This window comes from Amblyomma mixtum, unplaced genomic scaffold (genome assembly GCF_055824585.1).
Source record: "Amblyomma mixtum isolate Tamu unplaced genomic scaffold, ASM5582458v1 scaffold_11, whole genome shotgun sequence".
In the NCBI taxonomy this organism is placed as follows: domain Eukaryota; kingdom Metazoa; phylum Arthropoda; class Arachnida; order Ixodida; family Ixodidae; genus Amblyomma; species Amblyomma mixtum.
The window spans coordinates 86,262-158,350 of record NW_028317640.1 but is presented as its reverse complement, the minus strand read 5'-3'; the positions used below and the strand labels follow the sequence as shown (position 1 = coordinate 158,350).

Sequence of the window (72,089 nt, the reverse complement as noted above, 5' to 3'; positions counted from 1 at the left end):
AGTAGCTCTTTTGGATTACTTCTTTCATCATTCAGAACACGAGTTCCTGATTCATCCGAATCCTGGTTGAAAGCTTTTCTTTCGCTCCGCCTTGCAGATTTTGACTGCATCGTCTAAACATGTGCTGTATCCTCAGATTAAGCCTGAAAAAGTTGTCTTAAACATAAGCCTTCATATTGCCAGATATGTAAAAGTTTCTTCATCGCTCCTAATCAGGCAGTCAATCAATCACTAATTCAAATCTCTAATCTATCATCCACTCAGTTTACATCAGGCTCCCAATAACTGGGCCCTCTTTTTTGTTGCGAAAGCAACACTACACTAGTCGCCGAGCCATTTCGAGGAGCCGAGGAAAGCCCAAACTGCGCATGCGCTAGGAGCAGTGACGTCACACGCCGCACAGCTGGTGAGCCGCCGCCCTCGCTGCGCGGGTGACTCAGAGATGCCGACGCCGCGCTCGCCACTTGCGCATGTGCCGTAGCGGCGCATAGCTAGAGTGCCGGCGCCACCGCCGCGCGCTCTCCATCGACTCTTTCTCTCTTCTCTCCTATGCGCAGTAGCGGCGCACACCTAGCGTGCCGGGGCCGCCGCCATTCCAGCTGTGCGTAGTTACGTCACTCGCTCCTCGCGCATGCGCAGTATGGTCGTGCAAGAGCACGCGAAACGACGGCACTGTGGGCGAAGTGGCCCACGCGACACTATATGGCTACGCTCAGATGTTGTTTTCGCAATCCTTTAGTAGTTTTAACCAGAGAAAAATCACAGCCCACTTTTTTGTTACGATCTACCATTCCATGCATGTTTATTGATACGCCCATATTCTGATGAGCTTGCCGTTTATCCTACTGTAGCTTGTACAATTTCATACACAGTATTGTGCCGGGATATGCACAATATTACGGACATCAGTGGTTGATGACTCCAAATCTTAACAAATCCTGACTCACGCGCTAGAGCCAGTATTAAGCTACTCAAACACAACTGAAAATGTTCATGCGGAATCGGTTCACCTATTTATAAAGCAGAGCACCACTTTGTGAGATGAGTTTTTAATGGGCTAACATATCATCATCATCATCAGCCTGACTACGCCCACTCCAGGACAAAGGCCTCTCTCATGTCTCTCCAATTAAACCTGTCTTTCGCCAGCAGCGGCCACCATATTCCCGCAAATTTCGTAATCTCATCCACCCACCTAATTTTCTTCCGCCCCCTGCTACGCTTGCCTTCTCTTGGAATCCACTCCGTTACCCTTAAGGACCAGCGGTCATCTTGCCTTCGCATTACATGCCCTGCCCTAGCCCACTTCTTCGTCTTGATTTCAGCTAGGATATCATTAACGAGCGTTTGTTCTCTCACCCACTCCGCCCGCTTCTGATCTCTTAACGTTACACCTATCATTTTTCTTTCCATATCTCGCTGTGTTGTCCTTAACTCAAGCCGAAACCGCTTTGTTAGCCTCAACGTTTCCGCCCCATAGGTGAGTACCGGTAAGATACACCTGTTGTTTAATTTTCTTTTCAGGGATATTGGTAAACTGCCATTAATGATCTGAGATAACCTGCCATATGCAGTCCACCCCATTCTTATTCTTCAAGGTATTTCCCTCTCATTATCTGGATCAGCTGTCACTACCTCCCCTAAATAGACATATTCTCTTACTACTTCCAGCACGTGGCTACCAATTGCGAACTGCAGTTCCTTTGCTAGGCTGTTGAACATTACTTTGGTTTTCTGCATGGTAATTTTAGCCCCACCGTTCTGCTCTGCCTGTCTAATTCATTGATCATGCTTTGCAGTTCATTTCCTGAGTGACTTAGCAAGGTAATGTCATCAGCGAATCGCAAATTACTTAGGTGTTCTCCATTAACTCTTATCCCCAACTGTTCCCATTTCAGGCTTCGAAATATCTCCTGTAAACAGGCAGTGAATCGCACAGGCGAGATCGTGTCTCCCTGCCTGACACCTTTTCTTATTGGAATTTTATTACTGACTTTATGGAGCAGTATGGTAGTTGTGCAATCGTTATAAATATGTTCCAATATTTTCACATCGCACTCTTCTACACCCTGATTCCGCAATGCCTGCATGACTTCTGAGGTTACTACTGAGTCGAATGCTTTCTCGGAATCAATGAACGCTATTACAGGGGCTGGTTATATTCTGCGCATTTCTCTGTCACCTGACTGGTTGCGGAAATATGGTCCAATGTCGAGTATCCTTTACGAAAGCGTTCCTGGTCCCACACTCACTAACACATACTAACATATCACTAACTTTTTTCCCTTCGTTAAAAAACTGCCAGGTTTTCTAAAACACCACTTATGTAATTCTTCGTATCATGTGAAGCTACTTGTTGCAAAATTTTTTACAAGTTGAAACTATGCTTAGATGCTTTATCTGTGAAACTCTTGAGGATTTGATCAATAATAACTGCTATTGCTCAATGTCATGCAACTAAGTGCATTTAATCTTTATACTCATTTAACGTAGCTGAGTTCCCTTAAAGAAGAAAGTAACTCGTAAGTTCTTGCTTCTCGTCCCAGTAGTTGTACCCTCTATCGGCTTCACAGGTTTACATATTGGTCGCTATACACGGATTCTTTTATTTAAGGCTACACACGCACACATATACACTTTATTATTTGGCTTCAAATTTTCTTTACAAACTCCCAGAACGCACAAGCTTCTCAACCCCCTTTATTTTTTCTAGCAGCATCTTACTGTAACGGCCTTCCTCTTCAACCGGCACCTATCATCAGCTTATAGAGCCCGGCGACGCTATAAAGCGCCGGCGCTAAGATCGGCGTTACAGCGCGCGCTAGAATGAGAATAAAGATGGACCGCGCGTGCTCGGGGCGCACGCCCGGCACGGGCAGTCCGGAACTAGAAGCCTGCCACGCTGGTCGTCTCTCTCTGGTGCTCCGCTGCGCTGCTCGGGGCGAACGCCCGGCACGGGCAGTCCGGAACTAGAAGCCTGCCACGCTGGTCGTCTCTGTCTGGTGCTCCGCTGCGACCCCGCTAAATCCTCAACAGTGGTGACTCCGGCCTAAGACATGACCGACCCCAGCAACCTACCGCCCTCAGGCGGCCTTCCGCCTGACGCAACCTTGCGCCCACGGGACGTCGCAGATCTCCAGCTCCGCCTCCCAACATTCTGGCCCAAGTGTCCGCAGACCTGGTTCGCCCAAGTGGAAGCCGTCTTCCATCTGCACCACGTCACCTCGGAGGCAGCTCGGTTTCGTCATTTGCTTTCCAACCTGCCTTCGGAGGTGGCTCAAGAGGTAGCGGACATCATCGCTGCACCCTTGGGCGATACCCCGTACCAGCGACTAAAGCAGGGCATCCTGGACCGCACCACGGCGTCAGAGAGTGCGCGCCTCCAGCAGCTGCTCACCTACGAAGAGCTTGGAGACCGCCGCCCCTCCCAGTTACTCAATAGTATGCGGCAGCTCCTGGGCGAAACCAATGCAGACCCGAATGGCTCACTGTTGCGGCAGCTCTTCCTACAACGCTTGCCGCAGTCGACCCGCATCGTCTTGGCTGCTGCGGGCGACTTGACCCTTGACCGCCTCGCCCAGCTCGCTGATCGAGTCCACGACGCGACTTCTCCTTCCGTCGCCGCCCTCTCTTCTCCACCGGAGACCGCCGTCATTTCACGGTTAGAGGCCCGGATCGATCAGCTGGTCGCTTCTATCGATGCCCTTCGGACGTCCTCTCATGCCCGGCACGGTTTATCCTCAACACCTCGCCGCCGTTCGTCTTCCCCGAGTGGTCCGCACTCGTCCAGTCCTCGCCGTCCGCGTCTCTGCTGGTATCACCGAACTTTCCAGCACAACGCTCGCCGCTGCACTCCACCATGCAACTGGTCGGGAAACGCGCAGCGAGATCACTGACGGCGGCGTGTGACCTCGCTCTTCAACCTGGCCGCCTTTTCGTCGTCATGGATCGCATTTCTGGCCTGCGCTTCCTCATCGACACTGGTGCCGAAGTCAGCGTACTGCCGGCCTCCAAAGCAGACCGTGCTTCCAAGTCACATGGACCTACTCTTCGTGCGGCCAACTCAACCTCCATCGCAACGTATGGTCTCCGATCCCTCACTCTGGACATTGGCCTACGGCGCACGTTTCGATGGGTCTTCATCGTCGCCGATGTACATCAACCTATCCTCGGTTCAGACTTCCTGACGCATTTTGATCTGGACGTCAGCATGCGTCACTATCGTCTTATCGACAGCAAGACGCGCCTTTCCATCACTGGCGTTATATCAGCTGTCGCTTCCACTGGAATCCGAACTCTGCTTCCGTCATGCCCGTATGCTCAAGTCCTCGCAGACTTTCCCGAGGTCACGAAGCCTTGTAATCTACATCAGCCACCCAAGCACGGTATCACCCACCACATTGTCACGCGTGGTCCACCTGTCGCAGCTCGCCCGCGCCGCCTCTTCGGTGAGCGTCTGGCTATTGCAAAACGGGAATTCGACCACATGCTCCAGTTGGGTATTATTCGCCCTTCATCCAGTAGTTGGGCCTCACCACTCCATCTGGTGCCCAAGAAAGAACCGGGTGACTGGCGTCCGTGTGGCGACTACCGGGCTCTCAACGCTCACACGGTCCACGACAGCTATCCCCTTCCACACATCCAAGACTTCACTGGACATCTGGATGGCTGCAAGATCTTTAGTAAAGTGGACCTTGTCAAGGCGTACCACCAAATCCCTGTTGAGCCGGCCGATATTCCGAAGACGGCCATCACTACAACCTTCGGACTGTTTGAGTACGTGCGCATGCCTTTTGGGCTACGCAACGCAGCTCAAACTTTTCCAAAGATTCATCGCTGAAGTGACGCGTGGTCTCCCGGCGGTATTCGCCTACATCGATGACATCCTCGTCGCGAGTCGTACTCCACAGGACCACGAGAGTCACCTCCGGGAACTCTTTCAACGCCTCCAAGAGTTTGGCTTGGTCGTCAATGCCCAGAAATGTGTCTTCGGCTCTTCTGAGCTCGAGTTCTTGGGCCACCACATCTCGGCGCTGGGAATTCGTCCATTGCCTTCTCACGTGCAGGCCGTTAAGGACTTCCCAGCACCAACTACCCTACGCAAGCTCCGTGAGTTCCTGGGCCTAGTGAATTTTTCACGGCGCTTTATCCCACACTGCGCCGAGCTTCTTCACCCCTTGACTGACCTTCTCCGCACCACGAAGTCCTCATCCTCTGCGATTTCCTGGTCTCCCGAAGCTCAGGCCGCTTTCACGGCTGCCAAACAAGCCCTCGCCGATTCAGTCGTCCTCATCCACCCTAGGACTTCCGCGCCCACTCGCATCATGGTGGATGCTTCCAGCGTGGCCATTGGCGCGGTGCTCCAGCAGAAGATTGACTCCGAGTGGCACCCACTGGATTTCTTCTCTCGGAAGCTCCAGCCTGCTGAGACTCGCTACAGCGTATTTGGCCGTGAGCTGCTTGCTATCTACTCCACCATCCAGCACTATCGCCACTTCTTGGAGGGCCAGCCTTTTTACGTTCTCACGGACCATAAGCCTCTGGTGTATGTGTTCCGTACGAACTCTTCGAAGTACGTCTCCCGTGAACTTCGTCAGCTGGCCTACATATCGGAGTTCACAACCGATATTCGACATATCAAAGGCACCGACAACGAGGCAGCTGATGCACTTTCACGCATTTCCACCATCGGCGTGTCTCCACCTGCTGTGGACTGGCCCTCCCTGGCGCGGGCACAGCTTGAAGACCCTGAGCTGCACGCCCTGCGTGACCACCCTCGAGCACTCCGTCTGCAGCTCGTGCCTCATCCGTTTGTGCCCGGATCACTCTGGTGCGACATATCATCGGCTCTACCGCGACCGTTCATCCCGGAGGCCTTTCGTCGTGCCATTTTCCATTCCCTTCACGACATCTGCCATCCTAGCATTCGGGCCACGCAGCGCCTCGTTACCCAGCGGTACGTCTGGCCGAACATTAACACCGACGTTCGCCAGTGGGCCCGCTCGTGCCTTGCTTGCCAGTCCACCAAAGTGACATGCCATACCAAGACTCCCCCTCAGTCTTTCCTGCCGCCTGGCTCACGCTTTGACCATATTCATATCGACCTGGTTGGACCGCTTCCCCCTTCTCAGGGCTACAAATATATTCTGACGATGGTCGACCGCTTCACCCGTTGGCCCGAGGCCGTGCCCATTCCGGACATTACTGCGGAAACAGTTGCCAGAGCCTTCGTTTCGACGTGGGTTTCCCGCTTCGGCTGTCCCGGCATTGTTACCACGGATCGCGGCCGGCAGTTCGAATGCGCCCTCTTCACTTCGCTCACCCGGCTACTCGGCACTAAACACTGCCGCACCACATCATACCATCCCTGTGCCAACGGCATGGTCGAGCGGTTCCATCGCCAGCTCAAGGCTGCCCTTACTGCGCGCCTGGATCGCGAGCACTGGGTAGACCACCTCCCTATGGTGCTCCTAGGCCTACGCGCCGTCCTGCGTCGTGACCTTGGCTGTTCGGCGGCCGAACTCGTCTTCGGTACCCCCCTGCGGCTTCCCGGAGACTTGTTCGTACCTTCGGCTCCCTCGTCCCAACCCCTGCAATACCTTCACCGCCTACACGACTGTCTCCAGCACCTGCGCCCAGTGCCGCCTCGCTCAACTGCCCATCAAGTCTTTGTGCACCCGGACCTTGCTTCCTCGACGCACGTTTTTCTCAGGCGAGACGCTGTAAAGGCGCCTCTTACCCCTTCATACGATGGCCCGTACCGCGTCCTCACCCGGACGACAAAGTCAGCGACAATCCTGCTCGATGGTCGTCAAGAGGTCGTCTCCCTCGACCGACTCAAACCAGCGTACCTCGAGACACCTCCCCAGGAGCTCCCCTCAGATGTTGCCGGCCCACCTGTAGACCTGTTTGCCGCTGTGGCTAATCCATCTCTGCCCCGTCGGCGCGTACATTTCGCCGTTCCGTCTAGGCGGGGGGCCCTATAGCGTCCGGCGACGCTATAAAGCGCCGGCGCTAAGATCGGCGTTACAGCGCGCGCTAGAAAGAGAATAGAGATGGACCGCGCGTGCTCGGGGCGCACGCCCGGCACGGGCAGTCCGGAACTAGAAGCCTGCCACGCTGGTCGTCTCTGTCTGGTGCTCCGCTGCGACCCCGCCAAATCCTCAACAAGCTCTTCTACAATTTCTCGACCAATGCAAAACTATTTTTATGAAAAAAAGTCATGAACTAACGTACTATTAACGCTATGCATTTGCACTGCGGTCATTCAGAAAGTGAACTAATTTAACCTAAAGTTCCAAAATGTGTAAGCCACTTGCATACCCAGCAATTATTAAGAACTTTTTTTATTGGGAGAGAGTTTAAAACGCAACTTCATCATGTAATTACAATTTTACTATAACGAACAATATATCCCCAGATATCGCGTCGGTAGGCCTATACTGTTTTGCTATCCTCAAAAACGTTCCCTATTCGTTTTCTATGGCACACTTAACTGCTTGATTGGCGCTATGGAAAAATTTCGAAAGAAAGATTTTGCAACGCATTGAAAGAAAAAGTCATTACCTTGAAGATTTCTATAACAGGAAATACATTATCATCATCATCACTATCCTGACTACGCCAAATGCAGGGCAAAGCCCTCTCCCATGTCTCTCCAATTAACCCTGTCCTTTGCCAGTTGCGGCCACTGTATCCCTGCAAACTTCTTAATCTCGTCCGCCCACCTAACTTTCTGCCGCCCCCCTGCTACGCTTGCCTTCTCTTGGAATCCACTTCGTTACCCTAAAGGACCTGCTTGCGCATTATCGTTCTTTCGCATTACATGCCCTGCCGAAGCACACTTCTTCCTCTTCATTTCGACTAGGTTGTCACTAACAGCATTTGTTCCCTCACCCACTCTGCCCGCTTCCGGCCTCTTAACGTTACACTTATATTTATTTTCATAGCTCACTGTGTTGCCCTTAACATAAGCGGAACCTTTTCGCTTAGCCTTCAAGTTTCTGCCCCACAGGTGAGTATCGGTAAGGTACAGCTGTTGTGAACTTTACGTTTGAGGGTAAACTGCCATTCATGATCTGAGAGAACCTGCCATATGCGCTCATCTCTTTTCTTATTCCTTTACGTAGTTAGTTACGTGTCATGATCTGCAAGAGCGGTCACTTCCTGCTCCTCGCTACCAATTGTGAACTGCTGTGGCATTGCGAGGCTGTTGAACATTACTTTGGTTTTCTCGACGTTAATTTTAATACCTAGCGTTCTGCTCTGCCTGCCTAACTCATTGATGATGCTTCGCAGCTCATTCCTAAGTGACTTACAACGGAAATGGCATGAGTGAATCTCAAATTACTTAGGTACTCTTCATTAATTCTCATGCCCAACTGTTTCCAATCCAGGCCTCTGAACACCTCCAGTAAACAGGCGGTGAATATCATTGTCGAGATCCTATCGCCCTTCCTGACACCCTTCCTTATTGCAATTTTATTCCTGACTATTAATGACTGTCGTAGCTGTTAACTCATAGATATCGTCCAGTATTTTCAGAAACTCCTCTACAGCCTCATTCCGCAATGCCTACATGACTGCTCAGGTGTCCACTGAGTCAAATACTTTCCCGTAATCCATGAACGCTACGTATACGGGCTGGTTATATTGTTTTCATTTCTCCATTTCTCTATCACCTGAATGACAGCGTGGATATGGTCTATTGTCGACTATCACTTCACTTCACTTTATTTTAATTAAAGACCCTTTTCCAGGGTGTTACATAGGGCCATATGGTTTTCCATAGGGCCTGCCTGGTCATATGGTCGATTGAAGTATAAGGTTGTTCTGTTTCTATTTGCAACTGCCTTAGTAAATAGCTTGTAGGCAACAGACAGTAAGCTGATCGGCCTGTAAATTTTCATGTCCTTGGCATTTCTTTTGTTCTGAATGAAGATAACGTTAGCGTTCTTCCAAGCTTGCGGCATGCTCGAGGGTATGAGGCATTGCATATACAGGGTGGCTAGTTTTTCAAGCACAATCTCGCTTCAAGAGATCTGCTCCTACATGATCCTAACCAGCTGCTTTCCCCCCTTTTTATTCCTCGTAAGGCTGTCTTTAGTTCCTGTTTCGGTAGTGGCGGGATGTCCCATTGCTCTGCACTACTGCCCCTCTCAGTAACGCTCTGAGTACACTGCCTACCGTGCAGATTTGTGTAGAACTCTTCGGTGTTTTCAACTGTCTTATACATACTGGTAATGACATTGCGCTCTTTATCTCCTAGCGCATACATCTGGCTTTCACCTATGCCTAGTTTTCGCTTCACTGTTATTAGGCTACCTGCGTTCTTTAGAGTTTGTTTCATTTTCTTCATGTTAAACTTCCTTATGTCAGCTAACTTGCGCTTATGTATTGAATTTGGTAGCTCTGCCAGTTTGGTTCTGTCCGTAAAGTTAGAGGCTTTCATGCTTTGGCGTTCTTAATCAGATTTTTTCTCCCCTGAGATACCTTGACGGCATCCTGCCAAACCATCCTACCGCCTACTCCTACTGCACATTCCGTAATGATAGCTGTCTGACTACCGTTCCTTCTTTCAACATTAAGGTCTCCTTCCCCAGAGCTGAATATCTATTTTGCAGCGATATACTGAATTCCTATACTTTCTCTCTTACAGCTAACCCTTCAATGGGCTTCAGATTCAATAATTTCTTTCGTTTCCTTCTCAAGTCTAAGCTTAATTCTGAAGTAACAACAGGCACCTTTCCAACGACGTCGATATCTAACACGATGAGAGCACAGTATGAAGGCTCTTTCATTTTTTGTCTCACCGTTTGGGCTCTTCGATATCCACTTCCTGTTCTTACGTTTACGAAAGAAGGTCACGGTCAGTAAAGTATTTCTCTCTGTGAACTCTACTAATATCTCTCCTTTGCTATTCTTGGAGCCTGTGCCCTAGTCGCCTGTGCCCAGTTGCCTACCTTCGCTCTGAAGTCCCCCATTAGACGGTGTACTGTAACTTTACTTCAAATATTCAAATATTAATTTTTTTTTGTCCAACACAGCTGGACGTGTTTTTCTGCCCACTCTTTGTTCATATCTTTTGTATTTTTTAAAGAGGAATGAACGGATCTTTCAAAATATTTTTTTAAACAGTCGATGCATGGTTTTTGATGATATTTTGGCCGAAGTTACAAATATTATCTGGAGCCCAGTGCGGGCAGCGCCCATCTGTGTTCGGATCGAAGTGTTTTGCTATGGCAGGACAGAGAAGAGTTCCTGTCTGCAGGCGCCGCAGAGTTCGCTCCTCCGCCTTACTCAGCCCCTTGGCAGGAACTGGGTAGAGACGGTGGCTGTCGCAATAATGGATTAGGATTTTGCGGTACCGCAGAAGCGGTTTATGAACTTATGAGCCAGGAGAGCTAGGATGAGGAGCCCGATGTGTGAGCGCACGGGCGGCCGCATCAGCGCGCTCATTGCCTCGTAGGCCCTGGTGGCCAGAAGCCCAAATTACCTTTGTGCGAGTTGGATCGGCGGAAGCGCGTCTTAAAATTTGGGAGGCAAGAGGGGATATTTCGCCTGCAAGATAATGTTCACAGGCCCGGCGAAAGTCTGTGATCACTGTTCTAGATTTTGGATCGGCGGCAGCGAGAGCTATTGCGACTTCCTCCGCTCGTGTTGAATTTGGGGCCCGAAAAGATAGCCCATCGACATTCTTTCCCCGGTGGACTACGGCAGCCGTGAAGAATCCCGTGGGCGACGGCCCTGTAATGTCCACGTAGTAGACTCCCTCTTTATATCCATACTGCCTCTCAAGCGTGCGAACCCGCGCTTGTCGTCTGCCTTCAAGTGAAGCCATGCCCATGTTACGAGGGAGCGGAGCGACCAAGAGCATGTGGCGCCACAGCACCGGGATGTTCTCCGTCCCCTCTGCTATGCATGTGTGTTGGATGTGTAAGCGGTTTAGCAGGCGGCGCCCAGGAACCGTCTGCGATAGCCGCGTATATTGGTTCACGAGGTGGGCCCCCCGCAACTCCTGATAGGAGTTTACCACTCCCAACGCCTTCAGTTTGGCGTTGGAGGTAGCCACCGGGAGGTCCAATGCTCGCTTTGTTGCCTTCCTGATGATGGCGTCAATGCGCTCGTCTTGTTGTTTGGTGGTGCGTAGGTACGGCACGGCGTAGAGGATCCGGCTGGTCACGAAGGCATGGGCGAGCCGTAGCGCGTCCCTGCCCCGCAGACCACCCCGCTTGTTGGAAACACGGTGGATCATGCGCCCTACCTGTTCACCTATGCTCTTGAGTTTCGCTATAGTGGAGTCCGCCTTAAGTTTGTTATTGATGAACAGACCCAGGATCCGGAGCTCTGCCACTTCTCTGATGGGACCGCCCGACACAGATATGTGTAGAGACGTGTTGTCCTTGTGGTTTGGCCTGACGTGTAGAAGCTCTGATTTGGCGGGAGCACATTGGAGACTACAGTCGGCAGCATATGCATCGACTATGGAGGCGGCCTGCTGAAGGCGGTCCTCCATCTCCCCAAGGCTCCCCTCGGTGGTCCAGATTGTAATATCGACTGCGTAGAGTGCGTGTTTTATGCCCTCCACCTGAGCCAGTCGGCCGGGCAGGTGCATCATGGCGATGTTGAAAAGGAGCGGTGATAACACCGCCCCCTGTGGTGTACCTCGTGTACCCATAGAGTGCGGGCCGTATTCCTCGTCCTCGATCCGGAGGAGTGCCTGACGCGCAGAGAGGAAGTCTCTGACAATGGCGAAGGCCTTCGCCCCGCAGTTAGTGGTGTTCAAGTTAGAGAGTATGGTGCCATGTTTAGCATTTTCAAACGTCCCCTTAAGATCGAGGGCGAGAATGGCCTTGTCGTTTTGTTGCATGGCTGTGGGTCGTATTATGTCCCTGTGTAGTTGGAGTAGGACATCCTGTGCAGACATGTGCGGGCGGAACCCGAACATAGTGTCTGCAAAGAGGCCCTTACCCTCCATGTATGGAGAGAGGCGATCCCGAACCATCGTCTCCATGAGTTTTCCCACACACGAGGACAATGAGATGGGTCTCAAGTTGTCCGTAGTCACGGCTTTACCTGCTTTGGGGATGTATAGGTTTGGCGCTCCATTTGTTGGATGCGCCTATGATGTTTTCTTTGAGCTAGAGCATGACGTCCTTCGTGGACAACTTGCTCCTAAAGCCTTGCGTTGTTTCGGAAAGTACCTTCCTTTTCCCTTCGTATTCCTGGAGTATGTATACTATTTCATGCTCCATTAGATTCCTCGTGCACGACGTTAGTGATATCGGCTTGAGGTTGCCCACTTGGCGCTCCATTTGTTGGATGCGCCTATGATGTTTGCTTTGAGCTAGAGCATGACGTCCTGCGTGGACAACTTGCTCCTAAAGCCTTGCGTTGTTTCGGAATGTACCTTCCTTTTCCCTTCATATTCCTGGAGTATGTATACTATTGCATGCTCCAGTAGCTTCCTCGTGCAAGAAGTTAGTGATATCGGCTTGAGGTTGCCCACTTCAAGATTCTTCCTGGGTACTGAAATAGAGATCACTTTGCCGTGTTTTCATTCCTAATGTAGAATACCTCGTTTCCATGTTTCGTTTAGGTAGTCTGTGACTGCCGTGACCGAGACTTGAACTCAGTTCCTTTGCACTTTGTTGGTTACCACATTTGCCCCCACTGCCCATGTGGTTCTTCGTTGACTCAATGCTGTCGATACATCCACTATCGAGATGTCCTCATCTAGCTCTGCGTTGTCTGCTGCTCAGTGAGCTGAAGATGGTCCCCTTGGTCTGTGTTGAGCTATCTGCTTATCAGATCATCTATTAGGTCCGCCGCCATTCCCTGGTATTTCTGAACAAATCTTTCCAGCTGCCCTCAGGCCGCCGACTTAGTTCGTCCTGTGTCTTGCAAGTGGGGAAGAAGATGCCATGTGTTCTCGTACCCTGGCTTCCAATCCATTTCATCGCAAACCTGTCCGCAGTGTTGATCTGAGCTCGTTCGCTTTCTCTTCTATCTGTATCTCTTTTGTCAATATTCTCTTGTTTAGCCTTCTACTGTTTTTTTTCCAACGCTTCATGAGGCTCTCGTGGATTTACCACATGTGGGCTGGCATCGAGTCTGTGATACCATCATGTCCTGAGATTTGGGTCCCTGTAATGTTTCATTTTAGCTCTTTTTTGAGAGTCTCGACCCATTAATTTGTAACCGAAATGTCCCTCGGAGCGGTTCTGTACCTGACTTTTTCAGTCCTACAGTTTCATAATGCGCATCGTCCTTTCAACGGCCTTATTTGTGGTTCAATATCCATGATATAGTGATCGCTAACCAGGCGTGTTACAAAATTGGAGAAAAATCGAACACTAGCTGGAAACAAGCTTTCAGTCGACGTTCGTTTCTCTTTGTAATGACATTGTTGAGATGTCCACCAGCAAAGTGAGCGATTTCTGCGTTTTTCATTTCATCAAATACAGTGGAGCTTCCAGACTGCGAATGCAGACAGAGACAAAACTTTATTTGGCACAAGTGTCAGGATATAGGGAATGTGGGTGGTTTGTGGCCTCCAGGTAGGGGCGACGTTCTGAACTTATTGAAAGTATAACTTAAAATGAGTGCAAGTTGAGTGATCTTGTGTGAATGGGTGAGCAATTGGTTCCAGCTTTCCGCGGAGGGGCTGGCAAGAAAGCACGTGGTAGCGGGTTATTTCTCGATCCCCAGAAGAAGTGCGCCTGAGTAGCGGGTTCTCCGTGATTGCAATATGGGCGCGTGAGGTGATATTCCTCGTTGGTTATTAGAAATAGCCTAGAGTGGCTAAGAATTGAGTGCATCTGCAATCTGCGGAGTAAGGTGGCTTGGGATCGGTAGATATAGGGGTGGAGAGGGGAGGAGGGAAGCGGTTTTCTTCTCTTTCGCAAGATTGGTGATATCGGCAAAAGTCTTTGCGGCGTCAGCGAGGGCGTCTGGATCCGTGGGGCCTGCCGTTAGGATTGTTAATCCTCGGGCAGGTCGGTCGGCCCCTTCGTTTCCATGGTTGCCCACGTGAGCGGGTATTTGAGGTCGCGAGTAGAATAAGGCTAGACTGGAAATCTTATTCGCGGTCTAGAAACCCTCTTGGTTACGAGCAAAGCAAAGGCGCATTTCTGGCTCATTTTGTAGGTGGACACGAACCGCGGAGTGAGAAAATGCAAAAGCAACAGGCGTACGATGCCGAGCTACGTGGGCTGTTGTAAGTTTTTTTTTCAACTTCTAATTTATTCAGTAAATGACAGCATATTAGTGAATATAATAAAAACAGCATAGAAGGAGAACGTACTCGTTGTATCCAATAAATGGCTCACAACAAAGCTATTTCAGCTTTCGCTGTAAAACGCCGTGGAGGCTAGGAGGAGTAGAGCTCGCCACGCAAGCAAATTTCTGAGGAAGGAACCGGTGATGTAAAGCATGAAAGCAGCTGCGAAAGAAATTGAACTTATAATGCAATGGGCAGTTTTAACGGGAAGAGGCTGATTAGGAGAATGACAGAAGGTGGAATGGAAGGAGAACTCGCAGCTACAAACAGACTTGGCTGTCCTTCCAGGGAGCGGTGGATGGAAAGCACGATAGTAGCTAGGGGGAATGGGACAACTGCATCACCAGCGCAATCGGTTCTCCTAGCAGGCCGTGAGTGAGATGAAACATTGGAGCAGTGGACCTCGCCGTGCAATGAACTCTACTAGCAAGGAGCGCCGGTGATGGAAGACACCATGGAAGCTTGCAGAATACAGACAAGCAGCGTAATAGGCTGTTCTACTGGGAACAGAGAGATCCAAAGCACTCAAGAATCTTGCATGGAACAGCGACACGAAGCGCCGAGCACACTTACCTGTCCTTCCAGTGATCGGGGGGTGGAAATCATGATACATGTTGGGAAGGACGGAGAAACTGCATCGCCAGCGCAATCCGCTCTCCTAGCGTACTGCCAGCTGTAGAAAGCGTGACAGAAGGCAAGAAGAAGGGAAGAGCAGGGTGTCAACATACTCGCTCCTTGTCCAGAGTGCTAGTTTGGGAACACGTAGTTTAAGCTGGGAGGGAAGAGGAAATCTTATCTCTTTGCACACTTGGCTCTCCTAGCAGAAAGCGAGTCAGCAAGAACAAGATAAAGGCTGGGATGGAAGGGCAAACTACTTTACTAGCTTACTCGGCTCTCCTTGCAGGTTGCAGGTGAGGGAAAGCACGGCAGAAGGTAGGAGGCAAGTATAACTCGCAACGCAAGCGCTCTCTGGTTTTGTGACACGTCGTGAGTGATGAAAAGAAAGCTGGAAGCTTCGTGGAACACAGAAATCGTAGCACCAGAGCACTTGGCTCTCTTAGCCTGCTTCGGCCGAATGAAAGCAAGATGGATGTTTAGTGGATAAGACGAGGTTATTTAAGCTTGGCTGTAGCGGGGTATTTGAAATTGCATCTCCTAGTACACTTTGGCTATCCTAGCAGGGAGCGGGTAAGCAAATACAACAGAAAAGCTGGGAGGGAAGAGCAAATTATTTCGCCAGATTACTCGGCTCCCGTTCCACGTTGGAGGGGAAGGAAAGCTCCGCGGCCACTGGCCGCAAGCATGCAAAGAAGAGACCGTGAGAAGGTCACGCAGCCGGCGAACCTTTGGGCGAAAATGCATGACACATAGGGGACCGTGCCGCATTTACGGACATGTCTCACATGAAAAAACCAGCTGTTGGGGTTCCTGTCGTCTTCAGGCATGAAAAAGAAGCAGGAGACTTATCTAAAGCCAACCCAACCTTAACGTCGTGCAACGGAGGTTGTCATGTCGGCCCAAGAAAAGGGGCTTAAACATCGTCTCAACAAGAACGGCAGCTTGATGTTGTGTCGGTGCCGACTCTGCCCACTGCGAACCATCTGCTTACTGCGACTGAACTGGATGGAGTGACTGTAGACGCCCGCGTCCCATACTCGTACACGTAAGCTATGCGAAAATTGAGGCCGTGCCCTTTAATTCCTCAAACGAAAACCCGCATCAAGACCTCCGTGATGAAGGCTTTGTCTCAGCAAGGAGACTCACCGCTTACATTCTTGAAAAGGGTGGAGAAATCAAAGAGATACGTAGCCGCACCGTAAACTTGGAATTCGCCATGATTCTCCGCTGCCTAAATGGGTTACAATGGGCTTTAGCAGTTACCCTGTAACTAAGCTCACTTGCTCAGCGGCGGTGGCGGAAGCAACAGCGGCACAGAGTAACTGCAAATCCTTCACTTTGCAGTTCTTGGCCAGGCTTGCAGCGATACACTTGGTGAACTAAAGTGGCAAGAGCGACGACGATCAGCCCCGCAAGATAACGACACAAGCAGCGCCAGCCAGGAGCATATAAAAGGACAAGGCTCACCTGTGCCCCCCGCACTTGCTCAGCGGCGGTGGCGGAAGCAACAGCGGCACAGAGTAACTGCAAATCCTTCACTTTGCAGTTCTTGGCCAGGCTTGCAGCGATACACTTGGTGAACTAAAGTGGCAAGAGCGACGACGATCAGCCCCGCAAGATAACGACACAAGCAGCGCCAGCCAGGAGCATATAAAAGGACAAGGCTCACCTGTGCCCCCCGCACTTGCTCAGCGGCGGTGGCGGAAGCAACAGCGGCACAGAGTAACTGCAAATCCTTCACTTTGCAGTTCTTGGCCAGGCTTGCAGCGATACACTTGGTGAACTAAAGTGGCAAGAGCGACGACGATCAGCCCCGCAAGATAACGACACAAGCAGCGCCAGCCAGGAGCATATAAAAGGACAAGGCTCACCTGTGCCCCCCGCACTTGCTCAGCGGCGGTGGCGGAAGCAACAGCGGCACAGAGTAACTGCAAATCCTTCACTTTGCAGTTCTTGGCCAGGCTTGCAGCGATACACTTGGTGAACTAAAGTGGCAAGAGCGACGACGATCAGCCCCGCAAGATAACGACACAAGCAGCGCCAGCCAGGAGCATATAAAAGGACAAGGCTCACCTGTGCCCCCCACACTTGCTCAGCGGCGGTGGCGGAAGCAACAGCGGCACAGAGTAACTGCAAATCCTTCACTTTGCAGGTTGGTGTGCTTTCACTTATTGAAGTCATAAGAAACCTTCTGCCAAACGCCGCCGCCGCTTGAGTCTGTGCTGTTGCTGTAGTTGTTTTCTATTGTGCCGCATGCTTTTCCATCGCGAGTGCTATGGGTGATCCTGTTTGTGATATATGCCTGGTTTGTAATCAGTCACTTCCAGCAGAGGGCTCGTCCCTTACCTGCTCAGAATGCCGATACGGTTACCACTTAGGCGCTTGTTCTAATACGACGAAAGCTGCCTACAAAGTAATGACAGATATCGATAAAAAAAGTTGGAAGTGTCAAACATGTGTAGTTTCAGCTGCTCGAGGCTCAAAAATTGTAACAAAGGTACAGAAGGAGCAGTCTCTGACAGAAAGGATGCTAATGGAAATCAACAAAAAGCTCTGTGAACTACCGGAAATCAAACAGAAGTTAGATATCCTTTTCCAGGTAAAAGAGACAGTGGAAAGTATGGAAAAGTCTGTTCAGCATCTTTCAGATCAGTATGATGAAGTGCTGGCCAAAATGCAGCTTCAGTCCACTGAGATTGTCACTTTATCAAAAAGGGTTGAAAAGATTGAGGCACAGATTCAGTCAGAGAACACTAACCCCGAAGTCTGCGAACTACGACAGCAAATAAACAGTCTGGAACAGTACAGCAGGCGGAATAACTTGGAAGTACATGGACTTGCGCAAACCAAAAATGAAAACTTGTTCCAAAAAATCAATGCTATAGCCCAGGACCTAGAGCTTCCTCAGTTGACTGAGCACGACGTTGAAGGCCTTCATAGACTGCCCGCTAAACGTGGCAAAACCCCGGCAGTTCTGGTTCGCTTTTCCTCACGTGTAATGAAGGACCAATGGATGGCAAAGAAGCAAAGTATGCGGGAAGCTGAATCCACAGTGTACTTTCTTGACAATTTAACAGCGCAGAACAAAAAGCTCATGTGGATGATGAGGACAAGGGCCACAGAAAAGCAGTACGAATATGCTTGGCACAGTAATGGAAAGCTTTTTGTGCGCAAGTGCCAGGGTGAAACGGCAATACGGATCGCGTGTGTTGCTGACCTGGAAAATATCATCTGAGCAGGCACCGCCTCTACTTCGCCTTACTGATCAGTTTTTTTTTCATTATTTTTCTTTTATGGCATCACAAACAAAGCCTCTTTACTACAATGCTTTATCTTTTAACTCTGCGGTGCGCAGTTGTCTTGTTCACGAAAATGACAGGATGTCAGTCTTTCATGTGAATATTAGAAGTCTAAAAAATAAGCACTTTGAAATGCAATCAGCTTTGGATTCCCTGAATCACAGATTTGATATACTAGCGTACACCGAAACATGGTTCACAAATCAAAATGATGTTATCTTCTTTCGTGGCTACAAGTTTGAAGGCGTGTTCAGAGAAAACCGTAGAGGAGGTGGCGTCGCATTGTATGTTAAAGAAAACCTTGACTATGAAGTTTTATCAGATTTTTCTCTTGTCGATACCCACTACGAATCGGTTGCTATAAAATGTCATGGAACACTGATCGCTTGCATTTATCGGCCCCCATCTAGTGAAAGTGCCGAATTTGTCAAGTTTGTGCGTGATCTTCTTGAATATGCTTGTATCGTAAATATCCCTGTTGTTTTGGTTGGAGACTTTAACATTGATCTTTTGACAAACAGCTCCCCGCGACGTCTTTTTTGTGAAGCCATTGATGCATTTCTCTGCACCAATGTTATTCAGTCACCAACAAGAATAACCTTAGAGAGGGACTCATTATTAGATTTATGTGTTACAAATCATGAGTTATCAAGAGTGCTATCAGGTGTGCTGACATTTGATTTGAGCGACCATCTGCCTATATTCTGTTTTTTTCCTCGGGCGATAAAAAAAAAAAGGAAGCAAGTACCAACTCCCCAGATAGTATATCGCAGTTTCAATCAAGAAAACTTAGCTAGGTTTAGATCCATGATGGAAAGCACTGCCTGGAGCGAAGTTTACAATGAGTTAAATCCTAGTATAGCGTACAATATCTTTCTTCAGTTAGTAAAAAGCAAATATGATACCGCATTTCCTTTGACAGTGGGAAAACCTCACAAAAAGTCTCGAAAGCCGTGGGTTACGAGAGAGTTATATCGACGAATTCAAACCCGTGACAGGCTTTTTGACAAATTCATCCAATCAAAAGATCCAGTCATACTTAAGGAATACAAAAAACTTAGAAATAAGTTAGGCTCTGATATTAAAAAAGCTAAGAAACAGTATTATCAGAATAAATTTACAGCAGTCTCCAATTGCCCTAAGAAAATATGGGATTGTTTGAGCGACCTCATGGGAAGGGCGACAACCCATATTCCCAGCACATTAACATTCAATGGTGTTGAATACAGTGGCGCTGCTTTGGCAGACAAGTTTAATGCTCATTTCCTATCCTCTGGCGAATCATCTCAGAAGCAGGATAGAAATCATGAAATTGCTCAGTATATTGCCTCTCCAATTGGTAATTCCATATTCTTGAATCCTTGCAGCGAACATGAAGTATTCACATTTCTTAGAAGCCTAGACAAATCCACTGCGGCAGGCGCAGATGAAATTAAGGCCGAGCCTATTATTGCTGTTGCCGATCTAATTAGCTTGCCCTTGCAGCATATATGTAACAACGCGTTAGTTCAAGGTATTTTTCCAGATGGTATGAAAATTGCCAGAGTGGTGGTTTTACACAAAGGTGGTCCTTATGACAATATAAACAACTACAGACCTATATCTGTACTCCCTTTGTTTTCTAAACTGCTGGAATATTTGATCAAAATCAGACTGTGTAAGTTCTTTGACGACAGACAAATTTTTGTTAACGAACAGTTCGGATTTCGTGAGAAGAAGTCAACAGAAATGGCATTGCTTAGTATAAAGGAAAAAATATTTTCTAATATGGATGACAAACAATTTACAGTTGGACTTTTTTTAGATTTCAGGAAGGCATTTGATTCAGTTAAACATGATATTTTATTTTATAAGCTACCGTTTTATGGCATTCGAGGAGTTGCCTTAAATCTGATCCGTACTTATCTTTCCGGTCGCGTTCAGTATACATGTTTGAATGGTCATCAATCACAACCTGGTCAATTAATATACGGTGTCCCACAAGGGTCTATTTTGGGCCCAGTGTTTTTCATTCTTTATATCAACGATATAATAGCCATCCCTCGAACTCCCACAATAATTTTATATGCAGATGATACCAGTGTGTTTTTTTCTGGCATGCATCTTAGTAATATTCAGGCTGAGGCAAATGCATGGTTACAAGAATTGTCTTTATGGCTGAATATAAATAAACTAGAGTTAAATGTTAATAAAACAAAGCTTATTGTATTTAAGGCAAGTAATAAGCCTGATAACAGTGAAATTAATCTTACATTCAGAAATAGCGTAATTGAGCGTGTTTCTTCCTACAAATTTTTAGGCATAATCTTTGAAGAACACTTGAGTTGGACCCTGCATATTAATAAGATTCATGCCAGCATATCAAGGTCATTATGTGTATTATATAAACTTCGAGACCTTGTTCCGAAATGGCTGAAGTGGCAGTTATATTATACCCTAATTCAATCACATCTTCATTATTGTTTACTTGTTTGGGGATCTACAACGAAAACTAACCTCACGAGGCTGATAACATTACAGAAAAAAGCAATACGATATGTCGAAAACCTTGCATACAATGATCATACAGGTTTGTACTTCTCTAAGCATTCTATTCTAAAAGTCAATGAATTATTTGAGTTGAAACTGCTTTCTTATGTGTTTAACGATTTCAAACATCATCCCACTAAATATGTTCAATTAAACTCTAGTAGTGACGCGCCTTATAAATTAAGGCACGTCAGTTACAGAGTACCATTCGTAAGGACTAACTATGGAACCGAAATGCTTTCATATTTAATTCCCAGTCTTCTAAACAAACATACACAGGCCATAGAAATTATTCAGAAATCTGTTTCCCAAAAGTCATTCAATAGAAATGCTAAAGCTTACCTCCTTTCTCGCCCGAATGATTAAAATTCTTGATGTCCCTGTTTTTCCGTCAACTCTTTGAATTCTCGTGTTTTTCTTGTTGTGATGTGCCTTGTAAATATTTACTTTAATTACATTGCAAAAGTATGCACCTTCCTCCTACTTTTTTTTTACCTTGTATAATTATGTGTTGTTTTTTGTAATGAGAGTGTATGAAGCTTCTTTTGCCGCTTGTTCTGAGCATTGTGTCGGGTGCTTGGGCCCCGTCAGGCAGAGTGCATCTGCCTTTTGCCCCTGTATCCGAGACCTTGTTGTCTGAAATAAAGATCTATAATAATATAATAATAAATACTCTAGACCAGCAACGCAATTCTTGAATTGCCAGAGACATGGACACATCTAAAGTCAGTGCACCGAACCCCTTCGCAACGTGACAGGATGACCTCTGAAAAGCAGAAAATTGGCATAGGACAACCAATTTCGGGATAACTGGTACCTATGCTGTTCGCAGCCATCAAGGTTCTTGTTCTGGCAATGAAGCCGTTGGCGTGGACATCTTACAGCCCGCTAGGGCGCATATCAACACAGCAGTAATCACATGCATTCTGCAATAACAACCTCATATCATCTAACCATTCGCGCCTTCCGCAAATGCACCATATTTCAGTGGAACGCTCGTGGCCTACAAATATTCAGACTTTCGACAGCTGTTGCGAGAGCACAAGTTTTTTATTGTCATATCAGAATCGCCTGTTGGAGACCAGTTCCGATTGAACGGCTTTCACCTCCTTCATTCGCAGCGACCAGACGACGAGAGCAGGCGTACCGCAGGGCAGTGTCCTCAGCCCACTGTTGTTCAATAACACCTAATACAAATAGCACATAACGTACCCCAAGTAGTATTTATCGAGCGTTATGCAGATGATATCTGCATCTGAAGCGAATCTAGATTGCGCCGCATAGCACAGCGTCGTCTTCAGAAAGCATTTCTAAACATCTCCCCGTACTTAGGTCCCCGAAGACTTCATCATTGCTTGAAAAAAAAGTGCCGCCATGGCATTCAGCAGGCAAAAAACTGGCTGTGGGTTAGCTCTGGTTAACCCTTGTTGAATTGCGAAAGCCTCGAGTCTCGAGTCTTCTTGCACGTTCTTCCTCTGTTTCCTCGCCACGTCGTCTACGCAGCGTCTCATTCCGACGCTCTGGAGAACTCAAACCGGTCTCTTCCGCATTTGAAGAGTCACTCCGAGACGTGGCACGAATTCTTCTAGCCGCATTTTTCTTACGACGCTTCTCGAGTTGTGCGGCGCGTTCTTCTTCCATCTCTTGAGCGCAATGTATCTTCCTCGCTTCGTTCTTTCTTTCTTGCCTCTATGTCGCACTCTCCATACGACTAGAATTCACTGACGCGAAGCGCATATATATATATATATATATATATATATATATATATATATATATATATATATATATATATATATATATATATATATATATATATATATATATATATATGTATATATAGCGCTTCAGGTCTTTAGCGGGAAAAACCGCTACGCATGTCCGGAATGCAAGCGACTTCGTCGAGAAGCTGAAGAATGTGCCCATTGACGACACCCAAGTAATGGCTTCTTTCGATGTGAAGTCTATGTTCACATCTGTACCTGTGGATTTTGCGGTGGAGTGTTCGAAGAAAGCACTGAAAGAAGACGCGACACTGCCTGAACGAACCCCGATTGAAGCCGACGACCTCTGCCGACTCTTAAAAATCTGCCTCTCCAATACTTACTTCACCATCAACAAGAACTTCTACAGACAGACTTTCGGAACAGCCATGGGTGCCTCAGTTTCTGTAGTATGTGCAAACCTTGCCTTAGAATCCATAGAATCGCAGCACTTGCCTCATTCCACCCCCCACCGCAGTGTTTTTTTTGTACGCTATGTCGATGACTGCTCTGTGTCATAAACCGGCCAGACGTACACAGGTTTCTAGCGCACCTCAACATGTTCCAGCAAAGCATTCAGTTCACCCTAGAGGAGGAGGTGGATGACCACATCGCTTTCCTCGACGTCGTCGTGGAACGCTCACAGCATTCTCTGCAAACCACCGTCTATCGTAAGCCCACTCACACCGGAAGGTACCTAAACTTTCAGTCATCTCATCCCATCGGGCACAAGCGCTCAGTCGCTGCGGCTCTGCCGATATATATTCAGTCTGCTTTCTCTATGTCAGGTAAGCTGAAAAATAAACACCGATATATTTAAAATCTGTTATTTTAGATACAAGCTGGTTGTTCAAAACATAGTCAGACAAAACAGGAGTACGACTGCGCGTAAAAGAAATATAGTAACATTTTTTAGCATTCAAAGCCATGTCCCATTTCTCGCACCAGCACTGAGTGCGGTCCAGATTTTGCTGTAAGTTATTTGTGTCACATGAGGCTTTAATCGAGTGATATAAGACACAGTCATCTGCGTACAGGCGTACCTGACGGTTAATATTTTCTACGATGTCATTGATATAGATTAAAAACTGTAGAGGCCCCAGTACTGATCCCTGCGGAACACCAGATGTGACAGAAGCAGTATTTGAAAGCCGGCCGTTGACCAAGACGCGCTGCTTGCGCCCTTCAAGACTGTTTTTAATCCATTGAAGCACTTCTCTTGTTAAGCCAAGAAACGATAGCTTGTGAAGTAGCAGGAGGGGGGGAACTGCGTCGAATGCCTTTCTGAAATCTAAAAAAACGCAATCAATCTGCTCATGGCGGTCGAAGGCAGAGCAGAGATCATGGTTGAATTCAGCTAGTTGAGTTACGCAAGAACGGCCAGCCCTAAAACAGTGCTGTCTGCCGGTGAAATATTTATTGCAGTCTAGATGTTTTATCACAGAACTGTAAATGATGTGTTCTAATAGTCTACAGCATATGCAAGTAAGAGAGATGGGCCTGTAATGAGGTACATTATTCTTGGAACCACCTTTATGAATCGGCACCACGTTCGCTACTTTCCACTCGTCAGGCGGAGAGCTTGTTTAAAGAGACCTATTGAACAAAGTAACTAAAGAGTGAGCAATCACAACCGGACAGGCGCGTAGGACATGCGAGTAAAGACCGTCTGGTCCACCTGCAGAGTCAGCTTTAATGTTCTGAAGAAGTTTAACAACACCACTGTGAGTAACAACCAGGTCAGACATAAGAGTCGATAGGCCCTCGGAAACAGGGGGGAGGTGACCTGAATAAGGCTGAGTAAAAACAGATTGGAAATAAGCGCTGAATGAGCAGGCCTGTTGGTAATCGTTATCTACCACAACACCGTTATCGTCTACTAAGTTCGGGATTCCTACAGGTTCCCTTCCGTGAGATTTTAAGAATTTCCCTATTTCCTTAGAATTTGTTTGCAGCTTAGTACCCAAGGCATAAAAGTAGTTATTCTTGGCGATCAGGTTCTTGGTTTTTATTTCTTTACCAAGACGCTTTAACAAGTCATAAACATTACGATCCTTTTTTCTTTTGTATCTGCTTAGGAGGCGGTGTTTTTTGTTGATAAGTAAACTGGTGTCTCGAGTTACCCATGGATTGTCAGCTCTACGTTTACGAGAGATTCATTTACTAGGAATGTGCCGGTCAATTAATTTTTGAAGTGTGTTCCTAAACATTATCCACATCTCATTGCAGCCTAAACTTTGGCTGGCCTCAGCGAATTCTGGCAGGAAGGATTCAAGCTCAGCGCAGATGGATGTGTAGTAGCCCTTTTCATCGAAATAAACCCTTCTGGATCCCGCATGAGCTACCTTAGAATTAACAGGCGCAAGATGTGCAACAACGCAGTCGTGGTCACTTATGCCGGCAGTGACTACAACGTCCGTAATGATGGATGGTCTATTAGTAAAAATTAAGTCGAGGACAGGAGCATTCTTAATTCTTTGTCTAGTTGGCTCCGTAACAAATTGATACAGGTTATGAGCTAGTACAAATTCAGAAAATCCTGCGGACAAGGCACTGGAAACAGTCACAATGCATTTGTTATGGGCCCACTGGACATTGGGCATATTAAAATCGCCACCTATGATAGAATTTTGTTTAGTGAAGATAGAAAATTCGGCAGAAATTTAAAAATGCCAGGATCTGTACATGCGGGGGAGCGGTAAAACGAACCAAAAGCTATATGACGACCATTATCCAACTGAACATTACATCAAACGGATTCACCGCATTCAGAGGGAGAAGCTAACGCAGAAGACCGTAGGCATGCATCGACAAGCAGAAACAAGCAGATGACATCCATGTGGCCCACGTTCCGTCGTGCAAACTTCGGCAACAACTCTTGCGAGTCAAGGATCCTCTTGACCTCGATATCTTTCCAGATGTGGTCTACAAGATCCCCTGCCGTGATTGTGACGCCTCCTAGGTCGGAGAAACAGGAAAATTCAAGACAAGGCTCAAGCAACACCAAAATGACGTCGCCAAAGGAAAATCTAACTCAAACGCTTTAGCGCAACATCATCAAGAAACAGGCCATACCATCGACTGGGACGCAGCACGTGTAATTGCAAAGGAAAAATCATTACCAAAACGCCTTCTCACCGAATCATTGTGCATTCAATCCACGCCAAACACGATTAACCGGACCCGTGGCAATCTCCCAGAGAAATACCTGCGCACCCTTCAAAAAACCGCTCATATATAGCTCTCCTGCCCGTTCTTCGCTTTTTTGTGATCAAGGCACCCGTACTGGCGCCGAAACGTCAATTCTTTTTATTTTTCTTCGAACCTTGGCGAGTGTATGTTTTTTTCGACAAATAACTATGAATTTTCCTCGCCAGACGGGATTCTGTCGAACCCTAGGCATCATTACTCTCCGCAAAAAGTACGGGCCCCCAGCCGTGACGAAGATTAGACAGTTCATTGCACTAAAAACAAGGCTTGCCTCATTCCAGTGCCACCTACGCTTCAACCTACGATGCAAGAACCATGGGTTGGTCCCGAAGTCCATACGTCTACCAATTCTGGTATGTACCCCGTTTGAGAAAAATGTTATCACTCGACCCGAAAAACTTCTACTACAAGCGAGAATTCTGGAGACAAAATCAACGATTAAGCGCCTGGAGAACTACATCTTCTTCGCTCAACAGTCACTAGAACGTACCCTTGCTATGGAGGCCTTTGATGTCCTGCACTACGCGAACAATTTGGCAGCGAACACTCAGGAACAAAGACAGCAGAGTCAAGAAACGAAGTTCCGGTTGCTCCTAGGGCGGCAGACAAAAGAGACAGAAACATCATGCGTACACAACCTGTCTTCGTACAAGCTAGACCAAGCTGAACTCTCGCTTCTTAACAAGGGGCTCAACTTCAACGCTGGGCCCGTCACCGATGCGAAAAGCATGACATGTGCCGTCGAGCCAGCAGTGCGAAAGATTGACGCCAGCATACGCGACCAAGCACGTTCTCGTGCCATCGGAGCGCTTTCAAAGTTACGCAAAGAAAAATTACCGACGATTACGTTACTTCCTAATGCGAAATTTGAGCGCAGCAAATAAGCTGTTTCACCTTTTCGATAGATTGAGGCAAAGAAATCGAGCAACACATGTATGCGCAATCACAGAATTTTTTTTTAGCAGACGGAGGACTTCCATCGGTCGTCTCGCTCATGGCTCAGAAAGAACTGGCAGATAATTTCGCAGTGGCGAACGGCAGCGGCAATTTCGGCTCGGGCGGTGCACATATACAGATCCGCCGCCACCGATCTGGCTCTCTGATTGCCACCGCACAGGGCGAACGGCAGCGGCAATTTCGGCTCGGGCGGTGCACATATACAGATCCGCCGCCACCGATCTGGCTCTCTGATTGCCACCGCACAGGGGTTGCATTGGAGGAGGAGCGAAGAAAGGAATTAAGTTCGAGCCGGCGCTTTGACAACCGGAGACTCGCAGGAAGAGGGGGGAGGGGGGCGGCGTGTACACCCAGCGGCAAACGATGGGGGCAGAAGCGCGCGCAGCAAGCGGGCAACACGATAAAGGGAGGAGGGAAGAGATAGCAGCGACTGACTGATCGCTGACGCCGATAGTGAGTCAACCCCAGCTGCGGATGAAAGGGGGGCGGAGCTGGTTACGAGGCCGACGCCGACGACAACGCCGACGACGACGCCGACGCGAAACCCAGGAACGGACGCCAAAGAGCTGCGCTCTAAAAGACAGCGCACTCCCACGCCCTGAACAAGAAGCCCTCAAAAGACTACAAAAGAATGAGGCAGTCGTGATCCTTCCCACCGACACGGCGAACGCCACTGTGGTGTTAGATCGGACTGATTATGTAGAAAAGATGTCGGCACTTTTGGAGGACAAACATACCTATGCAAAGATAAACCGGGACCCGACCAGAAAGATAGAAGCTCAACTTCAGAAGCTTCTCGCTGAGGTATTCAAATACGTCCCCCCGTCCGATGGTCAATATATCTACAACAAGCTTCTGTGTCACAATGGCGCCGCTCCTGCCATCTACGGCGTGCCAAAAGTGCACAAGGAGGGTACACCACTCCGTCCAATTATGGACTTTACACGGTCCCCGCTGAACAAGCTCTCTGGCTACCTTCACCGTGTGTTGGCCCCTTTAGCGGGAAAAACCGCTACGCATGTCCGGAATGCAAGCGACTTCGTCGGGAAGCTGAAGAATGTGCCCATTGACGACACCCAAGTAATGGCTTCTTTCGATGTGAAGTCTATGTTCACATCTGTACCTGTGGATTTTGCGGTGGAGTGTTCGAAGAAAGCACTGAAAGAAGACGCGACACTGCCGAACGCGAAGCCGACGACCTCTGCCGACTCTTAAAAATCTGCCTCTCCAATACTTACTTCACCTTCAACAAGAACTTCTACAGACAGACTTTCGGAACAGCCATGGGTGCCTCAGTTTCTGTAGTATGTGCAAACCTTGCCTTAGAATCCATAGAATCGCAGCACTTGCCTCATTCCACCCCCCACTGCAGTGTTTTTTTTGTACGCTATGTCGATGACTGCTCTGTGTCATAAACCGGCCAGACGTACACAGGTTTCTAGCGCACCTCAACATGTTCCAGCAAAGCATTCAGTTCACCCTAGAGGAGGAGGTGGATGGCCACATCGCTTTCCTCGATGTCCTCGTGGAACGCTCACCGCATTCTCTGCAAACCACCGTCTATCGTAAGCCCACTCACACCGGAAGGTACCTAAACTTTCAGTCATCTCATCCCATCGGGCACAAGCGCTCAGTCGCTGCGGCTCTGTTCAACCGCGCATTTAGGATATGCTCAAGTCCTAAGCGCAGAGCAGCAGAAGTTAAACAGGTCAGGCAAGACCTGATAAGGAACGGCTACCCAGCCCAAATACTGCGATCCCAGGAACGACGCTCCTCTGCTCCGACTATCGGAACTGACGCATGCGCAAAGAAGCGGGTACCTATTCTGTATGCCCATGGTGTGATTGAGACCCTTGCTCCGATCTTTTCAGATTATGACATTCATATGGCCCACGTTCCGTCGTGCAAACTTCGGCAACGACTCTTGCGAGTCAAGGATCCTCTTGACCTCGATATCTTTCCAGGTCTGGTCTATAAGATCCCCTGCCGTGATTGTGACGCCTCCTATATCGGAGAAACAGGAAAATTCAAGACAAGGCTCAAGCAGCACCAAAATGACGTCGACAAAGGAAAATCTAACTCAAATGCTTTAGCGCAACATCATCAAGAAAATTGCCATACCATCGACTGGGACGCAGCACGTGTAATCGCAAAGGAAAAATCATTACGATAACGCCTTCTCATAGAATCATTGTGCATTCCATCCACGCCAAACACGATTAACCGGACCCGTGGCAATCTCGCAGAGATATATATACCTGCGCACCCTTCAAAAAACCGCCCATATATAGCTCTCCTGCCCGTTCTTCGCTTCTTTGTGATCAAGGCACCCGTACGGGCGCCGAAACGTCAATTCTTTTTATTTTTCTTTGATCCTTGGCGAGTGTGTTTTCTTCGACAAATAAAAAAGCTGAAGAGAACAAAATCATCAGCAAGCTTCAGATGACATTAGATACCTGCGCCACTTGGCTGTTGCTGAAGGCCACTTTATAATTTTTTATTGGATTCCAGCTGATTGCGGCATCCTGGCCAACGAGAGAGCAGATGAAGCGGCCCACAGGCCTGCAGCGTCGTGACTATAAGTACATAATCTTCACAAAATCGGATGCATCTCAAGTGGCCACATGATGTACCCAGACTAAAAAAGAACCGCCTCTGGAACTTGCCAAGTCATCATTACGCCTTTCTCCATTCATTCGACCCACAGCTCAAATTAATGTTGCCACTCGGCTTTCTGCATCAACTAGAAACAATTTATCATCGCCTTCATCTTAACATTCCATTCACGAACAGCCTACGATACCTTGTCAAGCAAACAGACAGTCCCTATTGTGAGAACTGCGGCTGAGTTTACACTGGCGTTCATATTATTTTCGAAAGTCCAGGTATACCAACGAGCTCGGGCACTATGAACAATGCATGCAGTCCGTCAGGCAAGTGCCACTCACAGTGGAGCCTCTATTAGGTCCTTTAGGCTGCTACAGACAGCAGCGACGTGCAACAGCCTTCTCATTTACCTGTTTAGACGCTATTGATGTTTTAGACTAGCTATAAATTTCCGCAACACTTTCTCACACGTGCTCACCGTGCTGTGCATGCACAGAACTTGACTTTGGTTGCATTCTAAGAAGCAATCATGCAGTTAACTACTGCGTTGCACCCCTCTTCAATAGCCGCATTCTTTTCTAGCAACCTTCTTCCATCTTTACTCCCGTATTCCGTCCCCTATTCAGAGTAGCATGTCAGAAAATATTCAGAGCTAAAATCTATTTTTCATTAAACAGCTCTTTCTCTCTCACATTTAGAGCAGTTAGCTTGAAAGCAGGACTCGTAGACAAGGTAGACGCTTGGGCTGAGGACCTGTAGTTCAGTCATTTTCTCCTTTATGCGCTTGTTCTGGCTTGGTTATTAAGCATGAAATGCTTTTAGCTCCCGTTGTAGGCAGTGTGGTGACGTCACGCCGATACCGAGAGCCAACATCTGGGCAGTGAATTCCACATATCCGGGAGCTGTAACGAGAGCATCCGGGCACCGTACGAGATTTAACGATACTCTCTAAGAGAGAGGACAGCTTAGAGCTAGAGGGGAGCTCCAGGGCGAGGAAGGGCTTTGGGCGGAAACACTGCTTCCGCGCCGTCCCCAAGGATGGCGCAGCGGTCCCACACTCACGCATGTAAAAGACCGGCCGCTGGGCCTTCACCTCATGACGCTTTCCTATTTGGCAGGCAGATTTATACACGCTCACGAAGTATTCGAACGCGCTGCATATACATTCTTGTCAGGACTCCGTCTCGTCGTGTCCGCGTCGTGTCTGCATCGTCCTGCATTTCAATGCCCCCACCGTTACAGCTGCTTAAGCCGAGCAATGGAGCCTGACAGAAACCGAATACAGCTTACGAGGCAGGGCGTAAGAGATTCCCCAGACACTCGCAGGAAACGATTGCGTCCACATGGACCAGTGCACAGTATGTGTGGTGTGTCGAACACTAGAGCCATTTCAAGCTTTTGACTAGTATCATCTACAACCAATGTGTTATGCCCGTAAACATTTCATGTTTACTCTACTCTCGGTTACGGGAGAGGCAGAGATGTTTTCAAACGGGCATTCCCTGCGAACATTATCGTTGTTGCACGGCGGAAATACACTGCGATAAATTTTTCATCAAACCTTTTTTTTGCATAAGACAGTGTCTCGATAATAGGCGAAGCTAACAGAGAGACACAATAAAACGCGACATCAGTTTATCGCTAGCACACTCCAGAAGATAAAGGTATTTTGCATGTTGACATGTAAAAAATAATGATGAAAAAGGTAGCTGTTTTATACAATTTAGGTGGTACAGATTAGCACCACACACACAGCCACAGAACGGGCACTTAATGGCGTCTACATTGTCCACTTGATGCCAGCGAGGGCTGGTAAGCCGTTCACGAATGATGTTTGGCGTGTAGGCGGCATCGGCGATGATCATGGTAATGAAGATCTGGTCATGCCGATTGAGAGCCACCTAGCTTGGCATTTTTCAGAGTTCCACAAGGAACCCGACGACCGCGTCTCCAAGCATGGTTTTCCCACCGATGACGGGGAATTTCGTGCATTGACCTGAGCCGGAGAGAACGGAATCTGGGAAGATATTAAGGCGAAAGCCTTTAATGCCTCATCGTTAAAGCAGCAGTGGTCGACAGAAATGTCACGCTTTTCAATTGGTCGAAACGGTCGGGACGTCACAGTGCGCGAATTTCAAACGGGGCCAATTGTACTTTGGCTAGTAACCATGCAACCAATTGAAGGGATCGTATAGTGATGCTCCAAGCAAGTGTGACTGAGCTTAGTTAACTGCTTAATTACCCAATTAGCCTAATTAACTTTCCTAGTCAGGCCATCTAAATAAATAAAACAGAGCAGGAAATTGGTCGAGCTCGGAAATCGAACCCCGGTCTTCGGCATGCGAGACGAGCATGCTATCCACTCCGCCATGCCAGCTCGATGGTTTGGAACTAACAAAGGCGCGTCTAGTGAATACGGTGTCTTCGCTCACTCCCATCGTCCTCCCTTCCCTTCCGGCGAGGTTTAGGTTTCCACCGAGATATGAGAGACAGGTACATTTCCTTTCCTCAAAAACCAATTTACTGACGAGCGAGGCGTGAAACCGAATGGGCAATGGCGTTCTATGGACTCCCTGGCAGCGTTGCAAGATGCTGTCGCGTTCCACTCTTAGAGGCGAAGCTTAACATCTTAACCACACATCAGTGACCGCACTTTAGGTAAAAAAAGTGCCCCCCCCCCCCCTGAATTTTGACGGGTGTCTACCGGGATATGTGAGATAGTTACTGCGTAATTTCTTTTCCTCAAATACAATTTTCATTTCCTTCATTACGGGCCCTCTTTGTCTTCTTTCACTCCCACTACCTCCCTTCCTCTACGGTGCGGTTCAGGTGTCCACCAAGATGACAGATAATTACTGCGCCATTTCCTTTCCTCAAAAAGCGTTGCGTTCAAATGGCAAGGCATCGCGCCGAACGGGTGGTGGCGTTCCGTGGACTCCCTGGCAGCGCTACAACACGCTGTCGCATTCCACTCCTAAAGGCGAAGCTGAAGCGTCATTAATTGGAGTTAATTAGTATTAAGACATTAATCAGTGATTAACAATTAATTAATGATTTGTCGTCACTTAGTATTTAGTATTCAATTATATGTGACGCCACCAGTGCCACAGAAGCAGCCAAAGTGGTGCGGAAAACGCTTCCGGCTCTACGCACTTTAGACAGTCAAAGTGCGCCCTGAAGCAGTGTACATCATGGCTAGACCACCAATGCCTTCCTTTCATGTATCACTAGGCCCCTACTTTTCTCATCCTTAACAACTAAATACCAGAAAAAACGGCCCCGAGCGTCCCTTTTTAAATAAACAGTTCATTCTTCATTCCAGTTTACTACATAACTGCTACCCTGTACAAAGTAGTACGTCGCGGGGTAGCATGTAGAAGGTTACTTGTGAATGCTGGACCAAAATTCCATTCGACCAAACCTAATTGACACAAAAACAGGGGATATCGTTTACGTAATATTTCCCTAATGTCAGATTGTGTTCCAACAAGTACGGTAGCTGGGAACACTTGTGCTCTTTCTATTTTCGGCATCGAAAGCTGCACTGTAAGTTCATGGAATACCGCTGGAACGCGTAGTTAGCTGCGCAGCAGTCTGCACAGAATTGTGTACAGAATGCGCTGCATAGTAGTCTGCAACATCAGTCATTATTAAATGGCCAGGCAACTCAGCTAAAGTTCTCAACAGCGTGAAACTCACTGGGGCTTATGTAGCTATCATCTAATTCGACAATATGGCCCGATTATTGTAGCCCCAATATACTTACTTTCTTCATAAAGGTTGAAACATACAGGAAGCGGGTATATGAAGCCATGTGTCCACATCGAGTATCACAAAACACGTATGCCTCTAAAACGTATTCTTTGGAATCAGATCGGCTCTCTGTAAATATCGGAACAATCAAAAGTTGATGCTTTTCAACTAGATTAGTGAGGTTTGACTATCTATATAAACGCCCATCTCACCAATACGGATTGTTTTAATATAAAAGAATTTAAAAAATAAAAAGGGAGAATATTCAAAGAAGCAGTAATCCTTATGTATATATGGAACAATGAGTTCTGCCCCCCGTATGTCCCCGCCAGAGCATACGTCCACGCGACCGCTTTACCTTGCCCAGAGTACGGACAAGATATGGCAAACAAGTCCGTGCCTTTTATGTACCAGATGTGTACAACGACCTGCCAGATAATGTTTTATCTTTCAGCACTCGGAAAGAAGTTAAATCTGCTCTCTTTGATTTGTATGTGTAATTTTGTTTCTTTTCTTTTTTTTCCCATTTTTTCCCCGTTCTTTCTTACTGCCTTTCCTTAGTTTTATTCTGATTCTTGTGCAGTATTGATTGACTGTGCCGTTCTCTGGCTTGCTCCATTCTGCCGAGCACTGCCCCTCAAGCCCATCGCTGGCTTGGGCAGGCTCGTATTTGTACAATGTAATTTTTTAAATAAATTATTTTTATTATTATTACAGGGTCATTAAAAGGCGTTCAGGCTACCAGATTTTGCTCATGACATAGGGGCAGAAGAATAGTACACACATATTCAGATCTAGTCTGACAGCGCTATTCTTATTGTGGTAGCGAAAGAGATTAGTCGAATGCTGTAACTTCAGCACTTTGTCATACACGGCCCGCCCTTTTACGTGCGTAGTTATATTGCCAATTTGGAACTACTTGCCTCGTTTTCCGAATACTTTCTGTATAAATAAGACAGCAAGCCTGGAACTTCAAATGATATACGATGATTAAAAGACTAACGGGAGAAGAACTCTACGTTTTTTCACTGTTGCAGTATGAAGAGCTTGGAGCGGTAGCTGTGACGTCTCGAAAGTTATAACATTATCACTGCAGTTCAATATGACTTTCGTGCAAACAGATCGACTTAGCTAGCTCTCCTTGCTAAGAAAGAATTCATACTAGAAAATTTTGAGCAAAAAATATGGTACTTGAAGTTTTTTTTAGATTTTTCAAAGGCGTTTGACCTTGTTAATCACTTATTGTTGCTTAAAAAAAATCGGATACCTGCGGTATTAGAGTCATAGCCCATATGCTGATTTTCTCATACTTGCGACATAGGTCTGAGTTAGTTAGTATTGCCGGTGAATGCTCCCTGCTGAAATCGGTAGCGTCTGGCGTTCCGCAAGGGAGCATTTTGGGTCTCTTTCGTTTTGTTCTTTATGTCAATTATATTGTCCACATTGGTAGCACTGCTAAGTACATAATTTACGCAGATGACACTAGTCTGCTTTTTTCAGGTACCATAACTGCTCATCTCGCAAATCGAGCTAATGAAACATTAAAAGAAACGAATACTTGAATGGCTGATAATCACTTAAAAGTTAACGTTAGTAAAACTGCAGCAGTCATGTTTCATCCAGTCATAAACACTTTGCACTTCCTCCAACTGAATTAAAAAATACCAGAATAGAATTTGTGCAGTCTGCGAAAACCCTGGACGTTTAGTTCGCAGCAGATATGTCGTGGAATGACCATATTAATTACGTAGTTCAGATACTTTCCAGAAGAGTTGGTATCATGCACCGTAATTGCTTCAATCTTCCTACGTCACTCAACATGTTACTCTACCACTCTTTGTTCTCTTCCTAAGCCAACTACGGATGTATAGTGTGGGCAGCAACCACAGCTGAAAATATTAACAAACTCACTATCCTAGAAAAATGTATTATACGCATTGCATGAAAAGTGCCGCGTTTCTTCTGCACTGCGGGCGTTTTTCATCAACGCAGCGTTATACAAATGAAGTCCATGCATAACTATAGGCTGTCCTATAAATATAAACTCGCCATAATGACAAAATGATGACTCCTCACTTACACTTGCTGGGTTAGAGCAAAGCTGAACTGTGTAACATGCCCGCGCAGCAGAGCCTTGGAATGTTAAGAAATGCCGCACAAATTATGCCAAACAAATGTTGCAGCATACCTTACCGACGCCTCTGAACCAGTTGTACTGCCACAAGAATCTTAATGTATCCAATATATCTCTGACATAATTGCCCCAAATGCTCGTTAAGTAGTTTTTTCTTCCAATTCTCATGTTGAAGCTCTTGTCAGTGTTGCTGTCCTTTATTTTCTCCTGCCCGTCTTTGCCTTTATAGGCTCTTTGATCTAACACAGTTTTTTTCTTTTACAAGCACACTGCACTACATACTAACGTACATGTCTTATTCTCTTTACCGAACATGCCCGATTTTTCTCAACATTTTGTTTGATATGCTCCGCCGCCGTCAGTGACGCACTCTAAGAGGAAGTCAGGACCTCTCAAGCTGTCTATACAGCTTTTTCTCTGGCTGTCCTCGTAACACCTAGTTGTGGAAATAAACCTTCAACCTTCAATCTTCAAAATACAGGGGCAATGCGACTGAGCAGCTTTAATGACATTCTGTTTCCTTTTATAGCAGCGCTCACTGCAAACGTCATGAATGTTATTGGCACGTTTAACGGTGGAAAACCTGTGTGCATTGAATTTTTTTTCTCAGGTAGAAAGTGAATGCTGCTTTGCCCCAATTACAGCCAGCAGCGATTATTATTGAGCGTCTTAGATTGCTATACGTAATCAATACTGCATCGGCTTAAGCTTTTTCGATGTGACAAAAAAGCATACCATGCGATTAAGATAGAAAAGAATCCCAGGAAATTACATCAGCGACTTACTGACTATTTCAAGTTTGCTAGATGCTTCTGCCTCAAAAAATGTTTTCGGCACCTTGTGAGGAATTTGTTGAGGTGCAGACGACTTGAAGCTTCCGGCGGACGCAATCCGATACGTTAAATATAGCAGGCTCACCTAAATAAAAATAACGTGATTATATGCACTACCGGTGTTTCCGTGTTCCACGAAGATATAAAGGCGTATTGCAACGAATTGTCATATGATACACTTTTCCTCACTGTATCAGGAGAAGTGAAGGTGCTTTTGTGATATTTGTGTTGAGGTATCCCGCGTGATGGGTAACAAATCTTAGCTTAGTTCGACAAATGCGGATTACGGACGCTAGCACGTTTCGTTTCATTTCACTTTCGGTTCGAGCCTATGGTTTAAATGTCAGAATTCTAGCAAAGATAGGCGAGATCGGGAGCGAACTATTAAATTTTGGGGTCGCTTAACGCAACTTAGCGGGGCCTGCGTTAGTCGTATGTTCTGGAGCCACTGCGCATGAATGAAAGTTGCTGAAAACCACGGCATTCAATGCACCGCTCAATAGAGTGGCAGCTAAATACGAGGAGTGATCGGTTGCAGCTACAGCATAATACTATCGTGCCGTGGCAAGCGAGGCTGATCAGTTCGCGCCACTGCGGCCTCAAACCCAGTCGGGGCAATATTTATTTCTGCAGGTCTCACTCGTTTCAAACACACGACGGGTTTTTCTAAGATTGGAAGCATTAGTGCTCATTCATTAGAAAAAGGATTAGTGCTCACGCATTAGAAGAAATGGAACAAATCAATTATTTCTTTACCTTTACCGGCTTCAAATGATTAAAGGACATCCAAAATATTCGCTTGGATTTTAGCCCTCTTTCTAATATGCGTGTATTAAAGCAAGAAAAAAAGATAATAAAGCAGCCCTCACTATGCATAAATCATAAATAGAGAAGAGTTAGTCATTGAAAGCCAGTCGGTGTAGGAAGGAACGCACCTAAGCCGTGAATGGCTTCTAGCCGCTGTTCTATTTGGCAGCGTATCTGCTCCGCGTCGACCATTTGTTCGACTCTTTTTTCGGGACATCTCGGAGGCACCTTTGGCCGGCTTGTTATTCTGGTCCTACTTTTTCGAGAGCGTACCTCGACACCCCATTTTCTATGAACAGTAGGTTCGAGACAATTTCATTTTTTAAAATAAAATATATTTCTGGTCAAATGTGTAGTGGCTGCGCGCCTACTGATAGCAACACGTGCGCTACTGGGACACGCCCCTTTGATAAGGGCTTATATACCGCGGCGCCGAGTGCTGTCGCGGGCACTTCCATGCACTTCTTCCTAGCTTGTCATTGACGTCGGCCCAGCTCACCTAATCCACGTGCTCGAACCAGCAGCGTGCCTGACCGCTCTGTGTTTTCTGCATTGGCACTCACAAGAGACCTGTTCACATTTGCCAGCAGGACGGGTTTCACCGGGTGTTTTGTTTCACTCGATCAGGCGAAAGCATTCGATCGGGTGGAACACTCGTATTTGTTCGGAGTCCTCGAAGCCTTCGGATTCCCGCCGCAAATTGTCAGCAGGCTGCGCCTACTTTACGCAGACCTGAACGCTCATCTCTCCGTAAACGGCCACCAGAGCGCTACCTTCTCAGTCACCCGGGGCATAAGGCAAGGATGCCCTCTCTCCCTAACATTCTTCGTGTTATGCCTGGATCCACTCATCCGGCGCATTAACGACAGTCCATCCATACGCGGCTTCCCTCTGCCTGGCCAGGGCCAAATCAAAGTTTCGGCCTACGCCGACGACGTGTCGCTTTTCCTCAAGGACGAGGATAGCTACGCCGCTTTTTCGCGGCTGTTTCTCGAGTACAGCGAGATATCAGGGGCCCTATTGAACAGGGGAAAAAGCAAGGCACTAAGGTTTGGCACCTTCACACCGAACCTTGCGGGCGAGGTGGAGTGGGTGCAGGGAGTGAAAGTCCTGGGAGTAGTATTCCTCGCCAGCGGAGAAGTAGCCCGCGAAACCTGGACTAACCTCCGCACGAACGCTGAGAAACGCCTCTCGGTGGCGTCAACGTTCCGCCTTTCAATGGCAGAGCGCTGCTATTTAGTTAAGTCCACAATCCTAGCCGCATGTTTTTTTGTCGCCCGCGTCGCAAACCCACCGCGCACGTTTGCTCACAGGCTAACCTCGGCTTGTGGCTCTTTCGTTTGGGCGGGCAAAACCGAACTTGTGTCACAAATGGTCATGCGCCTTCCATCGTACATGGGTGGGTTTGGTATACCTTGTATCCGCACCATGTGCAATGTGCTCGCCTTGCGAGGAGTACGAGATCTTGTACACAACCCAGACTATCCAGGGAGAACACTCCTCACATACTTCCTGGGTACAGCGCGTAACGTGTTTTTTACACAACGCGTGGTTGGCCCTACAGCCGAGCAGCCGCCGGCATTTTTCGTTAACGTGCGTCGCACACTGGCGTCGTTGTCTGCCAGCGTGCCCGATCTGGATGTTGATGAAACCCCGCCCTCTAGGATGTGTGAAGCACTAACGGTAGCTGAGCTGACACGCGAACAACTCCAGAAAACGAGACGGGCACGCTGGCGCCAACTGACCTCAGCTGCGCTTCCTGCAGATGTCAGGGACTTCGGCTGGCTGCGAGGCTGGCGGGTCCTGCCCACAAGAGACCGCCTTGCGGCGTGGGGCGTGGCGCCCTCCGCCCGACGCCCGCAGTGCGGTCTCTTAGAAACATTGCGGCACGCAATGTTCGACTGTGTAGTGGCGCGCACCTTTTGGGTACTAGTGTCACGAATGTTCGTAACCCGCCTCGAAGCGCGCACTAGTTCACGCGAACTGTTTACAAATATGCTGTTGTGTGTCGGCATGTTCGTTTTGTGGCGGCAGCGTGGAGCGGCTTCTTTAAATGGGCGTCCGCAAAGAGCAATGTTTCTAATGTTGCAGCGCCTCCGCACGCGCCTCTTTGAGCAAGCATTCGTGGACGCACTCACAATGAGCGAGGCTGAGTTCTTGCGCAAATGGTCGACATACTTTATCGTCCTGCGCGGCGGTCGAGTGTCGGCTTTCAAACTGCCATACTGACGTGCTCAGTGCTGCGTCACTGCGCATGTGCTTGAAAGATCAGACTTCAGTTCAACTGTTTTGTTTCGTATTTTTGTTCCTTTCGGAAAAAATAAACTTCTCTTTCTAGGCCCAGCTCTGCTGGCGCTCGCCAGTAACTTTGTTAGATGGAATTAAGAAATTCCGTCGACGTACTTTGCTGCAGCTTCGTGGTTCTTGCTTTCATGGAAGAACACCACATAATGGCGACGAGGATCAACGCATCTGGAGCGGGAACCGGGAGCTAAGTTGGTATTCTTTTCCTCACTTCGGAACTGAGACTACTGTGAAATGGCCTTGCAGCTGGGACAGATGGAGCCTTTCGACGACTCGACCAGTGACTGGACGTCGTACGACGAGCGACTTTCCTCGTACCTGAGGTCGAACAAGGTTAAAGCCGACCTTCAAGTCGACGTTTTCGTGAGTCTCATCGGTCCGAAAACCTGCCAACTTTTAAAGTCTTTGACTGCTACCGATACGCCTACTTAAGAGAAGCGCGTTAAGAGAAGTTTTGAGCACACATCTGTCTCCAAAGCCATCCGTAATTGCCGAGAGAGCGAAGTTTTACCGAGCAACGCAGCGTGAAACGCAAACGATAGCCCAGTTTGTAGAAAAGAACAGGCACACTAGCTGTCACGAAAAGCCCCCTTCATGATATCGTTGTGCTTCTGTCAAGCATGACGCACAAGCATGTCCGCACTTAAAAGCTACTTGCTTCGAATGTAACCACCGAGGACACATACACAAGATGTGCAAAAGGACAGAATCGAAAGGACGGAAGCAGTGCATGCGCGCTCTTCAGTGCAACGCCCAGCCCGACCTAACAGAGCTGAACAGTGTCGGCATGACTCGGACACCGCCCATAATGGTAGAAGTTAATGTGGAAGGAGCTACCTTACAAATGGAGCTTGATACTGGAGCAGCAGTATCGGTCATGTCGCATCGTCAGGCCAAAGTGTACTTTCCCGGTATACGTTTGCAGCGAATAAAGATGCAACTGAAGACGTACACAGGGGAAACTGTGAAACATGTTGGCGAAATAGATGTACTCGTACGCCACAACAACCAAGAGGCTTTACTGCCGCTGTACATTCTACCGCAAAACGGGACACCACTTTTAGGTCGCAACTAGCTGCAGCATATCAGCCTGGATTGGGCAGGTTTCCAATGCCTTTGCAAGGTGTCCTCTACATCAGGCAGTCCGCCGGCAGCATTAGAAACTCTGCTACGAAAAAACAAAGACCTGTTCAAGGACGAGCTAGGAACCATACAGGGAGAGCAGGCAAGACTCCGGTTCAAGGATGGCCAAGTGCCCCGTTTTCTGAAGGCACGGAGTGTTCCTTTCGCTCTTGTAGAAGGGGTAGAGGCTGAACAACAAAGCTCGAGAAGTTGAAAATCATTTCTCGCGTCACCAGTAGCATGTACGCTACGCCAATTGTTCCCGTAGTCAAGCGCGATGGGTCAATTAGAATTTGTGGCGATTACAAACTCACGCTGAACCCGATTTTAGATGTGGAGACTTACCCGCTTCCAAAGTTGGCTGAACTTTTTTCAGCGTTGGCAGGAGGTCAAAAGTTCTCGAAAATCGATCTGAATAGGGCTTGTCAGCAAGTAGAGATGGACGAAGAGTCGAAAGCCTACCTGACTTTGAATACGCACAAAGCCTTGTATGTGCTTAATCGTTTGCCTTTCGGCATAGCCTCAGCACCCACGATCTTTCAGAAGATCAGGGACAACGTCCTGAAGGGTCTTGACGGAGTTACTTGCTTCATCGGTGATATTCTGGTCACCGGTATTACGGAAGAGGAGCATCTGAAGAATTTGGAGGCGGTACTGAAACGGTTGTCAGAGAGAGGCATCAGAATAAAGAAGGAAGAGTGCGAATTTTTCAAAGACAAGCTGCAGTACTTCGGCCATGTCATTAGCAGGCACGGAGTAGAACCAGCAACTGACACGCTAGAAGCTATTGCAAAGGCTCCTCGTCCTACGGATAAGCAATAGTTGCGTTCATTGTTCGGCTTGATAAACTACTACGGCAAGTTTGTTGCCAACCTATCAAGCGTTGTTTTTCCTCTCAACAGATTGCTACGGCTTGGTGTTCCCTGGGCCTGGAATTACGACTGCGAAGCAGCGTTCTCGGGCATCAAGAAGCTGCTTTTACAACCACCGGTTCTTACGCACTACGACCCCAGTGCAGCGCTGCAGTTGTCGTGTGATGCATCGGCATACGGTATAGGAGCTGTCATCTCTCATGTGCAGCCAAACGTTGAATGCCATCCGGTGGCGTACGCATCGCGCGCACTATCTTCAGCAGAGGTAAATTATAGTCAGTTGGAAAAAGAGGCACTTGCTCTAGTTTTTGGCGTCGAGCGTTTCCACTACCTTTTTGGGCGTTCGTTTGTTCTTGTTACGGACCACAAGACCTTGCAGACAATTTTCGGTGCCAAGACGGGAATCCCAACCATTGCCACAGCTAGACTACAACGGTGGGCTGTACTTCTGTCGGCCTACAATTTCAGCTTGAAGTATAAACCGTCGTCTCAAAACGCCGACGCAGATTGCTTATCTCGTTTGCCTTTGCCGAGTGACAGCGAAGAACGCTCGGATGAGCAATTTTATCTCCTACGCATGCAGTCCCTGCCAATTGACTATCGTGAGATGGCACGTGAAACGAGCCGAGATTCGCTTCTAAGACAAGTCAGGCAGCACGTAACGAACGGCTGGCCTGAGCGCGTCGTGAGTGAAGAAATGAAGCCATTCTAATCACAGGGGCTGTGAACTTTCTGTGCAAATAGGATGCCTCATTCTTGGAATGCGTGTTGTTATTCCTCAAAACTACCAGCCTCAAATGCTCGAAGAATTGCACCAGCGACACCCTGGCATTGTTAGAATGAAAGAACTAGCACGCAGCTACGTGTGGTGTCCAGGAATCGATCGCGACATGGAATCTCATGTGCGGTCGTGCAATCCGTGTCTAACGCAGCGCACAATGCCTTGCCCTGCTCCTTTGCACCGTGAGCATGGCCAACCAGACAATGGGAACGTCTGCACATCGATTTTGCAGGACCTCTCAAGGGTGCCATGTTCTTGGTTGTGGTCGACGCTCGCTCCAACTGGCCTGAGGTGTGCCAGATGCGTGACACGTCAGCAGAAAGCACTGTAAACCGGCTACATGAAATCTTCTGCAGGTTTGGTTACCCTGAAGTGGTGGTGTCCGACAATGGCCCGCAATTCATTTCGGCTGCTTTTTCAAATTACCTTAAAAGCATTGGCACGCGGCATGTGCGCACATCAGCCTACCATCCCAGCAGTAATGGACAAGCTGAACGATTTGTCCAAACCTAGAAAGCGGCATTACGTAAAAGTACCGCCGAAAACTTAAGCACTACGTTGGGGGAGTTTTTGTTGTCTTACAGGAACACTCCACACACGACCACGGGGGCGAGGCGCCGGCCACTCTTCTCCTACGGCGGCAGCTGCGCACCCGATTGGACGCGGTCAAGCCATCGCTGCAGCGGAATGTTGCGACAAGACAGTTCGTCCAGACAGTGCGTCGCAAGCAGCGTACAGCCGCGGACAAAAGTAAACGGAGCACGCAACTGTCTTCAAATATTTTTCACGCGTCACCTAATTGAAATTTCCAGCAGTGGTACGCGCATGCTGGTAGAGCAGGTTGATGGGCTTTCTTGTAAACAAAAAGCGCTTCTTCATTACCAATGGAGAACGCGTGATTGCCCTTCGAACGCAATAGCGTGCTCCGTTTACTTATGGCCGCGCCTGTACACGTGCATTTGCTGTGGGTGATAGTGTACTGGTGCGAAATTTCAGACGAGGTGAAAAGTGGTTACCTGCGACTGTGGTGGCAAGAACTGGACCTGTATCGTACAGACTGTGAGTGGAAACCACTCAAGGTGTGTTTGTTTGGAACCGTCGCCAGACCCACATCATTCAGGCTATGAGCATGGACTCGAGTTCTGCGCCTGAACAGCATGACTCCGAGCAGCCGCATCCAGCGACGACGGCGGTGGAGCAAGATTCATGTCCTCTGGCATCCACGACAGAGCGCCGTTATCCTGAGAGACACCGCCCTCCAGACCGCTTTGTACCATGAAGTACGATGTTTTCGTGTTTCATTTTCATGTACCCGAATGAAAATAAGAACGGGGGAGTGTAGTGGCTGCGCGCCTACTGATAGCAACACGCGCGCTACTGGGACACGCCCCTTTTTTATTTTTATTTTTTATTTTTATTTATGAATACTGTCAACCCTCATTTGAGGGTTGACAGCCCTTTGATAAGGGCTTATAGTATACCGCGGCACCGAGTGCTGTCGCGGGCACTTCTTCCTAGCTTGTCATTGACGTCGGCCCAGCTCTACTGACGCTCGCCAGTAACTTTGTTAGATGGAATTAAGAATTTCCGTCGACGCACTTTGCTGTAGCTTCGTGGCTCTGGCTTGCACGGAAGAACACCAAAAAATATTTAGGGGAAGCCCCCAAGGTGGAGCAAAATTTGTAATAAGGGAGTAATTACGCATTGGCATCCACCCAAGCGCAGCCATACGGCTACAAAGGAAAGCTATACAGCTTTCTCAGAAACTTCGTAGTTAAAGACAAATTCGTCCTGGTCCGGGGTTCGAACCCGGGACCACCGCTTCACTGGAGCAGTCGCTCTACCAACTGAGCTAACCGGGACGGCAACCAGGACGGCAAACTTCGAGTTAGTGATCAATTCGCTCTCGCCCTACCATAAGCTTGCCGTCCCGGTTAGCTCAGTTGGTAGAGCGACTGCTCCAGTGAAGCGGTGGTCCCTGGTTCGAACCCCAGAAAAGGAAGCATTTTTCTTTAACTACTAAGGTTCTGAGAAAGCTGCATAGCTTTCCTTTGTAGCCGTATGGGTGCGCTCGGGTGGATGCCAATGAGTAATTACTCCCTTATTAGAAATATATTTATTTCTCTTTCCTTTTTGTCTCAACGTTCATTGGGCAGCAAGGGAAGATAGTAGTGCTAAGAAATTTCAAGTAACAAAAACGTACTGTTTCTCGACCCACTGGTTGCGTTGATTAGAAAGTTGAGAGAATAAAAGATAGTGATCACTGGCACGTATGGACAGAGATGTTCTCTAGCGTTACAGATTTGCAAATGAAAACCTGTCTTCATCACAGTTTGCTTCGCAAAACTGTTTGGAGCATAACATCTGCGTTTCATATGGTTGCCTTTATAACTAAAGCAATGACAGTTTTCGTTAAAAGTAGTCTTTTCGCATTTAATATGAGTAGTCAGTAAACGTTGGTCAAATTCAATTTGTTCTCAATACCGATTTAAAAACATGTACCATCTGTCTGTGGGCTTGATTTGGGAAGGGATCTCGGTGTCGCTGTCTTGCGAGCGCTCTAAGCCTGTGAATAGTTTCTCCAGCAAAATAAACACTTCCGCCAGCCATGTGACGCAATGCGCCGGCGCACAAGGTCGATAGCAGACTCTAAAGAGTGAGAAAATAGAGAGCAGGATGAAAGCGCGGAGCATGACAGCAGCATGAACAAATGGGCTGACCTTCGTTAGAACAAGCGGGAGTTCTCTATGCTGAAACATTAGCTTCCGAATGCATTAATACATAGCTGTTTTCTTGCATGAAAGGACCACCTCCCTGCAGCTAGGCACGGCCCGAACCTAATCCTTCACGTTGGTGAGCAGAGGAACCTTCCAGGGCGCATTCCTGTAGCCCTTCGTATTTATTATTACCGTAATTGTACTAGAACTCAAATTGGCAACAATCTCGGCGCTGCAGCAGTACACCGACGACACCACTATCTGATCTAGCACGGTTGAACACTGTGAAATATAATCATATCTGCAGCAAGCGACCGACACTGTGTCAGCACACAGCCAAAGTATAGGCCTAAACTGGCTGCATTCAAAATTGGAATTTTAATAATAATTCTGAAACCATCACCCGCCTGCTCTTCCCATCACCTTGCGTGGAGCCCCCCAACAAACGGTCAAAACCTCTTAGCTCTAGGCACCTACATCTCCAATGATAGCACTGACACCAATGCCGTGAAAGTTTTTCGCGCATCTGTGCAGAACCCTGTCGCTGTAATCACACGCATCTCCAAACGCCACCGCAGTGGCGGTCCTAAGGGGGGGGGGGGGGGGGAGCGGAGGGGGTGGTCGCCCCCCCCTCAAAAGCCTTTGCATATCTTCCGCCCGTTTTCTGGGTCTCATACGGCGAGATGAGATTTTTGACGTAGAAATATAAAGCTCTTTCGCCTGTGATGCTTAAAGTAGTCCCCTACTTTGTACGTTCACCGTGTTAGCCGCTGCGTTATTTCACAGAATTCTCCGTTCTGCAGGTTTATTTATTTATTTATTTATTTATTTTAGTACCTCAAGTACCCCAAACAAGGCGCATTGCATGAGGGGTGGGTTGTACAGAAATATCAACAAAAAACGAACATATTCTGTACAATGCCAACATCACGGTTCAAAATAGAAATGAAACAGGCAAGCATCTCAGAAAAACACTGTGCAGAACGCTCATATGTTTTCGAATACAAAAGAAAAAAAAAGACCAATAAAAGACAGGAATGAGCGGTGAACGGTGGGGAAGAATTCAGTAACAGATTAGAGAACAGTAAAAATCGCATAGTAAAACATGGTGCAATAGGTCAACGTTACAGGGGAAAGGTACACGAAAACATAAAATGTGCTATAAGATTTAAGCTTATCTTTGAATGCAAGCTTGTCTTCTAATATGACAGTGGCATTGGGAAGCCAGTTCCAACATTTTGCTGTTGGGATCAAGATAGACTGCGCCAATGTTTGTGTTTTTGGGCAAGGCCATGACACCTGTTGTCTGGTTTTGTGACGAGCTGAAAACAGGGCGTGTCTTGTGATGTAGACGCTTAACGAAAAGGAATAGCAGAAATGATGACAAATGGCTAAAGTTGCTTGCTTTCGACGGTTCTTTAATAATGGGAAGCTGGATCGGTTCTTCAGATCGGTTACACTTGTGTAGGATGAATTATCGGAATGAACAAATCTAATGGTGTGATTTTGATAAATTCTAAGCTCTCAGAAACGTATTCCTCCTGCGGGTTTCGAAATGACGGCTGCATATTCTAATTTTCGGCTCATTAATGTGGTGTAGGCTAGTAACTTTACATGTGCTGCCGCAAATTTCATTGAGCGTTCAAGACACCCAGGGGATCGGCTGGATGCTGCAGTGATGTGTTTGATGTGCGTTGACCACGTAAGATGGTCTGACAGGTGTAATCAAAGATATTTGTATGCTTTTGTATATATGCCACCATTCGCAACTCGACCGAGTCCATCGAAGCGGAAGTGGCGGCAATAGGTCTAGCAATTACGTCTCTGAAGAATATATTTCTCCCAGATTCTATCTGCATTTTTGTAAAGCAAAAATTCCATGCCCCTGCCAGTAGCATCCTGTAATCTGCTCCGTCTCCCAATCGACACATCACAGTCCTCTAGATTCCAGCTCACTACGGACACCCGGACAACACGGCTGCTCACGAGCAAGACCGAGACCTCGTCAACCGTACGGTTGGTCGGCTGCGCTTTTTCCGCAGAGCGAGGGACCACCTCGTCACCTATCACGACATCACTATGGTTTATAAAAAGTCACGCCAAATCTTCCGCCCTCCTTAATGTTCCGTAACTAAAACCGAACAGATGGTATGGTGTAGACTACAAACTGTCACCATGCCATCTCCTTTGCTACTTTCCCTCATGCATAGTGGAAGAAATCTCCATCATGTCAGTTATGCCCAACCACCAGACCGGATTTTAAGCACACTTATCAAGCTTACTCATACAAACTGAAACCTCCCTTTCAAGTAATGGAATCATAGGAGTGATGGGATGCTGCACTGCGCCGCTCACAAACGGAGTTATAGCATCTCATTATTGGCTATGCCTTCAAGGTCGCTGCCGGCCAACCGTGCCCGGTCATCTAGAGTGGCCCCAGAGCCAGTCGCCGTCCTGCTCATCCGGTCTCCCTTCACCCTCCGTCACCTAATTCACTGCAGTGGATCCAATATAATTTTTTACAACCAACCTTCCAATACCTTGTCCCTGATAGTCCGTCTGGCGTTTAGGAACGCCAAATCGGTTAATTCAGAAGGCAACTGTTGTTAGGATGCGCGTCAGAGTCCCGTTTACCGAGGAATACTGTAAATGAGGATATCAAAATTTATCTAGTTAACACACTCAACGCTTCTCTTGGACTCATGTAGTACTCTTTGTAAAAACATTACACTGATCGCCATTCCGTACAATGACCTTAGCTCTGCCGGTTTTTTATTTGAGAAGAGGAAGCTACACACAGTTCAGCTAGTGCTGTAAAAAAAAGGAATCAGGGACATAGGATTGCAGCCTTTGCTATTTCATCCCAACAATACAGTTATATATACTGGTGCTACCAGCAAAAGCCGTCATGCACGGAACCTTTTGAACGATAGTCTTGAGCTTTGTTGTAGATACTTACATTGATGTGCATGGTGTTGTATTCACTTTCGTCTTCATGCAGAACCTTAGAGGCAGCCACTGAAGCTTTCTTTAGGCTTAGATGCCGTTCGTTTTGAACGATCACAGCCGTCTCGAAGCTGCCTGCTGGACGAATTGCTGGGTAACCATTTAGAGCGCTTATTTGAAAGATAATGCCTAGAAGAACAAAAGAAAGCAGAAGTCAACCCCTTTCGGGAGCAGGCTAGCTTTGGGCTCACCAGAAAGGGGGTAGTAGCGCCTATGGCCAAAATAGTTTGTTCTCGGAGTTAGGTCTTCAATGTAGTTGGTGGGTTTTTTTTCTGCATTTTGGTATTGAAATCCCCATCGCAAAAAAAAACGCGGCGTCCACTGTCTGCCGTGAAATTCATTGATTAGTGGACGACGTGCGTGTTGTAATGAAGACACCAACCAAAAAATAGTAAATTGAAGAGCGCCTCTGGTACGATTCAAACCCGTGTCGGCGCGAGCACGTCAGCTTCACTCGCCGCGCGTTATACCCATATGCCGTCGGCGCCGTTCTGTCCTTTATTGCGTCAGAAAAACACCAAAGGAAGAAAAGCACACTCATGCTCTCCGAACACACACTTAGATGATCCTGATGATACGGCATGTCGGTCCTTCATATGGCTTTTCCCCAGACTGAATAGCCTCATCAATAACAAGAGGTCACAGGGCACAGGACATTTTCCTGAAGATTGGTTTATTGGTTTATTGGGATTTAACGTCCCAAAGCGACTGAGGCTATGAGAGACGCCGTAGTGAAGGGCTCCGGAAATTTCGACTACCTGGGGTTCTTTAACGTGCACTGACATCGCACAGCACACGGGCCTCTAGAATTCTGAAGAGGCAAAAATCAAATACTGTACTTTGCTATTTCAAAGTCATTCTAATCATTCGTTGTAATATTTTCCGGAGGAAAATATCATCACGGCACACATAAAGGATGAGAAATTGTCTCTGGTGTGCTGCACAGGCGGCAATTCGTCATTCATTGGGAGAGAGAATAAAGAAATTTTATTATAGGACGATGCTGAACGCATCATAGAGGAGCTCTGAGTCAAGGACCGTTGTGGCCTGAACTTTCAACTGGGCTCAGCGAACAACCATCTGAGTGAAGCCATGCCTTCACAGGTATGGAATTGTGTGGAATTAGAAATGGAACGTTTTTGCAGAAAATTGAATATACATGCACCTAACACGCTTTGAAGAACTGACTTTAAGAAACTCCAGATAAGGCTACCGATATAACGGTATAGGGAACAAATATTTGGTAAGAACATGAGTCATCTGCCTTCTGGACAGGCTTTAAAGGCAATCTAAAGAAAACTACACAGTGGTGAAACTGAAAATGTCTGCAACTTAACCAATCTCCATAGAGTTTCCTCCTTACCTTGTCAGGTAAGCTCCAATAGAGAAGGAAAATCAGTATTAAATGCATAACAAGCACTGAAGCTACTAAAAAAAGAGTGGTCTACTGATCTGAAAGAGACTGCGATATAAGCTGTTTGTCAAATGTATTAGGGGAATCCCTAGGGTGGACCAACACTGTTCCCACTTCGAGTTATTTATCATTTCACTCTCCCCCTACCACAAGCTAACCATGCTGGTGAGCTCAGCTGGTACAGCGACTGCTGCGGTCAGAATGTGCTCTAGAGTTCGAAACTTGCAGCAGGATAAATTTTCCTTCAGCTACTAAGATTCTATGGAAGCCCTTTCCTTTCCAACCATATGGATGCGCTTGGGTGGATGCCAGTGTGAAACAGGCTGCGCGACAAATGAAGAATGCTTACTCCACAACGCTTTAAAGGGAGCGGAAAAATACTTAAATGGGCATATTCTAGTGCAACAGATCTGTAGAGGAGTTATTTGTGGCTATACGAGTCAAATTTGAAAGTTCTGTGCGAACCCCATATTAAGAAATACATATTAAAAATCTGCTCGCACTAGCTCGCAACCAATTAGGGTGACACCTCACCGCCCCGCGTCATCTACTCCGATGATGTCTTTGGGCAGACGGGGAGAGCTTGAAGGCTGGCCGTTCTGCCCACTGGCATCTGATCAGCTGATAGAGTACTGTACTAGAAAAGCGCATGTAGGGAGGAATCAGACTAAGCAGGGAAGGACAAATATAAAGATCTCGGAGCTGGACTTTTAAAACGTCCGCGCCTTTCAAGGAATGGTGGTTATTGAGAATGGAAACAGGTGCTCGTTGAGGCCCAAATAGCTCTCTATTTAGGTGCCAGGTTTCATATTCATGGAAGTCTTTTTACCACAGCCCAGTGCCCCTGGGCAAAACATCAGCATATATACATGCTCCAATACCGTGCACAAGAATATTTACAAGCTTAATCAAACCTCTTCAAGCTACTTGGCTAGTCTCACCAGATAGTCTCCTTCATCGAACGTGCAATTTAGATATTGGTTTGGATAATTACACCGCTCATGCCACAGACCTGATCTGAACATGTGAGGTTCATGAATACGAGCTGAAGACAGCTGAAGAAAAAGTGACTACACTACATTGCATCGCGAAATTTGATGGTATCCGTCATCAGATTTCTTACCAAGTGGTATGTGTTAATTTTTTCGAATTAATATGTTACGCCCCAAACAGGAGGGGGGGGGGGGGAACCATAACACAATACCTGCAAAACTCCTATTGAAACAGGCGTAAGGCAAGGCAAAAAACTTGATTGAACCTGCAGTTAATGCCTTCCCGGACAGAAGATTTGTTAGTCGGCAGGTGCGAAACTGCACCTTTCGTTTCGTCCAAAGTAGCAGGTTCTTCTGCTACAGCGTGCTGCTCGTCACCAATTTGGGGAAACGCTTCGTATGAGCAATTGAAAGCTGGCTCCCCCATTTGTACCTTCACTTCACCCAAAGAACCTCCAATAATAGTAAGAAAATGCATTCAGATATGCTTAATATCAAACTTTTCAATAACAGGCAGCAGCTTGTTAGAGGTTGTCTGCAGGACTGTGAGATCCTAATTATTCACAATTCCAGAGCACACAGTGCCACGTAGTATCAGTGTGGCGTAGAGAGGGAGGGGGTGCGGGGATAAGGATAAAAATTGTAATGCAGGTATGCAAAAGCTAGTAGCCTGCAAAGTGTACAACTACAGCAGAAAAGAAGACTGAGTTAAGGGCAGAACACATTCTGCAAAGAGGAAGAAAATACATGACACCAGTGAAAGTAGTTATGTCTTCCGTGATCGTTTTCTGAAACCATACAACACGGAAGAAGTCTCCATTGCTGATCATTGATTTAGAGGTACATCAGGGTGCCATAACATATTATCAAGCATACATAACTATATGCATAAGGCACTTACAGAGACAATTGCTTCTTTCATTGTAAGTGGCCTGCTCAGCTACTGTCTTGTCGAAGAGTCAGGGTTTCAAGACCTGATGAGGTACACGGTGCCCGAATACAAGGTCCCCTGTCGCACGACATTCTCGAGGATCATCGTGCCTGAAATGTTCAACGCTGTCAAGCGCTCCGTCCATGACAAGCTGCACAGCTTCATCAGAACAGATGTAGGCTCTGTCACCATCACAACTGACGGCTGGACGTCGCGAACTGGAGACAGTTGACAACACGCTGTTGCGTTCCACTCCTAAAGGCAAAGATTAAGCGTCATTAATTGGCAGTTAATTAATGCACCAACAGAATGTGAAGTGAACAATCGCGGAGCAGAATGCAGCACTCGGGCTTTCGCCTTTCACCACTTTAGCCGCTAGGAGGAACGCGGGCGTTCGCATGTGGGCGGACGCACTCCACATCGGCTCCGTGTCTTTTCGAAGATTCCGACCCAGTTTTCACGTGGGCCACCGAAACTTTTCAACTACATCGACGGATAACGTGACCTGGACCACGGCGACACCACTCTTGAGCCGGTAGGCCCAATTTTTTTTACTTTTATCGGACTTTTGAGTGGCCACCTGCGGCCGGGAGCGCTGCGCCTAGCGTAGGCCTAGCGCTCTCCCGGGGCGGCCCCGTGCGGTGCTTGCGTGCCTAGACATCGGCCAGCATGGAACCCCGGGACGCTGACGACCCTATCATGAATGAACTTACCCGGACCTCGGCCCAAGGTTCGGCGAATATTGAAGGTACGGACGAATCTCCTGCCGCGCCGCCGGTCAATGCGAGCCCCGGTCTCGGGGACGCAGTGACCGAGGCCATGGAGACCTCGCCACCGCAGCGGGACGACGGGGCCGACATCGACCCACTGCAAGACGAAGACATGGATCGTTGGGAGCTTGTTTCTTACAAACGGCGCCTAAAAAGGAAAGGCTCGAAGAAAGGCTCGAAGGGGCCAGGCGATCCCCGGGAAGAAGCAAGCAGAGGCGGAGCAGAGACGCGAGTGGCGTGCCGCGCTTTACATTAAAACCACATCTGGCGGGAGCGCAGCGGCAGATAAGGCCACGTCCGCCGCCGCTACCGAAGGATGATATCAAGATCATTTATCGCCCCAAGGGAAGCCTAAATATCAGCGAAATCCGTGTTGACCAGGCAACGCAAGCCCTCGTCGCGGCCAGCGGAGGAAAGATCAAGGAAGAAGACTTCATCATGAGACTCCGGCCCGGATCGAACGTCATGATTGCGAGCACGCCCGACCTGGACATCGGCGACGTGCTCAGGAAGATCGAAAAGCTCACGATCAATGACCAGACCTATGCAACCAACACCTATCCACCCCTACCGGACGACCTGAAGCGTGCGGTAATACACGGCGTCATGCCGGGTCAATCACCGGCCCTACTGAAATCGAGGCTGCGGCTTCGATCCCAAGGAGTGAATATCCTGGAAGCGAGAATGCTGGGCAAGTCGGAAACGGCGCTCATCACGTTCGACGGCCCGTATATCCCGCATTGGGTCATCTACCGCTCCGGAGAATTCAAGACCTACCCATATCGTCCTACGAGGCAGATCTGCTACGTGTGCGGAGAGCAAGGCCATCGTTCGGACGTCTGTCCAACGCCGAACACCAAGCCCTGCAGGACGTGCGGCACACACGACCCACCAGAAGGCCACCCGTACAAGGCCAAATGCATGGTGTGCGAAGGCGACCACGTCATCAGGGAGTGCCGTCGACGCCTCAAGACTACTGACGAGCTCCGGGGCAGCACGACCGGCGGCCGGCAGTCCCGGAAACAACAATGGCAGCAGCAGCAGCAGTACTATTGTGATACATTCCAGCGGCTAAAAAGACACGGACGAAGGTAGACGAGACAGGACGAACGCCGGACTTCAACTTCAGTTGAAGTCCGGCGTTCGTCCTGTCTCGTCTACCTTCGTCCGTGTCTTTTTAGCCGCTGGAATGTATCACAATAGTACTACCAACCAACTAGCCCAACTTTCTACGCTTAATAGCAGCAGCACCACCAGCAGCAGCAACAGCAGCAGCAGCAGCACCAGCAATAACTACCGCAGCAGCAACAACAACTGCCGCAGCAGCAACAACCGCAGCAGCAGCAGCGGAACCCGCACCTGAGTCGAGAGCGCCGACCCAGGTGGCTTAGCTCGGAGCGGGACCATGGCCGCTCCTCGAGCCGAGGCCGTAGCACCGTGCGTGATCGCAGCCAGGGCCGATCCAGGGATGACTCTTTCCCGCTGCTCAACCGGTCAACGGCCAAGCCGAAGCAGCAGCAGCAGCAGCAGCAGCAGCAGAAACAACAGAAGAAGGGCGGCGTCAAGGTGAGCTGGGGAGCGGGCTCTCCAAACCCACTGATTCTGCTCTCGGATCAAGATAATATTACGCGTAACTCAAAAGAAATTAAAGCACTAAGAGAGGAGAATGCACATCCCCGAAAAAAAAATCGATGACCTCATTAAAGAGATGCAGGCTCAGAGAACAGGGCACGTACCGCGGCCCCCGACCCCGGCGGCTGAAGTGCAACGATCTCCAACCCCCTTAGCAGTGAACCTCGAAGAATTAAGAGCTTTCATGCAGCGCATGGAGGATTTCATGATTCGCACCGAAGGACAGTTCCGCCAAACTCATGCAAAATTAGATGCCATGCAGGTCCAACTCAACCTGTCACAACAGAACGTCACATTACTACAGCAAAAAGTTGCGTTGCAGGACCAACGTTTCCGCAACCACGTCAAAAGTCAAAATACGCAACGAATAACAAAAGAGGCCCGGGACAGGCTCATACACGAGCGCCGTTTCGGAACTGAAGGCTCCAATCAGAACAGTGCCCAAAACCATGGATAAAAATACTCCACTAGAAATCTCGCAATGGAACTGCAGGGGGTACCGCCAAAAGCAGGGACTCCTAATGCAGTTTTTACATACGCAAGGCTCCACACCCGATATAATAGCTTTACAGGAAACTAACACTACACCGTCACTCAGGGGATATACGTGCTACGATAGCGGACGTACGGCAACCTTGGTCAGCAAAAAGTTGGTAGCCATAGCCCATGACCCAATTCCCAGCACCAAAATTGAAGACTTAGTGACGGAAATTATTCCCAAAAAGAAGCGTAAGGAAAAGAGTGTCTTTCTCGTAAACCTCTATAGCTCGCCTCGCCGGCGGGACGCGAATTTTGGTACACTCTTTCTAGGGGCCAGCAAACTTGCGAAAAGCAACTCGTTGCTCTTTGCAGGCGACTTCAAGACTCGCGGACAGCAATGGGGATACCCCACTAATAATCACAAAGGTATACAGGTCGAGGACGCGGCGGAAGCGATCCAATGTACCCTCTTAACAGAGGAACTTCATCCCACGCGCCTCGGCACTTCGATCTGCCCGTATACGTGCCCGGACTTAACGTTTGTCAGGGGAGTGAAGCACGCAACGTGGGAGAATCTGCTGGAGAATCTAGGCAGTGACCACTATATTGCCACGTATCATTGTACTGTTTGTTCGTTCACGCTCAAGGCTGCAGGAAAGGGTTGTTATCACTTTTGTTCGTGACGCGAGAAGCGACCAGACTAATCTCGATTGATCGCAGCCATGAAAGGCTGCATCTAGGTTTTTCTAGATTACTGTAGATGATCTTGTCCTGTTATCTGGAAGTTTCCTTGCCGCCTTTAAATTGAGCGATGCCGCGAGCGGCGGGCATTCGTAGTTCGACGACCGACGAGCAAGTTTGTTGCTTACGCCGCCGCCGAGTGATTCTGTTCTTTTGCGGGCGCAAGTCAGCCCAAATAAAGAGCTTCGTTTCCAAGACTAGTTGGTGTCTTCCTGACCACTGGACTGCCGTCACTAAAACGTGACATCTGGTGGAGGTGCTGGGTAGCCTTCCAGGTACCGGACAACCCCTGCCAGTCGTGACGCCAGCCCTTTGAGTTATTCGCCGGAAGACCTGACTCCAGTCTACCACGCAGCCTCTGGAGCCTCCAGCCATGACTTACGCCGCAGCAGTGCGCCGTCCTGTACCTCGACGACGGGACCCAAGCCCGTATCGCCCTTAACCAGCTGCGCTGGAGCGCCGCCCTCTCGCCCCAACTCGCCCGCCCTACGAGCGTCGTACACGGCCGAGGAAATGCCTCGAGTGGAGAACACCCGACCAGCGCCGCCCACAATGCTTCCACTGCGGAGAAGCCGGTCACATTCTCCGGTACTGCCCATACAGGAGAATGGGCATCCGAGGGTTCCCTTACGACGCCTCACGACCCCGACCCGGCCAGCGACCAGCCGAAATCGAGGATTTTTTGCGTCGGGAAGGATACTCATCGCCGAGCCGCCTATCGCGTTCTCCGTCGCCATCGTCACCGCGCTAAGTATCTCCTAGCCGAGGCTACGCAGTGCGTGGACGCTTCCCCATCCCCCGAAGGTTAAACTGAATAAAGCAGCCTCTGGAGGTGAGGTTGCTTCTGAGCGCAAAAACTAAGATCCTACATCGACGAAAACAGAAGGTCATGCCCCTACGACGACGACGAACCCTACAACAACGACGAACCGTACGACAACGACGTCCCCTAAAAGACGACGACCCCTTGGGAGACGACGATCCCTACGACGACGACGATCCCTACGACGACGACGACTACTACGACAACAAATACGACAACAAATACGACGACAAATACGACGACAAAAACTACGACAACACCGACGACGACGACGACACGGCCAGACTTGAAGCTTTTACCGCTGCCCTTACACCTTATTAGGAACGCTAAAGGACTCTAAGTTCTCGAAGCATTCTCCGTGTTTATTTTCATTTTAAAGCATCGAGACGATGCTTCTTTGGAAGGGGGGTAATGCCACGTATCATTGTACTGTTTGTTCGTTCACGCTCAAGGCTGCAGGAAGGGGTTGTTATCACTTTTGTTCGTGACGCGAGAAGCGACCAGACTAATCTCGATTGATCGCAGCCATGAAAGGCTGCATCTAGGTTTTTCTAGATTACTGTAGATGATCTTGTCCTGTTATCTGGAAGTTTCCTTGCCGCCTTTAAATTGAGCGATGCCGCGAGCGGCGGACATTCGTAGTTCGACGACCGACGAGCAAGTTTGTTGCTTACGCCGCCGCCGAGTGATTCTGTTCTTTTGCGGGCGCAAGTCAGCCCAAAAAAGAGCTTCGTTTCCAAGACTAGTTGGTGTCTTCCTGACCACTGGACTGCCGTCACTAAAACGTGACAATATCCTGAAGACCACGATAGCAGCCACCAACATCAAGCGCAAGCTCGGCATGGCCAAGATCACCAACTGGCCGGCTTTCCGCAAGGCTTGCGCGGACCTGGAAGGGGGGATTACTTCCATAGATGATTGGTGTCAACAACTTAAAGACATCCAGAAGCGGTACACTCAGGAAGTGGATCGCACCGAGCAAACACCAGAGGTGGACCGTCGGCTCATCAGGCTATGGGAGGCACGTCGAGGACTCACCAAGCGCTGGAAGAAGCAGCGCTTTAACAGGAAGCTCAAGCTTAAGATCGCAGAAGTCACCAAGATAGCGGAGGAGTACGCGACCCAACTGGCCAGGCAGAGCTGGCAGCAGTTCAGTAGCTCGCTGGACGGCACCCTCAGCACGGCCAAAACGTGGCGTATACTCAAGACCCTCCTCGACCCTACCCAAACCAGGGCCGAGAGCGGGAAAGCTATCCGCAGACTCGTCCACACCTTCGAGGGTACGGAAGAGGAACTGCTAGATAAGGCCAAAGAGAAATGCTACGACACGACCTTGCCTGCGGCATACGCGAAACCATACCTGGGGAAACCGAACTCCCACTTATACAGGACGATCACCAGGGAAGAAGTGTTCGTTGCCATAAAGGCAGGCACGCGCAACACTGCGGCGGGAGCAGACAAGATCCAGAACGCACTCATACGCAACCTCTGCGACGAGGCGGTCGACCAACTGACCACCTTCCTCAACGGGCACTGGGCCGCAGGAACGGTTCCTGAAGAGTGGAAGCATGCAGAGGTCGTAATGATCCCCAAACCGGGTAAGAAACTCCAGATCGAAAATCTCCGACCTATCTCACTCACCTCCTGCCTAGGCAAGCTGTACGAGCGAGTCGTTACTCGGAGGCTCCAAAGCTACATGGAAGACGAAGACCTGTACCCCCCCCCCCAGTATGTTCGGCTTCCGAGCCCACTTCTCCACCCAGGACATCCTCTTACAACTCAAAGAGGAAGTCCTCACCAACGTCCCGAGCGTAGGCGAGACCGTGGTTATGGACCTCGACATCAAAGGAGCCTTTGACAACGTTAGCCACGCGGCTGTAATGGAAGGACTCGACAACCTCCACTGCGGCGAGAAGATTCACAGCTACGTGAAGGCCTTTCTCTCCAACTGCACTGCAACGGTTGGGCTCGGAGACCTTCGCAGCGCTAAATTTTCGACCCCCAACAAAGGCACACCTCAAGGGTCCGTCATCTCGCCACTACTTTTCAACGTGGCCATGATCGGCCTCGCGAGACAACTCGAGAAGATCGAAGGCATACAGCACGCAATATACGCTGACGACGTCACGGTCTGGGTTACCACTGAGTCGCTCAGCCAGAAAGAAGAACGACTGCAAGCAGCGGCTACCTGCGTGGAAGAATATGTCAGTGCACGAGGCCTCGCCTGCTCCACCGAAAAATCCGAACTCCTGCGAGTCCACAAAGGGAAACACAAGGAAGGGTCCCTCAATGTCTCCCTCGAAGGACAGCTAATTCCCGAATGAGACAAGATACGAGTCTTGGGAATGTGGCTCGAGAGCAACCAGCGATGCGGCCATACGCTCGGCCTTCTCAAGCAATCGACCAAGCGCGACCCCACCAAAAGTCACACATAGCATTTACTGGGTGCCAGGACACACCGACATAGCGGTGAACGAACGCGCCAACGAGGTAGCTCGAGGGTATACGAGCCGAGCTTCCTCCCAATCGGACGATCTACCCGACCGAGTCAGCCCTACGTATTCAGACATTCGCAACTACTATAAGGGGGTACGTATCCGCTATCCGCCGCCTCATCCTGATCTAAATCAACTAGAGGCAGTGTATTGGCGAAGATTGCAGACAGGAACATTCCCAAACCTGCATATCCTTAGCAAGATTTACCCGACGCAATATCGGGACACTTGCCCGTGGTGTGGTAGCAAACCATCGTTGTACCACATCACGTGGGAATGCAGTATAAACGAGAGCTTTCGCAAAGACCCGAGTGCAGAACAGTGGGAGAGCCGGCTCATCAGCGGCGATCTGGGTTGCCAACAAGGTCTGATCCAACACGCCCAACGAGCAGCGAAGCTCAGCGGTGCCCTGGAATAGGGGCACCGACCCTGTGAGAAGAAGGAAGGTGGACCTCTTCTTTCTCGTCTGCTACTAACACCTTTCTAGAGCAATAAAAGTCTTTCCTACCTGGGGACAGTTACGTGTCTGTGACGTGCCACGTGTTGAGTGACGACTTCGTGCCCCACAGTTTTGATCTTGCTTGCTGTCACCTGTGTGCAAACGATACTGCAGACAACCTGCGTTGTTTACTCATGGACGTTTTGAAAGAGTGGGACATACCTGAGGACGTCCCTTGCTATGTAGTGACTGACAATGCTCGGATCTTTGTGTCCGCGATTGAGCTGACGCCCTGGGTGCACATTGCTTGTTTCGCGCACACTCTGCAACTTTGTGGTCAGGACGCGAAGAAAGAAAGCAACGGATTCGGAAGCGTGTGTGGAAAAGCACGGGCTATCGTTGGGCTCTACAAAGGAAGCAGCAGCACGAGAACAAGACTACAAGAAATACAAAGGAGAACGGGCATACAGGAGCCACTGGAGGTGATACAAGATGTGCCTACAAGATGGAATAGTGAATACGCCATGCTAGCGCGCTTGCAGAAGCTGAAGTCAGCTGTGACAGTAGACTTGGCAGAAACAGATTCTGTTAACAGCCTGAGCACTCTTGAATGGCGTCAAGTAGCCGTTTCCGTGTCAGTGCTGCAACCGATTGAAGAAGCCACTACGGCTGCTTGTTCTGAGTCCCACCGAACATTGTCTCTTGTTATTCCCCTTCTTGACTGCATTCAGGTGCTGCTTTCAGAAGAGGCCAGTGGAGCTGAGGAGCTAGAGTTTTCAAGGAACCTCCTGAGGTCTGTGAAAGCAAGAGTTCAAGGTATAAGCACACAGATGCCCCAAGCTGTTGCCACTGTGCTTGACCCTCGTTCCAAGGATGTCTGCAGCGACCAGCAAGAAAAGGTGCACATGCGGTCCCTCTTGTATTGAGTACTTCAGAAACAGAAAGAGTCAAGGCCTTTACAGTTCGGCTCACTAGAAACTTCTGTACAGGAGCAGACGAATTGGAGAGAACAGTCATCCGTTTGGGGAGTGTTTAATACTGTGGTATCGTCAAAACGCAAAGAAAACCTTTGCTCTTTAATGCAAGAAATGTCCGACTATCTTTAGTCCCCAGTGTTGCCTCGTGATAGCAGTCCATTTCAGTGGTGGCAAACAGAAGGAAAAATCAAGTATGGAGCTCTTGCAACCACCGCCAGAAAGTACCTTGCCATTCCGGCTACTCAGATGGCAAGCGAGAGACTCTCCTCAACTTGCTCCAACACAGTAACTTGCCGGCGGGAACCACTTTCATCAGACAGTGTGGAGCACCTTGTTTTCTTGCACGGCAACTCTGTGCGGTCAAAGCTTCCATAACATTTCCCAGCAGACCTGCTGTGCAATTTTACAGTCCAGTACCATTTGTTGGTGAATATCCCTAGTTACATTATGAGCTCCAAGACTGCCTTTGTTTTGTCGCCGTAGTTAAAACACTCTTTACGTACAGTGCTGCTACTGGAACTTACCCAGTCTTTCATATACAAATTTAAACCTTTCTGAAATGCGCTTTGTTTCACTGCATCTGCACTACTTCTAATGTTCCACCTTTTGGGATGCTACGCATCTTCGGCAACGCCGGGTAGGGGCCTCCCCTAGTGATTAGCCAGTTCCACCCTTTTTGTTGTTGGTCCTTTTGATAAAATTAACGACACAAGGACAAACAACAAATAGGGTGGAACTGGCTAACACTAGGGGAGACCCCTACTCGGCAGAGCCGAAGATGCGTAGCATCTCACCTTAGCTCAAAATAAAAACAAACACAAATACACATTCGTGCCAGGTACCGCGTGTCGGGTGGACACCCGTGCTTCCCGGCGCGTTCGCGAGCGGCCGCGTTCCAAGAAAGGAGACGCTCCGCTTTGAGTGCCCCCAGCCGCGTTCCGATGACCCCCGCGAACGCTACCGACAACACTGTACACGGGCACCAACACAACATTACTCAAAATGCACACTTAAATACACACAGTGGCATGCCTGCCGTGCGCCGTAACACAGCGTCCAAGTTGGTGCGTTGCACCCAGTTCACCAGCATGCACACCCGCGTCCTGCTCGACACACACACCGACACTCGCAACTAGAGCGTTCAGTAGCACTCGCACGGCGTCCGTAAGTGGCCACATGAGCCTCCTTAGTCGCACCGAGCGTCCTTGTGTGCGTTCGAGCCACTACGCGTCTCAACACAACGCCTAACTGCCACTCGGCTCATTAGGCTGGTGCCACAGCGGGGCAAGAATTCAAAAATGCTGCCCTCCAGGATCGAAAACAACGTCCTGATCCTCGATAAGTCCAAATCTTTGACCATGCGACGCCCCTAAGGGCACGCTCTCGTCGGCGCGCCCGTACGGACCGCGTGCTGCGTAAGGAACATATCTCTTGCCTAGTTCAACTGTAACAGTGCGGCCGGCCTTGATGAACATAATTTGGCGTACCGCAGCACGGAACGTACTGTTCCACGCGCCGACATTCACTGTGAAGGCTATGCGCCTGTCCCGTGCTACTTTGGAGCGTTTGGAGCTATTTGCACCGTTCCTGAACGGGCAAACATTTAAATCGCCGCTCCCTGCTTGATAGACGCTGGCCGGCTTCGTGGCATCGTCTGCTGCACGAGCTGACTCGCCGTCGCTTGACCCGAGCTTGCCTTGCGGCAAGTCGCCACTCATTTCCGGGTACTCAAATGACCTGGCCGGCCACACACCGGGTGCGTTCGACAACTGCGCGGCGCTCTGCCCGGTCGGCCCAGCGGGCCCACCTCCGCTCTCTGCCTCGGATGTAGAGCTGTTGTCACCAGGAACGCTACGGGGCACTTCATGCCCTATGGCCGACACAGTGTGTGTTTGCAGCAACGCCAGATTTTCACCGATTACTAGCTCCGTGTCGGAGGTCACAATCTTAGTCATAGAGCCTGCAGGAATTAGATCACTCTCCTGCTTGGTTTCGGACAATTTGGTCTCGACTGGCCCTAGACCATCAGAATTGGGCTGCTCTTTTTCTTTGCTAGCCGCCCGCAGTGGCGAAGCTGTGATTCCTTCAGAAATCTCGTTTTCGCTCTCTGCGGCATTTCCCAACAAAGAGGCGTCCGCGCATATCGGCTGATTACCTACAGCGACCTGACTGCTCTTTCCTCCACCTGTGCTTGAGCAGGATAAGTCTTTGTCTTCCAGCACAGGCGGCCTCATCTCTCGGGACTCGGAGCAGTTCTCCGTGGCTGATTGACTGGCTCTTCTGCTCACCTTGATCTTAGAGATCTCTAGCTCTACCTGCTGGCGTCTCGCTTCTATAACCTTCAAGACATACTTTACATCCTGAGGTTCTTCCTCGCGAAGCACCGCCTTTCCGCCATTCACTTTCGCGAGTTGAGCCTGAAGGTCCGCTAAGCGCGCCTTCGCTAACTCAACCTGGTACCTCACATCGAGTGAGGGCCGGCATGGATAGCCCTCCATACCGCCGTCTGTACTCCTCAACTGTCCTACCGGCTCGAACACAGGGACGTGAACAATGCGACCAAGGAAACTCACGGTTTCGATGCGTCGATCCGCATTGCCAGCTCCTTGGCGTTGGAGTACACCGCCACTTTCCCCGGACGCTGCGATGAGCTGTCGCACGCCGCTGCTCCGCCGCCGGTGACCGTCAAGTTGTCGACGCGCTGCTTTTCTGGACCTTATGCAGTCCCGCGTCGCTGGACTACCGCCGTGGTCCTTGCATCCTTGCCGCCGTCTCTCCGCAGGTCCTTTCTCGAACGCTGCTGTTGCCTGATCGTCGCCTTTCTCCCTGCGTTCAATCTTTTTCCTGCGCCGTCTTCCGATGGCCGCAGGATCCTGTCGACTGCGCCAGTAAAGTTTCACAGGTTCTTTCGTCTTCCTTATTGCACCAGCGGTGCCCCGCCAGAGACGGTTTGTTCCAACTAGAAAACTGAAGCTCTTCCGATGGCCGCAGGATCCTGTCGGCTGCGCCAGTAAAGTTTCACAGGTTCTTTCGTCTTCCTTATTGCACCAGTGGTGCCCGCCAGAGACGGTTTGTTCCAACTGGAAGACTGAAGCTCTTCGCACCAGGGGTGCCCGTCAGAGACGGTCTTGTGTTCAGTTGAGACGCAGGGGTAAGGCGAACACTTCAAATTTTATGTACAGTATTTACAATAGATACAAGTTAAGGCACTAGACACATTAAGCAGCAAAAAGGACAAACCAAACAACAAAAAGGTGGATCTGGCTAATACTAGGGGAGGCCCCTACTCGGCGTTGCCGAAGATGCGTTGCATCTCACCTTAGCCCAGAACCCCGCTTCCAGCTCCGGGGCCCGGTTTTAAAGACTTAAAGGCCCGGCCCACATTTGGTGGCTTCCAATCATGTTACGATGTTCACATGATTGGTTTATCGAGAGCCTGGCCAGCCCTCCAGCTCCCGTAAGGTGAAGAACCCTCTCCACCACAAAATAAAAACAAACACAAATACACATTCGTGCCAGGTACCGCTTGTCGGGTGGACACCCGTACTTCCCGGCGCGTTCGCGAGCGGCCGCGTTCCAAGAAAGGAGACGCTCCGCTTTGAGTGCCCCCAGCCGCGTTCCGATGACCCCCGCGAACGCTACCGATACCTTACAGGTCGTTTCCCATAACTGTTGCGACAAGTTTCATTCCTAGTCATTAAAGGCTTCAGTAATAACTGCAGATTAAACTAGACTAGTGTCTGCATTTTGTATGGGATTTCCCAGTGGTGTTAGCGCCTTAATCTAGTCAAACTTTTTAAAATTTTTGATGACTAGTCTGAGAAAGTCTCGTCTTAGTTGATGTGTTGTTGTTCCACTGATGCCATGTTGACAGTACTCAATTTCTAGTTGTGCGTTCTAGTAGGGCCAGGCTGTACTTCTAGCCAAGATGCATCTAGTAATTTTATTAACCCCTGCCAACTCCACTTGACTTTACTGAGCGCTATTCTCTTTTGGTTATGGCTCTGTGCAATCTTTTTGTTCTTAAAGATTTAGACTGTTCCTCCTGTAGTCAAGGTTGATACAGCTGTGCATTGCTGTCAACTATATATCAAACAATATTTTGAATAATATTGAATTTCAGACACTTTTGCATCCTTCGTAATCCACGTACAAATGATATTAACATAACTTCCAGAGTATTCGATTCGCTGCTTTCACTATTCAATTCGTATTCGATTCGCTTTTTAGCTACATTATTCGTATTCGATTCGATATCAATACTATTCGTATTCGATTCGCTTTGGAAAAAGTACTATTCGCACACCCCTACTATTAACTCATTAATTCTGTCGCATCATACCCTTACACCGAAGCTTAGGTGTCCCCTCAATTTTTTTTTTCTGCTAAATTGTCTATGATATCAATGACTGTGCGTAAAAAGCAATCGTTTGCTGCTGGAACCTTTTTGATCAAACGCAACTGTTTATTTCTTTCAGATATATCTACTTGAGAGAACCCGTCCTAATCAACACTACAATTTGTCCTCAAATGATGATATCCAAATGTAAACATTCTTATATTCAATAAAGTACCAGAACAATTTGTGCTATGCCCCGCCGTGGTGGCTCAGTGGCTACGGCGCTCGGCTGCTGACCCGAAAGACGCGGGTTCGATCCCGGCCACGGCGGCTGAATTTCTTGAAGGCGAAATTCTAGAGGCCCGTGTGCTGTGCGATGTCAGTGCACGTTAAAGAACACCAGGTGGTCGAAATTTCCGGAGCCCTTCACTACGGCGTCTCTCATAGCCTCAGTCGCTTTGAGACGTTAAACCCCAATAAACCAAACCAAACCAATTTGTGCTATGCCAAAGGTATATATCTAGTCAGGAATCTTGACCGAAGGTATTTTTGAAATATAGAGAAGCAATTAATAATGAAGCCAGTTCTCACTGGATCAGCAATGCCGGTGCGCTAGCCGCCGATGAAAAATCAGTCGCGTTGTAGCTGTTCACATGCACAGTTTGCTCACTTCAGATCAAGGTGACAGATTACCGGAGTGCGTGCTAAGCCGGAGTGCGCAGGCACTGACCCAACGAAAACACACCGCTGCTGCTGCTGCACTCCGCCTATGTCGCCGTCGTTTGCTGCAGGTTCGCAACGTTGAGAACGACGGCGCTCCTCGCCGGCCGCGCAGCATCGTCATGCTCTTAATCGCGCACACGGAGCTCACTATGAATGGTTGAGACGCGGATGCTCGCAGATCCAAAACAAGCGCTTTTGAGTAACATTTTGATTTTGTGACGTGCAAAAACAGTCGCCAGCATCTGAATGCATGTCCTCGAGTGCAGCGAAGGTGGCGCCTTTATTTTTGCGCTCACTATACAGCAGTAGGGCTACACGGCAGAAGGAACTTTTCGCTGCTGTTGCAAAACTTATACCAATCATTTTAATTTGAAAACGAACAGGTCACGGACGAGAAGAAGCATGCAGCTACTTCATGCGCTCCGTGCTCTGGATACAAAGCTTGTTTCCGTGCGCGTCTCTTACGCCGCGCTGGCTTCAGAAAGGCACACAGCAGCATACCGACATCGCGATTATAGCTTGGAGTACAGAGCCAATGTCAAGGGAGATGGTTAGGACACAGAAACCAGAAAATTGCGCTTGTTGCTTCGCCGGGCGCCGTACTTTCAATCCGACCCGAGCGCAGTCCGGCAGGCGTATGCCCAAGTAATGGCGGAGGCACCGCGGTTCGGGCACCACACCCTAGATGGCGCTGAATTTTCTAAAGGTTCTATTGTAGACAAAAAGGTCATAGTGCTCGATAGGTACAAATGTTACTGCATTTAATTTATCCAAATCATTAGGCAGCGACAGTGGTGTTCACCGCTTTTGTGCCCTTGAATGAAAGGAATCAATAATTTTTTCTTTCTCTGGCTTCTTGCCGCTTATATGTACATAGTTAGCTGCTATATTTTTGATTAAGGAGCAGTGATTATTTTTCAGTTTAAGCCTAAACGGCCGCTGCTTTCATGGCCATCCTGTACACTTATTTATTACACGACGGCTTAGAAATGCTGTATCTACGATGACACATACTCATTATGCAACTCTAGAAGTTTCGGAATAGGCTCCACAATTTGTGCGCATCGTCCGGGCTTGCTAGGCTTCGACGGTGTTGCAAGACGCATGTATTTAAACCGATACAGCATATGGACAGCCTTTCGTACGTCTGTAAACGCGCCGCGGAGCATAATTTGCAACTTCGAAACCTGCAGACTTACAGGCAAGAAGTGGTATCGTGGTGGCTTGTGGCTGAAAGTACTACTGTATACCGCTGATCCATGGGAGTGTTCGTGATTAGCAGATCTTAAACTCCAGTCCTTCCTGCAGGCTGCAGGATGAACTGTGGAAACGATCAATAAGCAAAAAGTAAATAAAAGATATCAACAGATTCCTGCTTTCTGATATCACCACTTCTAGTTTCAACGTCTTGGTTTCAAATATTCTCATCCGAGGAAGGCAGCAGTGGCGCAAATAGGGGACAGCCTGTTATTTTCCGCTTTGTCAAATAACTTGACGCTGGATGTCGTGAACTAAGATGCTCGCGACGAAACCCGTCCGGGGAGAAAACAACCGGTAATATATTTAAATATGGCTTCCTGCAAAAAGGTGTATATTGGGCATATACTGGTTACAAAGGTTATAGTCTGAAATGTTTTTCGGACCTTTCCGAAATTATGAGAGAGCGCAGATCGGTACCTATTAAAAAACGTAATGCGAGAAAGGTGGAAAGTGTATGATGTTCATGTAAGGGCCGACTGATGTATCCGAATGTGTTATGTCATTTCTTGAACAACTCTTTACAGATGAGTAAAGTATTCACTGCATTCTTTACGTTGGGATTACTTAAAGCAGAGTGCTACCTATAGCTGTCCCTTTCTTTTCGGTTCAGATGAAGCAGTACTGAAATCTAAACCTGATAAATTCAGTTCCTGAGAAGAAGGGATGGTACACACACAAACAAAATTAAGGAGGAGTTATGTAAACGGTAATATGTTAAAATATATATCTGGTTCGCTCTTGAAAATCTAGAGATCATACAACATTTTGCAATGTTGCTTAGCCTAACAGAAATAAAGCATTTCGGTATCGAAGGGTTTGCAGGTAGGTTCACGTAAAATGCTTTGTGTACATAAACACTGGAAATTGACAGCTCCGAACGTAGACTATGCAAAAGTAAAGTACTCACTCATTAGTATCTTGCAACCAGCGGACTTAAGGCGATTTCTGAGTTGTAGGCATATTCCTCTGCATTAAATTTTTCCGCTACTTTGATTTCAAAGCGGCTGCGTTGTAGGGTAGCGTTCAGAAATATACTTTTCTTACGTTCCAGTTGTCGCCTCGAACCCCCTCAGTCACAAACGCCTTTCAATTTAATAGCAGCAGAGCAGGAACTCGTGTGCGCCATCTGGAGCCTAAATGTCAGCGAGAAATGTCAGCGGCTTGACAAGAACCAGGCTTTCGTGTTTCATGGTTTTCTCATTGCAACACAATAGAGTAAGAAACTCTACGGCTATGTGACGTCATAGCGGAGGCTTTTCTGGCTGCCCTGGAGTAAGAAAGGTTCAGTTCAACCTAATGCAACGCCGTGTGGATCTGCTCACTGCCGAGGGGCCACAGTTATATAAAAAAGGTCACGATGGCTTGAACTCTGCGATATTTATTAATGCGAGATAATTATATTGCCACGTATCATTGTAGTGTTTGTTCGTTCACGCTCAAGGCTGCAGGAAAGGGTTGTTATCACTTTTGTTCGTGACGCGAGAACCGCCCGGACTAATCTCGATTGTTCACAGCCATGAACAGCTGCATCTACTTGTTTCTAGATTACTCTAGATGATCTCGACCTGTTAACTCGAAGTTTCCTTGCCGGCTTTAAATTCAACTATGCCGCGAGCAGCGGGCATTCGTAGATCGACGATTGACGAGCACGCTTGTTGCTTACGCCGCCACCGAGTGATCCAGTTCTTTTGCGGGCGCAAGTCAGCCCAAATAAAAAGCTTCGTTTTAATGTCTTTCTGTTGTCTTCCTGACCACTGAACTGCCGTCACTACAACGTGACATCTGGTGGAGGACCGCCGAGCACGCTTGTTGCTGCCCGAGCTCGTCCGCAAAGAACAATGTTCCCAATGTTGCAGCGCCTGCGCACGCGCCTCTTTGAACAAGCATGCATGGACGCTCTGTCAATGAGCGAGGCTGAGTTCTTGCGCAAATGGTCGACATACTTTATCGTCCTGCGCGGCGGTCGAGTATCGGCATTTTTACTGCATTACTGACGTGCTCAGTGCTGCGTCACTGCGCATGTGCTTGACTGATCAGAGAATTAAGTTCATCTGTTTTGTTTTGTATTTTCTATGTTAAAACAGAAAAAATAAACTTCTCTTTTTACGCCGCCACCGAGTGATTCAGTTCTTTTGCGGGCGCAAGTCAGCCCAAATAAAGAGCTTCGTTTGCAAGTATTTCTGGTGCCTTCCTGACCGCTGGACTGCCGTCACTACAACGTGACATCTGGTGGAGGTGCGGGGCAGCCTTCCATGTTCCGGGCACCCCCGACAACTCGTGACGCCAGCCCTCTGAGTCATCTGCCGCAGGACCTGAGTCCAGTCCACCGCGCAAGCCGACGCCTGCAAGGGGACGCACGTGAGTTCGGGATTCTGCCGGACCCTACCCGGAAGCGAAAGCCAGCAGAAACGTGTACCATGAGCTCGCCCCAGACGACGACTCCAGTCATTCTTCAACAGCCCCGAGTGCCATCAACCTTCCACGCTTCGCCTGGCGCCGACCCCGAAGAATGGCTGGAACAGTTCGACCATGTGGCTGTCTTCAACAACTGGGATGATGCTACGAAACTTAGGCACGTCTTTTTCGCCTTGGAGGGACCAGCAAGAATTTGGTTTCAGAATGAGGAAGCTAGCCTCACGAACTGGGAAACCTTCAAGGAGCAGCTTCAGAAGGTCTTCACGAACGTCGTGCGAAGGGAGAGAGCCCAGCAGCTGCTACAGTCTCGCATACAGCATCCAAACGACACCGTTGCAATGTACACTGAGGAGATGAAGCGTCTCTTCCGGCGTGCCGACGCAGACATGAAAGAAGAAGAAAAAGTAAAGCTTCTCATGCGAGGAGTCAAAGAGGAACTCTTTGCCGGCCTCGTCCGCAACCCACCGAAAACCGTCGCGGAATTTGTAGAAGAGGCATCCACGATGGAAAAAACTCTTGATCCCCGAGCCCGCCAGAATGACCACCAGCAGCGCGTTTTCTCAGCAAGCTGCCTCGACACCGTTAACAACAAGGACCTGCGGGAGGTTATACGTCAAGTTGTGCGTGAAGAGCTCCGACGATTGCTGCCAACGGGAACCCAGCCGTAGCTTACTTCGCTCAGTGACGTCATCCGGGGCGAAGTTCAGCAGGCCTTGGGTGTGACACCATCATCCATGCAGCCTCTGCAGCCCCCAGTCATGCCTTACGCCGCAGCAGTGCGCCGTCCTGCACCTTGACGACGGGATCCAAGCCCCTATCGCTCACAGCCAGCTGCGTTGGACCGCCGCCCTCTCGCCCCAACCGACCCGTCCTACGAGCGCCGCACACCGACGAGGAAATGCGACGAGTGAAGAACTCCCGACCAGCGCCGTCCACTATGCTTCCACTGTGGCGAAGCCGGTCAGGTTCTCCGGCACTGCCCATACAGAAGACTGGGAATCCGATGGTTCTCTTACGACACTCCACGACCCCGACCCGGCCAGCGACCAGCTGGAATCGAGGAATTTTTTCGTCGGGAAGGATGCTCATCGCCGAGCCGCCAACACGTTCCCCTTCGCCATCTTCACCGCGCTTTGTTTCTCCTAACCGAGGTTACGCGGTGCATGGACGCTACCCCAGCCTCCGAAGGTTAAACTGAATAAAGCAGCCTCTAGAGGTGAGGTTGCTTCTAAGCGCAAGGACAAAGATCCTCCACCGACGACAACTCCGACGACACCTACGAAGACAACTTCGACGAAAACTTCGACGAAAACTTCGATGACAACACCGACGACGACGACGACGCGGCCAGACTTGACGCCTTTACCGCTGCCCATAGAAGTAACGTCGGAGTACGCCCACCGCAGCCTCACTACCCGACGAAGCCGAGATCGTACACCGAAGACCACGTGTAGCACGAAAACGCGAACAAGTGACCTTGAAGTTACGGCCCACGGTCACGCGGTTACTGCCTTGGTCGACACGGGAGCTGACTACTCCGTCATGAGCAGGCCATTCGCTGTCCGACTCAGGAAAGTGACAACAACTTGGGATGGCCCGCTGATCCGCCCCGCAGGTGGTAACCTTATTACGCCGTCAAGACGCTGCACCGCGAGAGTTAGAGTAAATGGGCGAACCTATGCTACAACCTTCCTGGTCCTACAGAAATGCTCGCGAGGCGTGATTTTGGGAATGGAGTTCCTGAATGAACATCGGGCGGTCATCGACCTACGATCCAAGTCGATCAAGCTTTCCACGGGCAAAGCCATATCTGCAGCGACGACAGCGACTCATCGCGTTCCCTTAAACGTCCTCGACGACGCACTGAGCGTGCCGCCCCGATCAAGTGTCATCGCCTGCATAGGTACAGGAGACATCGAAACTGCCCAAGGCCTCGTCGAGGGGAACACCCAGTAACTCCTTGATCGAGGACTGGGCGTCGCAAGGGGAGTCACCCAAATACGAAATGGCCAAGCCCAGGTGCTGCTAGCCAACTTCACCGAAGAATACCGGCATATAAACAAATTTACGACGATCGCTTTCCTCGACGAGCTGGCAGACATCAGAGACATATTTGCCCTACCCGACCGACCCGTAGAACCATCTGACCAAGGCCATCAACCAACGTTTGATATCAACCCGGGATTACCACGGAGCAGACAAGACCAAATACGCAGTCTTCTTCAAAAGTACAGCGATTGCTTCTCATCAGCATCGAATGTGCGACGAACCCGGCTTGCCAAGCACCGCATTGTCGCAGACAAACACGCCCAACCCTTGCGACAGAGCCCCTACCGCGTATCGCCGCTAGAACGCCAAGCTATTCGCAAGCAAGTTGAGTAAATGCTTCGTGACAACGTCATGCAGCCATCGAGGAGCCCTTGGGCAGCTCCAGTCGTCGTAGTGAAAAAGAAAGACGGCACCCTTCGCTTTTGCGTCGATTACCGCCGCCTGAACAACATTACGAAGAAGGATGTCTACCCCCTCCCCCGCATCGACGACACATTGGATCGGCTATGCAACGCTAAGAACTTCTCAACGATGGACCTGAAGAGCGGATACTGGCAAATTGAAGTCGACGAAAGAGATCGCGAGAAGACTGCGTTCATCACGCCAGACGGACTCCGAGTTCAAGGTGATGCCCTTCGGCCTCTGCTCTGCCCCAGCGACGTTCCAGCAAGTAATGGATACGGTGCTCGCAGGCTTGAAGTGGCAGATTTGCCTAGTCTACTTAGATGACGTTGTTGTCTTCTCCTCAAGCTTTGAAGACCACCTCAGAAGGCTTCGGATGGTGCTGGAAACGATCAAGTCTTCAGGCCTGCCACTGAAACCAGAGAAGTGCCACTTCGCCTACGAGGAGCTGCTGTTCCTTGGTCACGTCGTAAGCAAGGATGGAGTTCGCCCTGACCCTTAGAAGACGTCCGCGATCGCAGAGTTTCTACAGCCTAATGACAAGAAAGCTATACGCAGATTCCTTGGATTGTGCGCTTATTACCAGCGATTCGTCAAGAACGTTTCGAGCATCGCTCAACCTTTGACCCAACTTACCAAGGCTGACGTGCCTTTTAAATGGGAAACACCGCAAGAGGAAGCTTTCAAAGTGCTGAAGCGCTGCTTACAGTCCCCTCCTGTGCTCGGACACTTTGATGAATACGCCGAAACCGAAATTCATACAGATGCAAGCAGTGTGGGCTTAGGAGCAGTCCTCGTTCAGAAAGATGGTAAACAGGAGAAAGTTATCGCGTACGAAAGTCGTTCACTGTCGAAAGCCGAAGCCAACTATTCGACGACCGAGAAGAATGTCTCGCCATTATTTGGGCCACGTCCAAATTTCCACCCTACCTGAACGGACGACCATTCAAGGTTGTGAGCGACCACCATGCTCAATGCTGGCTTGCCAATTTGAAGGATCCCTCTGGCCGCCTTTCTCGTTGGAGCTTGCGTCTTCGAGAATTTGACATAACTGTAGTCTGCAGATCTGGCCGCAAGCATTCCGACGCGGACTGCTTGTCCCGAGCCCCCGTCGACGCAGCACCGGAAGGGGAACACGACGACGCTTTCTTAGGACCGGTAAGCGCGAGCAGTTTCGCGCAGCAGCAGCGCTCGGATCCTGAGTTGCAAAGCCTAGTTGCTTATCTGAAAGGAAAGACCGCATCGCCTCCCCGAGAGTTCAAGCGCCAACTGTCGTCCTTCGTCGTTCACAATTATGTCCTATGTCGCGCCCAACAGGACAGTGCATCTTCTTGTCGTGCCCAAAAGTCTCAGGCAAGAAATTATGTAGGCATGCCATGATGAGCCGACTGCAGGACATCTCGGTATTGCTCGCACGTTGCACCGCATCCAGGAGAAGTACTAATGGCCGCGGTTAGCTGCCGATGTTTCCCATTATGTGAAAACGTGCCGTGAGTGTCAGCGACGCAAAACGCCTCCGACTAGACCAGCCGGACTCCTGAACCCTAGAGCACCTCCAACTAAGCCCTTTCAGCATATTGGGATGGACGTCCTCGGCCCCTTTCCGACTTCATC

At 48.8% G+C, this 72,089-nt stretch overlaps 1 long non-coding RNA gene, 1 other non-coding gene and 1 pseudogene across 2 annotated transcripts; all 3 read right to left on the bottom strand.

The window, feature by feature from the left end:
* Window positions 1-10,129: 10,129 nt before the first annotated feature.
* Window positions 10,130-12,026, bottom strand: LOC149324937 (uncharacterized; annotated as a pseudogene).
* Window positions 12,027-33,080: 21,054 nt separating this feature from the next.
* On the bottom strand, window positions 33,081-66,668 carry LOC149324935 (uncharacterized). Its single transcript, XR_016286630.1, has 4 exons — window positions 66,517-66,668; window positions 65,549-65,670; window positions 47,547-47,722; window positions 33,081-33,146 (listed from the first exon to the last, which is right to left on the bottom strand). It is a non-coding gene; the product is annotated as an uncharacterized LOC149324935 (long non-coding RNA).
* Window positions 43,659-43,732, bottom strand: TRNAT-AGU (transfer RNA threonine (anticodon AGU)). Its single transcript has one exon. It is a non-coding gene; the product is annotated as a tRNA-Thr (tRNA).
* Window positions 66,669-72,089: the final 5,421 nt, after the last annotated feature.